The sequence below is a fragment of the Anas platyrhynchos genome, chromosome 3 (assembly GCF_047663525.1).
Source record: "Anas platyrhynchos isolate ZD024472 breed Pekin duck chromosome 3, IASCAAS_PekinDuck_T2T, whole genome shotgun sequence".
Lineage (NCBI taxonomy): Eukaryota > Metazoa > Chordata > Aves > Anseriformes > Anatidae > Anas > Anas platyrhynchos.
Window position 1 is genome coordinate 47,057,401 of NC_092589.1, and position 72,089 is coordinate 47,129,489.

Here is a 72,089-nt window from a genome sequence, read left to right on the forward strand (position 1 = left end):
CTCTTGAAGGCTGAGACATGAAGACAAAGTACAGCAACTTACCAAGTTACAGCACTGACAGAGCGATGGTAATTGCAGAGAGACGTTCAAGCTGAATTGCTCTTACTCCCATTTGGAGCAGGCAAAGAGCAAACATCTAAGGCTGCATGTGGGAATTCCTTGAACTACTACAACCCCATCATGAGCCTGAACACCAGGTGGAAACCCTTTTGACACCCATCTCAAAAGTCACATGTGTTGCTTATGCAGTGTAAGGCACGATTTTTTTCCTTTGCAGCTGAAGGGACAGGACTAGAAAAATCTCTGTGATCCTTGACAAACATCCAAAGCATCTGGATTTTTTTTTTCTTACATTTGCCAATGCCTATTAAAATTTAATTAAAAAGTGAATTGAAATTCTGTGATTCTGTGTGAAAAAGAAGCATGGGCAGATCAAAGTGCTATACCTGCCCAGCAGGCCGTAGGGATTCCTGCTTTCTGTTCTAGTTCTTTACTTCTTGACTGGTCTCTTTGCAGAGGGTCCCCCCCAGACAGGGAGAGAGCTGTAGATCTGACCACGAGCCACCTCTCCTTGCGGGTCTGCACAGCACTCATTCACTACAGGTTTGCACCAGGTTTGGCAGTCAAAGTATAGCTCCTTCTCATTGTTTGTATCTGTATTATTCACTTTGTTGTCCACAGAGCTAGTCACAATGCAGCTACACAAGGAGGCACAGCCCTTACCCCTAATAATCTGAGATACCTCAATGTGAAATGCAAATATTCTTTTACTTTATTATCAGAAAAGGACCTAGGATTTTTGAGGGATGGGGGAAACAGCAAGATATTTTTGGTGTTTGGGGTTTCTGGGACTTTATTTGTCTTACATGCAAATGAAAGAATAAAAAGCAAGTTGATCTATACAAGGAAGAACAAGACAGGGACCAGAGCATTTATGTCCTGCAAAGAGAAAGGCTGGAGGAACACAGTGCCTCCATCTCTGTGCTGCACATTTGACATCTCAAAGAAATAACAGACATGATTTCAAGCCTCATGGGAGTTAAGTCGGCTGCTTTCCATTTACCCAGGATACAGCTCTAGCATCAAAAGTGCATGAGAAGGACCTTGGCACTTTACCAGCATCCATCCAACATGACCTGCTGGAGTCAGTTTGGCCTCTGTATCATCTTAGTATTGGCCTTTCTGCTGATTTTATCAACGAAGGGTGGAAATTACAGCAGCAGTTTTAAAAACAAGGGTACCTATTTATTGTCAGCAGAGCAAGATCCTGCAACCTCAGAGGCCACTGAGGAGCCCTCGAATGGTAGTGATTTTCGCTCATGCTCTCTATGGACCGAATGCAAGCTGGTTGTCTAAACTAAAAATAGCAAAATAGATTCCAAACCCTCCCTGACAGACCTGATTTGACTGAAAACCATAATGGGCTGCTTGTGCAGTGGGAGCGTCCCTGCAACTGAGCAGACTGCTGAGTGTCCTGGGTGTTGGACAAAGATGCTAACTTGGAAGCTGCTGGGTCAACATTAACCGTAAATTATATAGCAACAACGGCAATTGAAAGGGACTCCAAAACAATTAAGCAAAGTCAAATTAAGCAGAGTCAAGCAAAAGGGTTAAAAGTTTTTGTTTGTTTATTTGTTTGTTTTATATATATATATATATAGTATTTATATATATATGTTAATATATATATGAAACATGTATTTGAACACTTGCTGCCTTACTTACCTCCTGCTGAGGAAGTTCACTGATGGCTTGAGTGAAGGGCCTTTCACAATATTTCAACCAGATTAAAAACAGCTGTACCTGCTAAAAACAACAACAACAACAACAACAACAAACAACAGTGTATTGCAGGATGGACTTCCTCCCTGTTGGGAGCAAATTACTCCTTCAAAGGAAGAAAGGCTTAGCTCAAGGGTGTTGCGAAGAGCAGGGGATGCAGGCACATGAGCTGAGGTCAGGACTCAACTGGCAGTGTATAGAGGGCAGGCTTGGTTAGAAGAATGTGTGCACCTATCTTTTGCATGGAAAGCAATGGCCACATCTAGAGTGGATATTACTTTGGCCTGTTTGTCTCAAATCTGATAAAGAAAATGGAATCTTCAAACTCCCATGGCTGCTGGTACAATAGGACATCTTACTTGAACTATGCAATGTAATAGCAAAGCAAAGCTTATCTGCTCAAATTAAGCTTTTTGAGAAAAAAAATAGCACCTGCAATAGTGGCATTTATTATTATTATTTTAAATATCCAACTACTTCATAGAATGTGATTGTTTTTATTTGTAGGGACTTTTTTGATAACTTTTTTTTTTAAATACGTTATACTTTTTGGTGAGCTCACTGACCCCAATGCTTATTGTTGCAGAAATTCACAGTTTCTGACATTTTTATCACAAAAGTATGTCAGGGCATTCTCAGCCAGCATAGTCAGTAGCATAGCACCTGCTTTAGTATAGACCCAAACACAAGTTTTGGCTGTAATCTGCACAATCTATGTCAAACAAATGCTGGAGTTCCACAAACCCAGAAGAATGGCTCAGCCTTGTGAATTGTTAAAGCAGGAGCATGTTTCTTATTAGAAATGATGATCCACAAAGCAAATAGGCAGGGATCATGAATTGTATCTCAAGGTTGGTGCAGAAACATATCAAGAAAAGGAAAAGAAGGTACCTCAGTAGGAGACAGGAAAGAAAAATAGGAAGTCTGGGGATGAATAGAAGTGTGGTTATCTCTTTCACTGCCAAGCTTTAGCACAACCTTCTCCTCCTATTCCTCCCCCCAGCTATGCTACTGGACCACCTTCCCCATGGTCTTGATCCTTATGCAAGACAAAAGGGATATATGACTCTGCTGCTTTAGTAGCCCTGCACACAGAGCCTTTAACTTCCACCCCCTCCTGATGCTTTACTCTTTCAGAAGACCACCAGAGCTACTCCAGGTCACTCAAAAGCACATCTCAGCTACAACGGAATATGCCCAATGTGTCAAGGGAAGGCAGATGAGCAAGAAAACTATGTTTAAACTAAATACAACTACTGGTCTTTCAGGTCTTTTCACCTTGTTTTTTCTACTCACACCTTTAACTCTTCAAACTCTTTGAAAACCGACTGTCTTTTGCCACATCATCGAGACTACAATACAGTGTTGATTTTTAATAAGGAGATTATTAGAGACAACAAATTAAATCATTACATTAAAAAGCAGCTTGAGCAAATGACATGTTCTATTTTTGCCTTGTAGTGGACCTTGATTGCATATCCAGAGGACAAAGACAAATGAACAGAGAGCAAGATGCTATGGATATTTGAGAATACACTGCTCCTCATAGGCTGAACATTGTATATTCGTTGTACATTCATTTGTAATTCAGTCTCCTTATTTCCATCCTAGGGCTGTGAGTCAACCAAACAGATAGGCTTTCTGAACTCTATGGGGTTTTCATGCTTAAGGGTCAGTTGCTGCCCTGGAATGTAACGTGCTTGTCCCCATGGAATTCTTGTGCTGATATTAAATGTTCTGATTCTTTAAGGCAAACTCAGAGGAATCCAACCCACATACACCTGCTTGTGGTGGCAGAAGAAGGAGAGGGGAAGCAACATTTTTAAAGCATCCTAACTTCCCTCTGCTGATCCCATAGAAATGTCACTGACTTTTAATCCACATGCAGACATAGTGTCAGGTCAGTGATGGCTGCTCATCATACATGTCCTTTGCAATTACTAATTCATAGACCTTTTATTAACATTTTACATGTACCTGGATGAAGTAACATTATTAGCATTTCTGCTAGGGAAAATGCTGTGATCAGCAGAGAAGATAGACAGGAGATGGAAGGGAGCAGCTTTATGCAAACCATCCAAAATGCAGATATGCACATTGCCACATATATTCACATTTATCATATATGTCAGGTGCTTATGGCCTGAAGTGGAATGCCTCACACCAGCTACATGGGAGATGTGAGCCTGAACTCTACCAATTTGCCACCGAGAAATATGCTATGGAAACACTGAACACAGTTTTTTTTTTTTTTTTTTTCCTTGCTCCATAATGGTTGAAATAGACCAATAAAGCTAAATGCATCTTCTGCTAAAGACTGTTGTAACCAATACTGCAGATTCAGTGGGCAACATTACTACTAATGAAACAATCCATTCAGCTCAAATGCATTTCTGCTCAGCATCTGTGCTTCCTTCTCAACTGAGAATAAAGTGCCATTAGTGTCGGCAGTGCTGTTTTTTTTTTTTTTTTTTTTTTTTTTTTTTTTTTTTTTTTTTCATACCAGTTGTGTGTGGCACCTACAATGTCTGTTTGGGGTTTATTCATCCCAATTTTCAAGACATAGGGAATAAGAACAGCAAAAACCTGACAGCTTCTGTCGCAAGGAGAGCTTTTTTTCTATGATATAGAACAGTACCAGAGAGCTACGTAATAGACCTTGAAAGGTTCAGCTTACAAAGCATTTTAAGCCATTTTTGCAAGCACAGTTACGTAAACCACTGAGCAGGGATTTGGACTGGCAATGCTGAGAATTGCTTAACTTCAGCAGTGCTAGCAGAGAAGTAATGTAGTCAGGCAGAGGCAGGGGAAATGGATGAATGGGATGTTCCTTGACTATGCTGGCCAAACAGATGCATGACTGCAGCAGCTAATGTTCAAACCCAAGCAGGGTCATTTCCATGTTTGTAGGATGAAGTCAGAAACTGTGCGGTGTTTTACTCATGAATCTTTCAAGTAAGACATTAAACACTCTGCTTTTGTTTGGGTTGTGTGGACACTCATCCTTCCTCAGCACCTGCCCTAAGTAAAACATTTACTCATCTGTCCTGAGCTAAAATCTCTTCACTGCTACACTGTATTGTATTGTAAATACTCAACACTTGCACTCTTCTACACTGCAGTGTGACTACACCATGTAATGAGAAGTGCTTACAGAGTCTTTGAGATGGAAAGTAATGTATCAATACACTGTCGTGAACTATAAATTGAAAATACAGTATCATTTTGGATAGAAAGTTTCTGAGTGCAAAGATGCTCATTCATCAGACATTTTGGTACAGTCTAAGGCAGAGCCCTGTCCTAGACGTGGGCCCTCTAGAAGCAACACAGCTCAAACAATAAACAAAAATATAATAGAAAAGTTTTCATATTATTAGCTTCACTCCAAAAGATGCTGTATGAAATTATGTTGTTTCATAAACACTTGGAGGCCTAGATAGTTAGGCTAACCTCCAAAATCAGAATGCATTATAGGGAACCAAAATCCACTTTCAGCTCTCTGTAAAACTTCCCCTAAATACTGTCATAAAGACTTCTATATGTCAGGTGGGGTTTCAGTGAATCTTCTTCAGTTTCAAGAATCTGTCTCCTGCTATCAAAATGGCTATTGTACATTATGCTACTGATGTTTTCATAACTGCTGTACATCATCATATCCATTGCACTTTAGCAATTAGATCTCTGTACTCAGCCTTGCTCCTGAGTTAATTTCTAGGATGATGTGATTATCAGTGTTGAACTACCATAGCTTATTTCCCTATATTCATAGAGCTCAATTACCTTCTGTGGAGTAATTCTGGATTTACCCATCCTGAGAGTGAGAGAAAAGCACTAGTCCTGCTCTTTTGAGGAAAGTGGTGAGGAGGGCGATTCTTTTCAGCCCAGTGAGCACATTGACCTCATGAAAGTGATTTCTGCACAGCCAGACAATTCCCTGGGCAGAGAAAGCATGAAGGAATACGTGGGTGGATGGCTGGAGTTGCCCCTTGCCTCTTTTCTCCTGATAAAACATTGTCCCCGTGTAACTCATTAAACTTTCTGATCTGCTCCTGATAATTTTTTTATTTTTCTTTTTCCCTGAATCGTTAAATTAAGATCCACTGCTAGGATTAGGCACCTATATCCTGCCCCAGGCAGTGTCCTGCTGCAGGGTGAGGGGCAGAAAGGTTTGGCATGGCTCGACTAAACCTTCTCTCCCCTTCCCACTTCAGTGCTGCTTCAGATGCGAGAAATAGGGGGGGAGGGGGAACATTGAATTCTGTTGTGGCAAAGGATTATGTACAGCTTTTGCCATCCCCTGAAATGAAGAGACCAAAGAGAGGATACCTGGGGGGGGGGAGGATGATATTAAATCCAACTGCCAGCTTAATCAAAGCAAACCTCAAAAACACGAGGCAATGGCTCAAGACAAAGAGCCTGCCACAAAAAAAAAAAAAAAAAAGCCAGTGGAAAAAAAAAAAACAAAAAAAACAGCCAGTTTTTCTGCATGTGCAGGATGCATTGGCAGCCTCTGTGTGGCTTAGGCAGGATGACAGAAAGGATTCAAACAGGAGAACATCGGCAACAGCTGTTCCGGCTGCTGCTTCAATATTGCCTGGCTGCTGTCAATTCACCATTAATTCCCCTCAGACGTAGGCAGTGTGCCTCACTGCTTTCCTGAGGACGGCTCCTGGCCGTGTGCTGCATGGCACTGGCCATTGCTCAGCCCGTCAGATGTGTGATGGCTGCACCCATTTGGAGATTGGCAGCAGCAGACATTAACGGAGGCATTACTAGCATTATTAATGAGTGCTCACTTTTCTGCTTCCCCCAACCCGTCCTGCGCAGCTTGCAGATCTGTTCAGCTGCTTGCAGTGAAATAACCCGATGCAAAATCACATAGGAAGGAGAAAACAGCTACAGCATTTCCTGAGTGTGAATTATCTGGCATGATACCATGTTGTACTGCCATGCATTATATCCTTTTTGTACATTGTCAAGGAAAGACAATATTCAGTTACTTGCGTATAAAAACAAACATACTTTATATTGCTGGTTCTTCTCTTTAAGGTGCAGTACTTGGAAATTGCACAGAAGGACAATATTGTGTTGTGCTGGCGTGGCTTTCAGGACAGCAATGGGTTCAGCCTTTGGGCCCCATTGCATCCATTCCTATCCTGGCTCATGCACGGAATCTGTTTAAATTCCCTGGGGCAAGTTCATCCCAGGAGTGCTGTCAGTCAGCCAACACAACAAACACAGTGACACCGGGGGTGGATGTGCCTTGTTTTCCTCGCAGCTCTGCTGTGACAGCGTGGCCGGCTGCTGGGGCTCACCGCACCTTCACTGAGCTGCAGGGCTTCCTGAAAACTCTTCTGAGTGAAGCAAGAACATGTGTAGCGTCTTTCAGGCAAAAGGATTTGGTTTATTTTGATTATTATCCATAGTGCTTTATGCTCACATCATGAATCAGAGCTTATCCTGAAAAAGACCACACTATATTTAGGAATAGGCTGTGCAGGCAGTTTTGCTAATGCTGGTACAGCAAGCTTTTGTTGTTATTTTAGCACAAGTCTTCCAGTAACAGCTCCCGTCTGTGGTGGTTGAGGAGCTTTTACATCCTCATAGTAACAACAGCTACCAGGAATGGGGTTTGTTTTGCAGCTGCCTTGAATGAGCATGCACGTTGCCAACAGCACTGATTCCTGGGAACAAAGTCTGCCTTTTTTTGGTTTTGTTTTCACATATTAACGTCCTGCTGTAAGTGCCAACATGCTTCACCTATTGTAACAGAGCTGGGGCCCCTGCAGAGGGACTGGGAAGGAGAGGAGGAGGGAAGTTTGCCAAAGGGAGTGTAACCAGCCTTCTCCTGGAAGTTTGCTCGTCTGGGAACAAAGGACAGGGTGCTCCGAGACGTATAAACCTCCAGCCTCCGACTTGTGAAAATGCCTCATCCTGGCAACTTTCCCTTTCTCTCCCATGTTTATTTCCTAGTCTCATCGTTCATTGCATGAAATACTGGTACTGAAACAAAAATGCCCTCTGCTGTAGAGAGTAGTAAAGCTCTGCCCAATGCTCCTGAACTTTGTGAAGCTTAAAAAGCCAGTTTTTTACAAATGCAACCCCAGTGTAGGCAAATGCTATAATCAGCACATTGTCAGAGGAGTGGGGAACAGGCACTGCTCCTTACACACCCATGCTAAAAATGCTAAAAATGCTAAAATCATGCCTTTTTTTTTTTTTTTTTTTTTTTTTCTTTTTTTTTTTTTCCTGGAGGATCAGATAATTTGTCCCTGGTTATATCGGGGCCACAGAAGCTGAGGGTATGTGTGTGTGCTTCTGGGGCATGCTTCAGCCATGGCCTGTGCAGGATGTTGGTGAGATGCAGTTCTACCACTGCCTCTGCTCCTCATCTGCCTTGGGTTCCAGAACCAAAATGTAGGACAAGGGCCAGCAGGTGACCATGAAGAGTTTCAGGGGGATTTATCTACCCTGATCTGGATGAGCAGGATCCTGGCTGAGCAAATAGTGTGTTCATTGCCCCAAATAGATACCACCTAAATGTAGGCTGATTTCTTGGCCTCGTAGGCTGAGAAAGCTGGAAAAGATGTTCCCAGTGAGGTAAGGGACTGGGAAAAATACAAACTAAAAGCAGCTAAGGGCTACTGTGAAGAAATGCCAGCCCTCTCAGGTCTGGGACCTCAGCAAATTGCTGAGCTCATCCCTAAAAACATGCTTTGCACCAACAAACACAATGAATAATGAAATCTTTTCATTTAAGATTAACATTTACTTTATGTTTCTAAATAAATTTAAAACAATATTTCAGCTTGAAATAAAAGAATAGCCTTTTAAGATAATAAAAATAGCAACACGGTGATTTTCACATTCAAAATCAACAGCACAGCAAAAATGATGTAAATTTGCTGAAGAATGTTGCTGTTCCAAATCTACATTTTTCACAGAGAAAAGTGGAGTAGACACCTTCTCTCACGTCCATAAAAGCCTGCTCTGACAGGGTTAGGGATTGTTTACTCTCCATTTTCTGATTTCTGCCTAAAAACCCTTCAGTCTGACTGGCAGAAATGCTGAACAGTTAAAGCTGCAATTGTAGTCCATGGGAAACAAGCTTTCACCTTAATCTTTTTTTTTGCCTCACATCCTCATGTGCAAAAATTGCTTCTCACTTTTAAGAGTTGCTGTCAGAGTATTTCGAGATGCCTGTAAAGCAACTCCTCCAACTGTAACCCCCCAGGAAGGTTCACGAAAAAAGGAATTGTGCATTTTAAATAAGACAGGGGACTGCACACTGAGCAACATCAAGATAACAACATGTGGCACAGCTTCTTCCAAAGTGGGTACCATCCATCTTCTGCAAGTACCAAGGCAGGGAGAGTGCACATGGCTGTATGGGATCAGAGAGTGGTGGACTTCCACAAAATGTCACCTTTGAAAGGGATGAACTGAAGCTGTGTAGATGATTTTAATTAGGACATTTCCTAATATGAGTGATTGACTTTGTAGCCTTAAAAATGTATTTTAATAGGTGTTTGTATACACTAAACACAATTAGAAGTAAGTGAAAATCCTTCCCTTAACAGGCTGTCATAGCACACTACCTCTTCTGAAGAAGTAATTATCAAAAAATAAATAGCTGTGGGGCAAACTGGAGGCTATCACAAGACATTCTACCTTATCTCCTCATCAGGCCTTTTCCCAATATGGCAGTACTTCCAATTTTTCTCTTTTTGACAAACTAAACCCAAAAGTAAGGACAAGCTACCTTACAAAGCCAATTTTTACAAGGTTTTTAGGCTACAGTCTTTCGGATACATTTCAGATACACAGCCAAACTTGTGCATGTTTATCCAAGCCAAACCTCTTAATGATGTTTGCTCCCTGCTGTTAATCTGGTATCCTATTAGCAGGATTTCTGGTGGTTTTTTTTGGGATTCTGGTGATGTATTTTGGTTGGGTATGGGTTATGTGCTATGTAAAACCCAGGGATTAAAAAGTTGATTGGGGAGCCAAGCAAGTAATTCATCATCAACTTTTATCTCCTCTAATTCAACAGGGCTTAATTATGCTGTTGATAGTTGATCTTGATTTGTATAAAATTACTTACGGAGTAGGAAAACCCCTCTCAAGAATGGGAGGATACTTCCGCCTAGGAAGCCAAGAACCTGTTCAATGAAGAACAAGCAAAAAACTAACCAACCAACCAACCACAACAACAAAGAATAAAAATTAAAAAAAGATAATTACAAAGCCTATTTGGATTTGAGGGATTCCAAAGGTTGCATTGTTATCTGAAGTGTTATGATACACGGCTAACATAAACAAGGGTATTTCCACTGACTCCAGCTGAGCGAAAAAGAAAAGAAAGGAGCAATGAGTCATTCTGTCTGTGTGCACTTTAGTGAATATAGTTAATGTTAATGAATATAGTTAACTAGAACCCAGAGCACAAGACAGGTTTGAGATGCATATACCCTTATGCATCAAGATGCATATATACTAACATCACAGCTGGGAATTGATTCAGTATCATTCTCCTCATTTTATGGATGAGGAGCTTAAACACAGAATAAGACCAGGCGGAGCACAGGACAGAGTCCCCAGATAGACTGCCACTTTCTGTGGTGGATTTCCCAGTTTTCTGCTTGCACCACAATACCAAGGCCAGTGAGTGTCTCCATGGGACGGGTGTTTCCCTTCTGCCTTTCCCACTCTCCTGCCTCCTGCCACTCTTGTTTTAGCATGTGCAGGAGTGAGGGACTGGTGATAGCATATCCTAGGTTTGATATGTTTATTGCCTCTCCACCTGATGCCTCATACTCCCTCGGGCAAACTGCTTGAATCTAAACTCTCGCACACTGAGATTTGTCTGGCACCCAAGTGAGGTAGGGTCAGCATGCCACAGCAAAACAGCTGGTGCTGAAGAAAGGAGAGTGGGTGGTTAGGAGTTACGTGTGAACAGTTTTGTATAAAAGGCATTTCCTTCTTTTACTCTTCAATGTATGTGTGGGGAGAGAGGGCCACATGTTAAATGATGGCCATTTTCTAGAAGCTTATTCTGTAATGCTCTACAGTGAAAAACAATAGTGCAACACCTAGGGCTAAATGCTGAGCATGACCAGAAGAAGGTAGTGAGGACGGGGAGCCACCCTTTGCCCCATGGTGGCTGCCATCAGGTCAAGGTCTGCTCAACACTTGAAAGGCAGGAGTTGGGGAAAGTCATTAAGAACCTCATTCACGTTGTTACCTTCCTTGAGGTTGTGGGTTATTTTGTTTTGTTTCATCAACAGTGAGACATCAAAAAATTAACATTTCAAACGTGTGTGTTGGCATGCCCGATTATGTCCATAATTCATGAGGGCTTCTAAAGCATTCAAGAGGCACCAACAGTGCTGAAGTCACGGGACAAATCCCTAATCACTAGGAGTTTATCCTCTTATACACGTATCCAATCTGCTCAGTGTTAAAGCACCCAAGACGTGGCAACAGAAGAGAGAACCCAAGGTCACAGTGCCATGCAGTCTGGTCTTTATCATTCTCTGATTGATCTTTAAGATGAAACCTCCAAGGGTAATAAAACCCAGCAAAACTTCAATGACTAATGCCAGCTTCCAGAATTCTGTTAAAAATTCAGTAGATTTGTCAGCTCTCTGGACAAAGCTTTGCCCAGGTTTCTGTTTTAGCGGAGCCCCATGGACCCCCTCAGGCACAGCATTTGGGCTCTAGGTGTGCTGAAATGCACTGGTTTAGCAGAACTGAAGGACTCTAATCTCAGTCATATGGCAAAAACCTAACACATCAGTTCCTCTGAGTTATTTTTGGAAGGGAAATGCCCATATAAAAAACCTGCGCTAGATGAAAGCTAATTTAATCAAGTGCATTTATATAATTACTTTCATATGAACAACAATTGCTGAGATGATTTATAGAGATGGCGATAAATTAATACTGTAAGATGACATAACACCAGTGCTCAGAAATTTGCAGTCAAGGGGGGAAATATGCCAGATGTTCTGCCGTACTTAAAGCTAATGGGATGCCACATTAATCACTCTTTAAGACACCCTTTCATGCTTATATATTGGAAACTGTTACCTTCCCTTTCAAGTTGCACTTCCCTGATTTCATCACGTTAGGTCTCAATTTGTGGTCATAGCATTGGCATCATGCCTTTGTGCATGTCAACAGCCCATGACCAGTCTGAGATTTTTATGTTCTATGGGTCCAGGAGGTTTCCTTGGAGATTTATTGCTGACTACTACCAGAGGTACAGAACATGCTCTGCCTCCTAAAATGGCACAGTCTAAAGCTCTGCCAGGTGTAGAAATTAACTGCTAAGAGTAGTGTGCTTAATTATAACCATTACACTCTCTAATCACCTGAAATGGTTATAGCTGGTGCTCAGGGAGGCGTTGATGTCATCCAACCAGAAGTTCCCACTATCAGCATAATTGCTCTTTGTACCAAAATCTTACCATACTGACCCAGGAAAGAGAAACAAACTGGGTATGATAACCATAATCTTAGTCTGATCTATTCCTGAGATTTTTTTTTTTTTTTTTCTTTTTTTTTTTTTTTCTGTCTTTCAAACATTGATCAAGCCAAAACTTTCAGGGAAAATGAAAATGGAAGCTAAGATCCAAATGCCAAAGGAGGCAAAGACAGATAGCCAGAGAAAAGGACTGTATATGGGAGGCTTTTAGGATTGGAAAGGAAGGCAGATTATATCTATCTCGTAGAGAATAATCCAAAAAAGTCCTGAGGACTGCTGAAGAATTTAACTCTGCAGACCAAGCTGGCAAAAATACATGGCTGTAAATCTAACGCTTGCTAAGCTGAATCTATTGAAGTGATGCCATAGTGTGCACAGTGATTGAATTTTAGCACATTAGTATTACAGTCTAAGTTATCTCCCACACTGACCAATTATTTTTATAAGTTTTAGAAGCTTGGCAAATTTTTCTGGAAGGGGAAGGAGCTGTCCTAAGGAGATTTAAAAACTCAAAAGCATTTCCTAGGTCTTTCCATTACCACTTGAAGAATCAGCTATGCATCCTGACAGCAATTAGATTAAACCTAGCAGAAAAAGCAATTGAAAAACTAAATTGAAATCTTCACATAGCTGTATCCAGTGCGCAGAGTGCATGAGCAGAGTAGCCTGTACCAGCTAACACAGTCAAAAGAGAGAGATAACAGGATGCTCTTGCCAGCTATTTTATGTGAGGGATTTTGAGAGCCTGATTGTTGTAATGAATAAGGGCACAGTACCCCTCTGAACGCTTGTGCTAGTCACGACACTGGCCCACTTGTAGGGAAACATCATCTGGCAAGGATATTAGCGAGCATCCTCTGCTGCTTCCAATGCTTGCCAGAAATAGTTGTTTGTCAATCGTGGAGAAAAAGGGAATGAAGTGTGTGATGGGGAAGGGAACAAAGTGGTACTAGGAACCCAGGAGTGTAGGAAGATGTTAAAGCAAAACCAGAACATCTGGGCAAAGATCTGTCCCCTGCTGAAGTCAGTGGCAAAGTGCTTAACTGGCTCCTAGAGAACCAGAATTTCAGCCCTGATGAAGGAGAGTTTTCAGGAGCAGCATGAAAAGCACATCTGTGTGGGAGAAGTCACTGGACTGTCTGAAGATCTTTGATAGCTGCAGCTGAGGATCTTTTATCCTACATACGTTTGTAGAAATAGACTGAACAAGAGCAAAGACTTGCATGGTTTGAAGCACTATCTGGGTGTGGGGATCTACGGAAAGAATAGCTACAGCCATCAAAACTCTACAGGATGGACATGTCTCTTAATGACACATAAAAGTAAACTGTGGTTAACTCTTCCAGACGTCTCCTTCTTCTTTCCTTCAACTCTGTTACCTAGGCAGATTCAAGAGCAATAATTGAGGAAGAAGAAACTTCCTCCCAAAGGGTGGAGACACAGAGATGAAAATGCCTTAGAAGGGTCTTAACTGGAAGAACAAGTGAGGTTTTGCTTGCTTATACTGATAAATTTGCTTATACTGATAAATTAGCAATAGGCAGATGAAAGTCAGACTTCTGAAAGTACTGTAGGAGCAAGATTCATATCAGAGAAGCAGATGTGTAAATGAGAGCAGAATTTGGTGTAAGAGCCAGAAAACACCTCAGTCAAACAGAGTCTCCTCTAGAGATTACAAGACGTGTTGTACCTGAAGCACACATTGGCTCCAGCCTTCTGGTGAAACAGTACTGGAAGGACCAACACCAGACCCTCATGGGTGCCAAAGGCATGAAGGTTCCTTGGGTGTGCACCCAACAGTTATATTTCTGTCCCACAGTAAAAGTGCAATGTAGAAACCAAGTGGGGGATGCTGCCTCTCAGAAACACAATAAGCCATCAGTCAGGACAGGGAACACATGGTTTCCATGCAGTGTGCTCACCGTGCACAGCCAGCCCATGTCCCAACAGGTTGCTTTCTAGAGCATTGGCAATGGGTTCTTTTTCTTCCTCATTTTCATGGGATCTGACTGGTCTTCCTGGGCCACTTCTGCTGTTCTGGCTAGGGCTTCCCAAATGCAATGAAATGAGGAGGAGGAGCATCTTGAAGAGAGCAGACAGGTGATCTTTAGGATGGTAGGGCAGTTGCTTATGGGAGCAAAGGCTTTCTGTGGGAGGCTAATATTGTAGATAATAAGATAGTAAGAGAATAAGGAAATATTGGAGGAAGTCCTAGAAAACACAATGTGGGGAGTATTCTATTTTAAAGTTGTGAGTTAATTAATGGTTTAGCGAACTTTGAAAATCTTGCTCATTATTTGTCATGACAAACTTTCCTTTTGCTTTGGAAATAGACTTTTCTCTTGGTTACAGCAGTATAAATCAGGAACAAATCCGTTAAAGGCATAACATTATACCAGCACAGAAAGTAAATCAGACCTTCAGACATTGACAGCCTGCTGTGCTTCTCTCAGGTTAGTCAATGATTACTCAGGTCTTGGACTAAATTTTGTTATCAGTTTCAGAGATTTACCTCCCATGTACTTCATCTGAGCAGGAAAAGTAGATGGAATTTGGCTGGTTTAATTCCAGAAAGGCTAACTCTTCATTGCCCTGACAGTACAAAGGGCATTAAAGCTAGTAATTAATTATACTTCCATGTAATTTAAGTGGCCATGGCTTAAGTGGTAATCCATCTCAGTGTCTGTACTTTCTAGATGGAAAATAGGTCAGGCTCAAGAAATTTCCATTATTTAGAGACTGACAAAAGAATATGTTTGAAAATGCTAGGAATGATGAAATTACATTAGTGGCTTATGTTAAGAGACACCTATCTGTGATCACTATCAAAATAACATTATGTAATACAATGAATTAGAATTAGGATCGACTTTGATTATCTCTATAGTCCTCTTTTGAAAGAAGAGTTCAGGTAAGTTTACAGGAATGATCAACCAACTATGAAATACATACCTTTTTTTTTTTTTTTTTTTTTTTTTTTCTATTCTATATTCATGCCATGTAGTGTATTTTATTTCTGCAGTTGTTAGGACTTATATTCCTGCAGTTAAAAGGGCAAAATCATTTTAAGAGGTTATTTTGAACTCCACTGACCACTGACTGCACAACACATTTGTAAAACCAGTGTGTATAAATCTACCTTTCAGCACCTGAGCCTTTTCAAATGCTGTAAAAACCCTACTGCTTCTATAAAATTTATCCCAGAGGAAGTGGTGTAAAGACTGATGTGATAAAATACATCTGTCTCAGTATGTGCGTTCATTAGTCTGTGCAGAAGCAGAAGCACCCCTCGTGGATCACTACTGAGGACATGTTTACGGGCTGTCTCAAACATCATTTTGGACCACTTAGTGATTTTTACAAGCAAGAACACTGCCTATAAAGGCGTGAAGTCAGATGAATGGTGGGTAGCTTCACTGAACATCTAATTGACTGATCAGCATTGATGAGTGAAGAGCAGGGAAGAAACAGCAAGAAAGCTCGTCTAGGAAGAAAACAATTATGGGATGACACAGGCTGGGCTGGTAGCATGCAAGAACTCTGCTGCTAGAGAGAAATGGATGAAACAGGGAGGTACAAGGCCAGTTTGTCACTTTGCTGTATGGTGCTGGACTGCTTTGTAGAGGCTTGACTCTACATTCCAAACTACACTTGGGAAAATTAGAGAAAAATGGAAAAATCTGCCTTAAGAAAATAGGGGACTATGAGCCTGGGAATCAAATAACCTCATGTATTTTTTTTTGCCGGAGAATATCTGATTTTTTTGCTGAGCTGAAGCAGGGACCACACATGGTTTTCTGGGGAATGGCCATCAGTTAAGTACTGGCTGTGCTAGTCTAATTTGATGAGAGACAAGAGAAATCAGGTATTTCTTATCCTGAACACAGACTGGGGTGTGATCAGGGCCTAAGGGACCAGCAGTAAGAACCTTTGGAAATGAGATCAATTATACATTCTGTGGGTTAATTTCTGCTCCATTGCATCAGAGTCTCTTCCAATTAAAATCTGAATGAAGTTGGTCCCTCTTAAATAAAAATTAGGATTCCATGACATTTGAGCCACAAGCAAGGTCATAGTAATAGTTACTTCGTTTTCAGCTTCTCTTCATCTATAGAGAAATATTGAGGCTGCAGAAATCCACTGCAGCTGCTCGTGGCCATTGTTCCAAGGCTTTTTGGCACTTTCCTGGATGCAACATTGGCCTTTGGAGGCCCTCTGGGATAGTTTTCGTGCTGTGCTCTGCTAGCTGATTGCAGTTTTGAGCCAACTCTATAAACCTTATTCTAAAATAAAATAAGAATACAAAAAACTTGAGAGAAGGGAAGCAAAGGGGGCTGGACTGAGAAAACCTCAGTACACTTCTAATTGCTTTGACTTTCATCTGTTCCCTGGTAAGTCCCAAAATAAAACACTTATGGAGGTAGAGATTAATGGTCTATCTGGTTTGACTGGTAAAAAGGGTGTGGGGGACCAGTCCCACTCCTGACCCCACAGAGGAGGGTTACCTGAGACATCCCCTCCCAGCTTCCAAGTGAGGGGAGCAGACAGGTCGTCCTTCCTTTCTACTCCTCCTCTTGCTCCAGCATCTGTGGGATGGTCACTCAATATGACATTGCATGAAATAGGTCTTCCCAAAGATGATCTTTCTTTAGGAAATTACCTGCAGGCAGGGCATATCTTCAGGAAGTCTCATATTCACACTTGAAACCTTGTAGTGGTTCTCTGGTCCTGCAACCCCAGTCTCTGATAGTGCAGCTCCAAAAGGCTGCCCTGGCCAGGGGATAGCAATCAGGATTTTGACCCAGAAATGGTTATTGGGCTGACACATCTTCCCAGATGCCTTCCCACTTGTTTTTAAGGTCCTAGCTCTACAGAGGACCACAAGGAGAACTCACCCATGAGGAATGGCTGGCTCTAAACACCATTCCCCCACTCCACTCACAAGTGCTTGCAGTGCAGTGCTATAGCTCATTTCAAGCAGCTTAGTTCTTGCTTTGCTAAGGTAACTTTTCCTTCTGTAGTTACCCTCCACACATTTGTCAAGGACGCATTTGTTGTGAAACTTTGAAAGAAAGGTAAGTGGCTTTTCATTTCAGCTTTTTTTTTTTTTTTTTTTTTTTTTTTTTTACGTAGCAATCTCCAATAGAGGCACCTTTTAAAATTCTCTGTATGTTCCAATGTCATTGCAAATGATTGCTTTTTAGGCTGCAGTTGCTTTCCAAATTGGTAATGCCAGAGCAAGACTGCGACAAAAAAAAAGAAAGAAAGTAGTATCTGCAAATAACTTTTCTAAAGCTGTTATTATCATTATAAAAGAAACCAACAGTTGGGAAATACAGTGAGTGGTGTCTAACACACTTCACTTGTAAAACAGGAAATGCCCAGTATTTTAGAATATCGTCCCACTTACACAGCAGTCCATTAGATGAGCAATGCAGTAACTATACTGGTAAAAGCTGCCTTGACTTATAGAGCTAGCTGATAGATTTCATTCTGACAAAGTGTTTCAGAGGAGAAAAAAAACAAGTTTTCAGAAGACATCCTTTGTAAGTCTCTGAAGGTCAGAGCGAAGAGAAGTAAAGGAAATAGCTGAAAGTTTGGGGTTCCAACTTTAGCTACAAGAAGTTTCTAGGGGAGAAGTGTTATTTATGGCAGTAGCTGGTGCAAATTGCATACAAGATGTATTTCAAATGCCAGGCTTTAAAAATGTGATACAACCTCCCCCCCCCCCCCCCCTTTTTTTTTTCTGTACAGTGAAGCCTGAAGATTGCAGTCTTTTTTCTACTATCAGCCATACATACCCAAATACACTTGGCTATTGAATTAACTGTCCAGAGCATACACCAATACCAATCTAGAAAAAAAAACACATATGCATGTATTTCTCTCATTCTCTTCCTCTCTTTTCTTGTCTAAAATAATCTCTTCTCTGACTCCCCAGTGAAAGCAATAGAAAGTTTTCCTTGTGTAACTCCCTGTGGTCACGTGTGGGTGGGCATAACTTAAGTGATTATGCTGCTATATGAGTCTCTTGAGGGAGGGATTAAACCAGACAAAATGCACGGAAGGTCAAGAAAATAAAAATGTAGCCCCTGTACCTCAACTCAAAGTGCACGCTGACTTTCCAGTTGCCTTGTGCAACACGTCAAACACCAGCTGCACTCTTCAAGAACAAACTCTTTTCTTCAGTACCATTCAGCAAAGGCTGAGAGTGGATTTTTTTCCAGTTACTTTTCACCTCATTGTGCAATGCAGTATTTACTCTCCTATAACTTCACAGTCAGCTGTTTTCAAATTCTGTAATTCAAGGTAAGTCAATAAATTGTTGCTGGAGAGGAAAATCATCACAAATTGGTGCTCTGTTTCAACATGTGTACTTAGACTGTGGTTTTCAAGAGGAAGGGTGTGAATAATTAAAGCAAACCCACAAATTAATCAAAATTCAGGCACTAGGTTTCAGCTTTCTATGTTAAAGTGTTCCTTTACATTGGGCTGAAGAAAGATCTCTGCACTTGAACCATCTCTAATTCTTAGAGGCCCCATGGACATTTGAGTTTGTCGTGACCTTTCTGATTCCCGCCAAATGAATAAATATGTTATTAATAAACCTTTAGTAAACTATTACCGCCCCTAAATTTCAGTGTATCTAGAAAGCCAGATCCCCCACAGCCTCACCAGACTCCACAAGTAATTACATGAGCAGCCCTAGGCTCTTCTTTTCTTCTTCCCTCCTTTGCCAAGATGGGAAGATGTTAAAAGAACACGTTTAGTAGCTAAAATATGGTGTTTAATCATTGAAAATTCTGTTCCCAGTATATTAGTGACTGCTGAGTGACAAACTGCTTTATATCACTAGGACTTACTCTGCAGTGTTTTCCATATTGTAGAGAGACTACTTCTGGAGTTGGTGAAAAGTACCCAGATTACTACCATTTTGACTCTGTAATGTTTTATACTCATTTTATACTCCCATAAATGGCATTTCAAGGTACTGAATAATGGATATTCAGGATGTACTGTATGAACACAGTGATGTTTTCTTGATCTTGTTCATGTTGAACTGCTTACATGCAAGATGTAACAGGATTTACGGGTCTTCTGTGATTCAATTTTCTCACATCCTAAAATAAAATAAAATAAAATAAAATAAAATAAAATAAAATAAAATAAAATAAAATAAAATAAAATAAAATAAAATAAAATGTCCAGATTGGATCTTACTCCTTTTTCTAGACTTCCTTCTTCTAACAGCATAATCCTGTTGTACTCTCCTCCGAATTAGTACACAATTAGCTGGATCAATACTGTCAGCCTTCTAAATCTCTCATTTCAAAGAGTTACTTCCATAGAGAGGTAAACATTGCTGACTTTATACACCAGCTTTGATTTAAAACTGGAGAGGAATGCAAAAGGATCACCTTGTCATCTGACAAATTGAATTGATTCTTATCTTGCTGGCAAAGGATGCATTGTTTCTGAGAGTGCACGTCTGTATTTCAAAGCAGGTAATTCTGCTTTTTAAGGAGAGAGAGGGAGGATACACCATTTTCACTTACAGGGCTATCGCCTGTCTCTTTACAGCTGGTCTCAGGTGATCTCTGTAAGACCCTCATGCCAAAACACTTTACCCTTTTCTTGACTGTAAGCAGGTTTCACTTCTGTGTTCATTGGAGTTGGAGACAGATCTAATCTTTGACATCATTAACGTGTCTGTAGAACAAAACTTTAATACCCTACAGGGCATTACTGTATGTATATTTTATAAGACAATATCCATAAACATCAGCCCATAAAACTAACTCCATAAAAACATACTTTGAAGGAGAACTCTTTTCTGAGACACTAAATCAGGTGAACATGATTTTATGTGGTATGTAAAATAGATCCCTTTGTTAGAAAAGGTTTGAACTGATTAGCTCAGATCCAGGTTGGAATCCAAACAGTCCAAAGTGCAAGGCATTTGGTTATGGTCCAAGCCCAAATCCTTCCAAATTTACCAGGAGCTTGAATCACTCTCTTCTCCCTTTGCCTTGGTGGTTTAGACTCCCATGGACTGACCCCTCCATGGAGCACTTGGCTCTACCTTGTGTTTCGTACCTGTGCTCACCAGCAGCTGAGTGGCACTTCTTGCTCCATCCAAAATTTGGAAGAAACACCTACCCTTTTCACCAGTTGCTCTTTAGCTGTGGCAGGCAGGTTGCTCACAGTTTTTTTTCCTCACCACAGCTTGTTGTAATCAAGTCCCATTACCATCTGCAAACTGGCTGCAGAGAGGGCCTGGGCCAGGCTGCTGTTGAACACATTAGGATTTTCTTTTTTTGTCCAACCTGTGGAGAACACTGGGACTCGGGAACTAAAGGATTCAAATCCCAGTTTCTCTGACTGTATAACTGATCGCCACTTTCCACAATAGGAACTTCTGTTTCTCACACCACTGCCCAGAGGTGTTCATATTTCAGTTACTTGGCACGGTAACAAAATGAAGCAGTGTTAGCTGAAATAAAACGATGCAAGTCCTTGGCTGAGCATCAGGGAAAGCAAAACTGCCTTCTAATTCTCTGGATGATTGGTAAGATGGGGTAAAATCTCTCTTTAGCTCATTTGTTACTCTATGGAGGTTTCACTACCCTGCAAGTACACAATGGCTGATTTTCCAAGGGTAGACTGAGTTGTCTTGGTGAAGGAACAAGGCACCACATGCTTGCTAGCAGCATTTGAAATGCCCTACCTAACTCATAGCTTGGGGGTGCACCTCTCATTGCCTGTGTTTGGCAGCCACTGCCATCCCACACTGCATGTGAGGGTAAACCAAGTAAAATAGGAATCACTGTAACTCTGGTGCAAGGTGGTGAATGTAGCATTACGGCTGAGCCCCACAGTAGTACACAAGCATCTGAAGGATGCTTCCCCTTAGTATAAAAAGGGATTTGTTTCCTCTCCCTTCACCCACACTTTTGAGTATCCTGCTCAACTCCCAGAGCTCAGTTGATAAAGAATCTCCCCCCATATGCTCTTACAATCCTCTTCTGCTTATATTCCCAACCGTTTGTTCATGATCCCCTTCACTCAGCAAGGCTTTTAAAGAGGTGGGAACTAGACTTTTCCCTCTGGCATCAACAAGGGCAGAGTCCAGCAATGAGCCACTCCTGCTCTGTCAGCAGTTCGCAGAGTATCAGCAATGCAATTAACCTAATGCCAGAAATGATAATGTGCCCAGCCCTTGCCTGTTCCACCCGTATTTTGCTCCCAATGAAGTGTCATAGCATTCATTGCTAAGTAGTTTACTGAACCTTCATTTAATCCTTGCTCTTAGCTGAGGATTCACCATACGCAGTTGTCTTCCTCTCATCTTCTTGAATCTGCAGTAAAAATTATATCAACCAGGAGAAGAGACTGGGATAAGTGGCATAATACGGCTGACATGTACGCCTTCCTGATACAGCTCCTCCATTGTAATCTCATATCATAATTGTAATTTCCTTTTTAGAAGTCCATTAGCACGTTATCTTTTCACAGTGTCCTTCTGGCAGCTTTTCTTTTGGGCTATTTCTTTCCACCTCTGAAGAGGGAAACCAAGAACAGCATCAGTCCACGTGTGGGTGCCCAACCTTCCCAGTCGTCGTCCAGCTCCCTCCCTCCTGTCTCTCTTCTGCCCTGATGAGCATTTCCAGGTGTTCTCAGTGCTCTGTAGGATTCCCCAGCCAGGGAATGTGATGTGGTGGTGTGTGAGCACTAAATGACTGCATCTTCTTTCCCAGTCCCAAATGCTATAAAAGAAGCATGGTATCAACATGTTTTTATTAAACAAATAAGCTCTGTTTTGCTTTAACCCATGAAAAGCTCTAGAAGACATAGGTCAAAGACTCCATCCAAATGCAGGGGGTTACTTCAACATACGAGTCTAGCTACCAAGAGGAATATGTGGAGATGTCATTTAAAACAAAAGTGAAGTATACCCAACAAGAACATTTTACGAGTGTTTCAGAAATATCCTTTTCAGCAGTAACTGTGAGAATCTGAAGTGACAGTTCAGGAGGGAATGAACACCTACAAAACCTAGATGGAAAACTCATCAACCCCGTTTCTTACAAGCAGAAGTTCAGACACTTTTTGCTTTTTATTTGGCAGCAATAAGAAGATTAGATCACCAAGTAGACAAAAATAATTATCAAGCCACTGGAGAAGTTGCAAGTGAATAAATGGACCTACAGCATTGATATGGGAAATCCATACTTAATTTCCATAAGCAGTGCCTTTGTGCTGAATGTAGCCAGCAAGTTCCAGTATTCCCCTAGCGCAGGTGACGTTAATTGTCACCACTGGAAAGGATTTCCCTGTGCTTCAACAGGCTGTTTTTCTTTTCTGCTGATGCAAGAACAGCTCCATGGAAGGGCAGAAGGATTCTGAGCACACAACCCCTGTAGGGAAGGACGGATTTGCATTTCATAATTTCAAATAGAGCTGTGAATATAACTGTGTTTTCAGATGAATGGTTAGATGAAAAAAAATGTACTTATTCATTTTACCTCTTGGAAAAATTAAGATCAGATAAACTTCAGGACAAAGAAGCAGTTCAAATTGGAAAGTAGGAATATTTTGACACTGATGAAAGTAAGAATGAAGAGTTCATTACAAAAATCTCTCCTCCACCACTCCTCCAACCAAAACCAAAACTAAACAACCCCTCCTCGCCCCCCCCCCAAAAAAAAACCAAAAACTATCATCATCATTTAACATGTTTTAGTATCTAGTTTCAGTAAAACTGAATCTAGATTTTTTTTTCTTTTCTGAAAAGGTATGATTTTGTGGTTCTTGGTTTGTTTTTGTAGATTTTTTTCCCTAGACTCATTTTGAATAAGCTTTATAAAATATTTGATTCTCCTAATCCCTTCTGAGAATAGATATTTTTATCCTTGGTTGTAGAGTGAGAAAGAAAAGGAGACCACAAAGCCAGGGTTTAAAGCCAGTATCTCCTTCCTTTGTTCATTCTTCTAAGTAATATTTTCCTATTTCTAGCATGTGGCTCTCCACTCTAACAACGTATTATTCTTAATATATACAGCAGGACAAAAATGGACTCTTCTGCTGTATATCTGGAGTCTGGAAATGACCAGAGTAGCTGTCTGCACCCTTGCTATGCTAAAACTCTCTCACAGTTCGCTCTTGCCATATACTGAACAAAGACAGCCATCCTTGCAAACAGAGATACTTTCTAACTTCATCTGTTTGCCTAGAAGAAAAAAAACTATGAATTATTCTGTGTAATCATGCTTCTGTATTACGGCTCCTGTCAGCTTATATTATATGTGAATAACAAACCAATTTTTAAAGGAGAATAAAACCCATGAAGTATATATCACGTTAGCTGAAATAACCCATCTAGCAAGGGGAAAACTGAGCTTGTTCCAGGGAAAAGGATTGTATTCTGCCTGCACAGGAGAGAAAAATTACATCATTTGTAATGCTGAATAAAAACAGTGCTAGCCCCAGTTCAGAGAGGAAAAACCCAGCACTTTATAGTATATCTCAAAAGATAAGGAAGTCACTCAAAAAGTCATGTGAATTATGAGCCCCTGCTAACATTTTCCTCTTGCGACCTTTTCTTCTATTTTTTCACATGTATTTGATGATTCTGTGGTTGAGTCTTATACTATACCCTATATATCAGGACTCCTTAAAACACCCTGTGGCAAAACTTGGCAAAGAAGTTTGAGACAAGACCACCTCCAGCTGTCTGCCCACCACCTCTGCTTCATGCACCACTCCAGCAGCAGCCACATCCTCACTGCCAGGTTTCCCTACCCTGCTGGCTGTATAACTGCATAATTATGTTGCAAGCATGATGATGAGTGCTCTAAGTCATCATAGGCTCGCTCAGCAACTGAGAGTGGGAAATGGATCTGGCTGAAAACTTTTTCTCCCCAGGTTTGTCTTCACGTGGATCTGCTCTCCAGATGGCCACATAAACAGTTGTGCTGGCACAAGGGAATGGATGTGCAGAATGAGGATGGAGAGCCAAGCTCTATGAGACAGGGAAACTATTTTTAATTACTTTTTCAAAGCCCACAGAGTAGGTGGGTACATATGCACACATACACCCTCATGAAGATTTTTTCTTCTCTTACATATTTCCTCCGTAGTGGAGTAAATATAATTTGCGGACAGAGAAATGTGGGTGTGCAAGCTTTTCAAGCAGCATTGTCTTGATATTAGACCATATTTCCTTGCTTCATGATATTTCAAGAGTTTATCATTAAAATAAAGATCTTAAAAAGTAACCAAGAGGATGCTCTTTTCCTTATAACCACTCTTGCTTTCAAACGAAGGGAAAAGTTAAACATATAATAGCTTAAATGCAAATCATGATTAAGATTCAAGAGCAACAAAAATAAATGTCTTCAAAAACAGACCACCATCATTTCTGGACTCCTTGATCTTGATCCTTGAGAGAGAGTTACTAGTTTTATAATTAGTTAAACCATCTCCATCAAGGGCTAAATATGACTTGGAGGTCCAGGGATGAAGAGGTCATTCTTCAGTGAAGCTTAAGACTTTTGAACATTACATCTTCACTTTTAGTTACGAGAGTTATGAGAAGCCTACAAGGAGCACATGCAAGACTTCATTCAGTAATTTAGTTAGGGTTTCCCACAGCAGGCCTTCTAATCAGTCCTGAGCAAGATGCATTGATGTCTTCTGACAAGGACGTGGGCTTTTGTTTCTTGGAAAAAGAAAAGGGGAGGGGGAGAGGGCACAGTCATCAGGCCTAAGCTCTTTAACTGGAATTTCTCACTTCCCTGGTTCTTTGCCAGGCTTGTTTTTGCTATCAAACAATCAAGTCTCAGTGGACAACAGAAAGGTTTTTGTTTTTCCACTGAATTTAAGTCTTCTGCAAACTCCAAATAGCTCAGCAATAATCAAGGTTATACAGGATTTTCCACCTTCAAAATGCTGGTGAAGGCTTTCTTTCCAGCTGCAATGCTGCCATTGCAATAATCAAGCTGACTGAAGGCATGCGGTTGCTGTGCTATAAAGGGAGAGCTGGCACCCACACTCCATTTATGTTAAATTGATGTTTGATTTACTATTAATAGTCCATTGTAAATAAATGAAATAACAAATCCTGCATATTGGTTTCAGTGTTGTACGTTTCTCATACAATGTGCTGCAATATTTGTACAGCACACAGAAAAGACAGAGACAAGTCTGTATCTGTATCCTCTTGTCTGCTTCAGCCAGCACAGTACAAGAGTTTTTTAACTTGATTGAAAGCAGAAGTACCTTTTCTCCCCAGCCCATTAGAGAGATACAGATGCAAGCTGGTAGAGAAGCTGGTCTGTACCTGCTCAAACAGCCCTGCAAATCACATCTTCTTCAGTGGCACTAAGCCACGGATCATGGCTACAGCTCCTAAAGAAAAACAAAACAACAGTTTGTTTTGCAGTCGTTGCTAAACTCATCCTTCAGCCCCTTGAGTGCATCTGCTCCAGGAGGCTGTAGAACGGCTGCTGCTGCAACGCTATCCAGGCACGGCTGCCAAGGGGGTGCACCCCCTGCAGTGGACATGGTTGGAGTTAACAGCTAAGCCTCCTGAAGCGCGTTGTGCCTAATCAGTCCCTTAGGACACCCCTGAGCTGTTCCTTAGGCCTTACCAGGCAGTTTCTAAAGAACACGAAGAAAGGAGTGTGAAAGGAGGCAGTGGTTGTATTAGATAAACACAGTGAAAGAAAGCCCACCACAGGAGGAGAGTCTTCTACTTTTTGGCTTTCTATAGCCCATTTCACATTATATGGTGCTGAAGGAGCAGATATGAGTCAGGCTAAAAGAGTGCCTGGCTAAAGTCCATCTCCTGAGCTGCCCAGTTCTTTGGTACTTTGGTTGTCCTTTTCTGCATGTGCCTGCGCAGCCCACCAGTCCATGCTGGGACCAGTTGGTGTGGTGGCTGGGCCATGCAGAGCAGCAGCTGGCATGCAGCACCCACTGCACGGCACCTGGGGAAGCCTTGCAAGGGGGAAGGAGCATCTGAAGCACCGGGGAGCGGATGCATCTCTCAAAATACTCAAAAGGACTCTGCGAGGTATAGGACGAAGAGTAAGGCCTGCCAGCTGCCATTCCGTGCAGAGACCTGAAGATCAGCTGGGGAGGGAACAGAGGGTGCCCGGCCCCGTGTAGGGGTGGGCACCACTTGCCAAGGGCAAGAAGGGCCTGCACAATGCCTCTGCATTGTGCATATTCAGATCACCCCACAGGGTGCTTGACTTCATCCCAAGCTTTCTTGGTTAGGGGGACAGGAGGGGCCAGCCAAAACATTCCTCTGCTGTGGCTGGGCAGGGCCACTTACACCGCAACACCACTGGAGGAGGAGACCACTCTGGTTTCCCCCAGCTACCCAAGGGAGCAAACTTCCCTGTGAGCTCTTTTATTTAGCAGGAGCATGCCTCAGGAAGGTGCTGCATTTTGCAAAATCTTTGTGCGTGCACGGCATAACACAAGCCACCTCCCTACAAAATTACAGCGGCATATAAACTGCGCTGTAAGTCACAGTGTCTACAACCACGGCAGCAAACTGAAATGGGCCAGGGCATGGATCCAATCACTGGCATGTGGGTGTCTGTGCTGTTTCACTGCTGGTGTCCTTATTGGCACACTTTTGGCCTGTGCCAACTGACCCAGACAATGCCAAGGCATGTTTTGGGGCATAGCACAGGCCAGGGACTTTTCACAACAGGCAGTACTGAGGCGGTTGCTCTGCGCTCATAGCAAGACAGCCTACCTGAGTGACTGCAAGCTGTGCAACTTGCCCTCAGGACTAGAGGAGCCCTGGTCTGGTTTATTTGCTAGTAGGGATACACTGAGGCCACGGCTGTCTGGAAAATGTCATAATTACTGTTGTGGATATTTTCACTAAAAAGCCATAGCTATGCTACTTAGAAAAACAAACGTACAATATATTTATATATATATATATATATATATATATATAAATACAATATATATTTATAACAAATATAAACAAATATAATGTACCAAAGATAGGTTTGGACATTTATTGAAATCAAAGAATCACAGAATTGTAGGGGTTGGAAGGGACCTCAAGAGATCATCGGGTCCAAGCCCCCTGCCGAAGCAGGTTTCCTAGAGCAGATTGCCCAGGTAGGCATCCAGACAGGAAAAAAATGGTGAAAGAATAAGTCAGATATGCTTGAAGCTGCATAGTATTTCTGTATTAGTCTTCATGCTAAAAATACCTACCAGAGGCTAATTCAGCTAGTTTATAAAAACCCTGATTCTCTGACTTTACACATGTTATTTTCTAGCATGTCAGGCTCTGGAAGGTTGGCTGCTCCCAATCTAGGGCAAGCAACTTTTAACATCATAGCTATCAGTACTGATCAAAGCTACTTCAGAGAAAAGTTCAATTTTGCCTGTGATCCCTTTCCTCTGAAGGGGTAAGTCCTCAGCAAGACACAGCACCAAACAAGCCAACCTTGTTTGTTGTTTACAATATCTGCTCTGAGAAGAGGCTCAGTTAGCAGTGAAAATGCTGCCAGGGGCAAGGTGAATTCCTGAAAATATCAAAGTTATCATTAATTTCACTTCATCAAAGATCACTGACAGACAAATAGCAGGGAAGCTCGCCCCTTCCTGAGGATCCTTCCTGTCAGGAGACTCAATTCCTCCATCTCCCACACTGCAGGTCCCTTTCCTGTGGTGGGCTGTGAGGCTGCCTCCAGCCTCACGACGCCTCCATGACAGCCTCTGCTCTGTGAGCCACCACAACACAAAAGAAGGAGCATCTCAGAAACGTTGAGACTACATGTTTCTTTCCTCTACAGGTTGTTCCCTGGGGTGAGTTCCCAGTGGATGTTTACAGAGTTGTAATCCTTCTTTAAAGTCCCCTTTAGTTGTGATGCTTGCAGAAAACAAAACAAAACAAAACAAAACAAAACAAAACAAAACAACAAAAAAAAACCACACTGCTGTGAAAGTTTGGTGAGTTGAGACAAGCACGTGTCAGTTGTCATGTTGCTCTGACTCCACCAGACATGATGTCCTTTCAAGAGCCTCCCCTCAGGGCACTCTCCTGAGGGGCATGTCCCCTCTCTCCATCAGCAGAGAGTTCAGCAAGATGTGTTGCAGTGGGTGAGCGCTGCTCTTGGGGAGTTCTTTCCTTCCCCACCCCATGCCACTTCCACTCAGTACAACAGTATTTGAATTCCTCAGCAGGATGCAAATAGAAATCAACAGGAAGGGCAGATGAGGCTGATCAGCTTTGCACACAGGAGGAGGTGCTACTGCAGTCATCAAGTATTAGCCCATGGGCTTCAGCCCCAGGACAGAGTCAGCAAAGGTGGTACACCACACTTGCAAATAGACAGCAAGATTCATCTCAGCATCACTGAAATCACCCTAACAAGCAAAGCTTGGTTACAGGTAGCACAAAGCCTTCAAATCAACCACTCCATATTTACGCTTGTGCTGCCCTACGCATCCGCATCTGTTCTTCCAGGGGAAACATTCCAGCATTCAATAAATGATTCCTATAAAGAAAAACAGAGATTGATACTAACAGATCACAATCACCTGCAAATCATTTGGAAAAGAGCTCCTTATCGGTTTATGTAAAATCATGAAATAAATTCAACATGCTAATTATTCTCTACAATGATAAACAACTCGTGTTTGTTTGGGGTGTTCTGTGATAACAGAAGCCAATTTTCTCATTTTTACTCACAACATTGCAACCCAGGGAGGCTTTTCATTGACTTGCTTGTTCTCATTTGTCCCAAACAGCCAAATGACAATTGAAAACAATGCACCACAGCAGTGACACAATGAAGTCATTCTGAAGGCAGATTTTACAACACTGATAAAGATTGGGTGTTTTTTCTTCCACAGGATGTACAAACCTCTCCATCAACTGTCTCTAAAGGCAAGCTCTTGGGGCTTGTGTTGGATGTCACAACTGTAAGTTTAGCAAATGTGTGTGGAAATCTGATGGGTTATTTATAAAGGCCTCCTATGTAAATATTGATGAGCCAACTGTTCGGCTAATTTACTCATCATAGATATACTGTATGTGTGAGCCAGAAACATAAAAAGCTTACCAATGATGAAAGTCTCTAGATATGGAAACACAGTCTTTGAGGTCTGCAAAGTCCATAGCTGTAGAACCCTAACAGGAACAGTACCAAAGTGTCAAGACAGCTAATCTTAGCCTTCCATTCTTTCTTTCCTACAAGTGTATGTCAAACCTTCCCTTCACAAAGATTTTATAATTTATAATTTTATATTTGTATTTGTAATTTTATATTTGTATTTGCAAAATGTAAAATATAGAAATATTTGAGTACTTACATTGTTTATTTTCCCCTAGAAATCATCATCTGTTATCATCCAGGGATGCTCTTTCCAGCCTGAATGCCATTGATCCTTAGGTTCTTTTTATAAGACCAACTGCAAGTGGATCACAGTCCACATGTTTGTACCTCTGTATCCTGTCTATACAAATCAAATCGAAAAGGCCCCTTACTTTAGTTCTAGTTCTTACATCACTGACAAATGAAGGAATGGAGAAAGGAAAAAAAAAAAAAGTTTTTTCCTTCCTAAGAAGGAAACTGAAGAGCTAAAACATTCTTCCCAAAATGTATAATTGCGACAGGACCCCCAAAAAGGTACTTCAAAACCTGCAAGTGTTACGTCTTCTCCACATGTATCTGACAGACCAGTAAAATTTGCCTGTATATCTCAGAGACAGAGAAGCCCAGAAGTAGTACGAAGTCAAAACTCTGAATCAGATCACAAGGTTTTTTCTTTGTCCATATAAATGAACAGCCCAAAAGGACCAAAACATCTTTAATTGAAGGCAGACTGGATCTGGCTGTTCAGGCTGTGCTTTACCATGGTTAGCTGCTTAATACTATTTGCAATATTATCATTAGAGTGAAGATGATGGAGTTGTATTTGCAGTCCCAAGAGGGGAAGAGTTGAGATGGAGCATAAGATAATTGAGGGAAAGGTTTTAGTTTAAAACCTAGCTATAACCAGGGGATAGGGAGTGGGGGAAGCAGAACTGTTAACATTTGCTTGTTTTCCAAATCCGGTATGTTTTGCATGGACAGCTGGACTTTTATGATGTTTTGGCAAAACACAACTATGAGTTAAATGGAAATGTGCCTTTCATTCAGTTTGTCTTACCTGGCTCCTGGCCAGTCCATCTACTGTCTCGAAATCAGAGACCCCAGTGTCTAATGTAACCTCCAACACACATTTCTTTTTCTTTTGAAGCAACATCATTTTCTTCTTCTTCCTTTGCCTTTTTTTTTTTTTTTTCCAAATGATGCTTCAAATGGTATGTTTACTGCCTCCCTTCCCTCCCCACCCCCCCCATTTTTAAAATGAAAATTCAAAACCAAGGCAATTCCTTATCTCCCCTACTATGCCACTTACTTTACCTGTTTTTCTCACCATTGTGTTGCAGTAAGGTCAAGTGCTTTGAGGATAAAATGGGCATCTGGCCCTAGTTTCAAAATGGCTTGATATTAGGACGTAACAAGAACTACTTGAATGCCTCGGACACCTTTTTTTCTCTTTTCTCTCCACCTTCCCTCTCCAGCTAGCCTAATCCCTGTGATCACAGCAATAATGTTGTTACGCCTCTTTTACCTTCCTCCTGCTAGCCTATTCCTTCCACCTAGGAGGGCTCTGATGCAAGTTACAATGTTTTATGATTGTTTCTTCACTTCATAAACCATATATCAAAGCTGATATTAACTACCTATGCACCTCATTGAGCTTGTAACTGATGCTTCACTGGTGGCCATTCAGTGACATTCTGCACAGCACAGCATGAGGCAGACCTGGCACCTACCCTGTTTTTTTCCTACATTATCTTCATCCTTCCTCTCAACTGGTCTGGGGGTTTCAGTGTTTTTTTTTTTTTTTTTTTTTTTTTTTCCCTTCTCTGTAGCCCTGTGAGCTCAGACCACTGTCTGCCTTGAAACCCACAGTGCCTTTGCGTTTTCCCTATGAGACAACTGCTTCCTATTAGCTTCACCTGGGATAGTGAAGACCTACTCAACAAACCAGCTATTTTGCAGCATGCAGAGGACTTCTAGCCTCTAACTGTGCAACAGTACACTGGGCAACTCCTCACTGTGTTATTTTAATATGCCTCTTTAACAAAACTGCACTTAAGCTATTGTGGTAACTTTTGTCCAGAGATTCAGGAAATGCATTTCATTTCCTTTGGTGGAGACTTTGGCTTATCACAGCAAAGTCAAATCCTTTGAGTTTTCCTTGCATTAGTTCTGCTAGTGAGAGCTGAGCATTAAAACCCCAAATAAATAACAGTTTAATACATTACAGAACAGGCAAACAGGTATTGCCAAGATCTAAAAGGCAGAACGTTTGCAACTTTACTATTGAGCAAGACTATCTTTTTCTTCTTTACAACTGAATTCTGAAGATTGCTCCATAAAAATAAGATAGCCAGATAGACCAAAGGATATTTTTCCTCTGAAATAGAAGATTAAATGTAAAGGCTGAATGGCAGATCCTTAAAACCTGGAGATGAGATTGTCGAAAGACTTAGTTGCTGTTGTGCTCTTTATTTGTTCCAGGGTTGAGAGGGGAAAAGTACCTTATCAGGTGGATATAATAAAGACATGTGTTTATTTATTTATTTTCTGTCTGAAAATTTGCTTCCCTGTTTGTTCTCACTTGCCAAAATTTTCTGAGAAGTGTGATATACCTTCATACATTATAGCAAAAGAAGAAGAACGTGTATCCAAATAAACAGAGATTTTATGGCTTCAGAAATATGGGTCTTAAAAAACAGCTAAAATGCACTATAGTACAGCCAAAATAATAACTTTTAGCAATTGGTATATCCTGAATATATTCTCACTTAATTGAGGCATTAAAAAAGCTAAGATTTTGTCTTCACTAGAAAAACAGTCTTGAAGGAAATAATTAGTCAGCCATATTTGCATCATTTAAAATCTCTACAGGGCACAGGCACCTGTAGATTTTACTTAGGTAGGTAAATGGAAGCTTTGTGTCCCCAGCAGGTGGGACATGCCAGACACCTACTGACCTTGGAAAACCAAAGTAAGCTAATCTACAGTAAAGTTAACACTTTTCTGCAGTGAACAAATATCCTAAGTAGGACACAATGGTGATAGGATAACAAATTCACAGCTTTGCCTTGGGAACCCCTCTGAATTCACCTTGGCTGACATGAGATTGCAAAGGAAGGTGTTTTCCAGTCTCCCTTGAGCTGTTTGAGAGCCAAGTCTCTTCCTGATGTGGTCCATTGCAAGGGTCTTGCTCTTGGGTGGTTCCTGGCCCCACACCAGAGCAGTGTTCCCACCTGCCTCATCTAAGGGCAGGGGGCTCGCAGCAGCAGTATGCAAATGTCAAATCAAACTGAAGGTACTTATTTTCTACATAAATGATGGATAATATCTCAGGAAAGGTGTTAAGATGTCATTCCTGTCATGGCAAACCACCTCTATGTTGATCTGTAAATATCTGACTTTGGTCTGGAGAAATTTAGCAAGGATGCTGGTTTGGTAGACAGGACAATGCTGTGCTTCATTATGGCCTCATTTCCTCTCAGACATCTCCCAGAGAAGGCACACACTCAGCCTGTGTGTTATTAAACTACACTTGGCACTCTGGCAGGCAAGCAAGCCAGAGACCATGAGAAACTGCTATTTTTATTTTGTCTTCTTAAATCAAGACTGCCGCACTGACTTAAATAAGCACAAATATTTCCAGAAGGTTGCATTTTCAGGGCTTCCTTGCCTAATGCAAACAGCAGCAAGCTATTATTCAGTCGGTGAGCAAACAAGAACACCCACATCCATTTGATTGTAGCAGCTCCCTACCACCATCACGCAGCACATGCTCAAAATGACGGCTGGGTTTGGTGACGTTCATGCATAATGAAAAAGGAGAGAGTGGCCAGCCTGCACCTCCCCTCCTGGAGATAAGTCAGGAGGACAAGGGGTATCTCCCTCCTGATGCTCTGCTAATTTGAGCAGCTTTGCTTGCTGGAAGAGTTACAGGGAGGGAGGGTTAGCAAATTCTTCTGAATCTCCACTGTGACAGAAATTTCCCCAGAACACTTTATGTCACAGCATCTGCTTTATAGTGGGTTTAAAAAAGAAGCACCCTACGTAACAAGCACAATCAAATCCATGCACAGTGAAAGTTGACGCACAGAAACTATTCTGCAGATATAAACTAACTTGCATTCTTCAGCATGCTGCTGTGCCAAAAAGCTTAAAGTTTTGTGAGAAGGGAGGAAAATTAATTCCAGAAAAAAGAAACTGTTATAGATTGTGATTAGCCAGTGCCAGTCCAGTCTATCCCAATCCCCATTTTTTGGCAGTGCTACTTTCCTTCCTCACAGAAGGACGGGATAACAGAAAACTCGTATTTGGGAAATAAAGAGCAGAGTGAGCCACCGGCTTGCATCTGACAGGAATTTCTGCAGCAGCAGGGAGAGTCTCATTAGAATTTTTCCCATGACACACCACAAAAGATGGCTGGAGAAAACAAAGTGAGATGCTGGAGCTCAGTATATTTCTTTGTCCTTGAGAAGCCCAGCCTTGCTGAATCTCACGGGCTAATGCATGCATAATTTGGGGCAGCTGATTAAGTTTATTGTGTTCCCGACTAAATCGAGAGGAGTGAGGAGGGGAGGGGGAGAAGAAACAAAGTTGGCTTTAATTAAAGCTCCGCAATTGTCTTTAATATTTACATAATGTGCTATCATAATTGCCTCTGATTGGAGACTTAAGATGACAGAAGAAAATGACATGCTGAGGAAAGTCCCCAGCTGAGGAAACAAAACAAAAAGACACCTCCTACCCACCCCCCGGCTCTCCCCCCCGTTCCCCCAGGCCAAATCAAAAGCCACAGAAGAGGAATTGCACAGGGGTGCTCAGTAAACACTCGAGCTCTGAAACAGGCTCGTGCAGGCACAGCTTCTTCCATGCCCTTGCAGAGACCATGGTATCTGCTGGCTTCAGATTTTTTCAAGTGTTTTAAGCATCTGTGTGAGATCCCTTCTGATTTGAGAAGGTAGACATTTTGCTGATAACTATATGAAAAAGCAGGCACCGTTCTGATCCCAATGTTGCTGCGACCACTTGGGAAGAAAAACACTCATTGCCATCTCCTCCATGAAAAACTCTTCTGGTTTTGTTCATTGAGTTGCCCAGTAGAAAAAAAAATAAACATAGTTTATATTCTTTCTGTGAAAAGGAGTATATCAAGATTGCTGGTGATAAAGAGAATTTCATCAACTGGGAGCAATAATAAAGTTTCCATGATACTGACGTCTCTTCATTTTGTAACAGGCCACAGAGTCATGTGAACATGAGGCTTTGCGTCTGCATGTTCTTCTCAGACATCTAAAATCTGTGTCTATCAGAGAGTCACAACTTGATCAGTGTGTTCTCTGTAGATTGTGCAGGTCCAATCTGAATTTATGAGGTTTTTCACAGGTTCCCCTAATGAGAAAATGCTGATTTGTTTCCACTATTTCATGTTAGAAATGTCATCATTGAAAGTTTTGATATAGAAGTTTTACTAACAGCCATGGAAAATCACCATTTCATAAGTATACAAAGTGCCATAATTCCCATTTAATGGTCACAGAAGGCACTGTAGAAAGTCTGTCTTCTCCATCCAGAGAGGAAGGACTCTGAATTTGCCTCTCAAGCCAGTGCACACTTTTGCCTTAGAAGTTGCTTGCAGCTGCTGCTGCCAGCCTAGTAGCGTTTATTTCTCATCACCTGGAGCTGGGCAATAGGATACGTTTGGTGGACCAGGTTCAGAATGAAAAGGGGACACTTGTGTACTCCTTTCAGCTCTCACATCAGTTTCCTCAAGAGCAGACACATGACCTAGGCGAAAATTATCAGGGTGCTGCATCTCCCCATCAGCTTCCCTCACAGTGACACGTTCCTGCTCTCTCTACGTTAGCAGGCTCTGGCCATTATGTGCTGAGCAGCCAAAGATCAAGATGTGGAGGCAGAGGAGGGGGTCACCCCATCATTTCAGCACTTCTGCTTTCCTGGCAGAGAGCCTGGGCAATGCCTTTTTCTTGGACTGCTTATTATAGTGATTTTTTCTATAAATGGCAAGCAAACAATAGCAGTGAAGCAGCCAGGACATGGGAAATAAACCTGCTATTACCAGCCACAGTTGGAGCTATCCTGGAGGATTAGGATTAAAGTACAGTAATCTAACATACCTTTCTTCACTAACATACTTTTTCATATGGACATTAGTGTATCTACTTAAGAGACTTTGTTTTTCTATTTTTGATTGCTTTGTTTTATCTTTCCAGGCAATGCAATACAGATAAACCAAAAATGAGTTTGTGTCCCTCCCTTCAGAGCACAGCTATGACTCATGAAGTTTGTGCATTCACTTGGAAATACAGTGCTGCATCATTCTCACTATATAACAGCAATAACATACAGAAACCCCACTGATGCTCCAGGCACCAAATAACCCATTTACTGGCAGGGAGGCGTTATATGTGCACTGTGTTTTCTCTTGCTTCTGACTCAGAATACAACAGGGACCACTACCAGAGTCGGGAACCACTTAAATGTTTATTACCCTGGTCAAACCCATTATTTATATTCTTTTCTCTTCATTAAAGAAAATGACAATGCCAGAAGTGCATTAACATCATTAGATATACAACACTCTATGAGATGCCTGGGAAACCACTTACAACATCCCTCGAGATCCTGTACCTGGGTCATCATGACAGTATCCAAAATAATTCAGTTGCTGGTACTAGCAAGAATTTTCTAGCAGTAACCATAGACCTTGTAGAAACAGATACTGATACAAACAGTAAGTTTTCCAACATGTTAATATCTCTGAAATTCAAGAACCAAATATTGTTTTTTCCTTCACATTATTCCATGTCAAACAGTCAGGTGCAGGCTTCTCCATGTGTGGTCACCTTTTTGCCTGTGATACAACCTGAACATAAAGCTACCTCACCAAGAACATGAGAAAGTTTTCATGATAAAAGCCATTGGGTACAAAGAACAATATGGAATGGGTATTTCTACCCTAATCTACACAACTTTGGAGAAGAAAGCTGTAAAATTTCAAATATCAGCACAGGCTGGTGCTTTATTCTGGGCCTGACCACTAACTCAATTTTGCAAAGAAAAAAAGCATAAGATAGGCCAGAAGCTGCACTGTAAGTTATAGAAAAACTGTCAGTGGAATGGGTGGCAAGCAGTTTGTTTTGTCCTGGCTGTTTGCATTTGGATTGCATTTCCAGACATGTAAAAGTTATGTGGGAATAAGGCAGCTGAACAGGTGGTCCTCTTTAAAACTCTTTTCTATTTCAATGGTGTTTCAAAGTGGAGATGAGCATGGAGCACTGGTTGAGGTAGAATCTCTTGCTGTAGCTCACCATCTGCCATTGCACAGTGCATTACAACATTTATTGGCTTTACTTAACTGTTAATGAAAAACTACCATCAACAGCTGCCATCACTCCCACTACAGATTGTAATAAATAATAGTCTGTTTGGCTCACAGCCCTCTTTCTCATGCTGTAGAGAAATAAGAGCTAGGGAGTCCACAAAGATTCAGTGGAACCAGGGGCAAGGAAAGATGGTTGGAACTCTGTGATCAATTTGATTTTTATTGAAATTGTGTTTTGCCCAGCCTTGACAACCATTTAAAAATATACATATGCTTATAAATGGGTAATTAAGAGGATCCCAATTCTGCTTTTCCCCAGGGTCTTTTGCATTGATTATAGTGGGAGAAGAGATTATCCACTGGCCTATTATAGTAAATCCACTGGTCTGTTAAAAATGTTAACAGTTATAATTGGTTATGCACTCAATTTCAGACTCTAGAATTTTGTCTTGTTTTGATGTTTTTTCATAAATTGGCTTTGTTTTACCCCATTTTTAATTAAGTTAAGAAAACCTCTGCTTCATTATCTCTGGGGTTTATTGACTAGATTTTGAAAAGACCTCTATTTCTCTGAGCATCTCAAAAAAGTTGCTAGGATCCCAAGGGTTCTCCATAATTTCTACTGGAAATTTGGCTGACCAATATCGATTTGGCTGGTCTCATTTTCAGACTGAGGAAATCCAACTTTTGTAAATATGTCTCCAAACATCTGTTTATAGGTTTCGTTTCTAATCCTAAACTTGAGTCCTTTGTTATTCACACTTAGAAAAGTAATATAAGTGAGTGGATCACTGTCAGTGTGTTAAAATAATAGTATTTATTGACATATGAAGTCACCATAAGATTAGTAATACAGATACATTCATGGCACATTCAACGTCTCTTCCAAGTGGAAAGGTCCATCCATGTTCTCTACAGATCAGTGAAAAGATGAAAGATTGGATAACTGGAACAACCAGAACTGTGAAGTGACATGCATGTAAGTATAAATCCCAATGAAGATGGAGACACAGAAAGCACAGAGCTGACTGGTACCCTGCAGTAGGGGCACGTTGTATCTTATCCAGACTTCACTTAGGCTTCCCTTAAGTAAGAAAGGGTTGAGAGAAGTACAATATGAGTTCATCCAATAAAAAGCCAACCTAAGAATAGGTTTAGAGATATAGGAAGTGAGCTATTTTCAGAGCTATTCTAGAACAGGTGACTATTTTCAGGCTCTCATCTTATTTTCTTTACCTATCAAGTATTATATTTTAATTTTCTACTATGATAAATCCACACCATGTAATTCCAAACAAATAGCTATATTTGGAGTTAGAAAAAAAAAAAATTTCACTTTCATTTCCATGGTTCTTGACACTACAAGAAGAGAGCACTATCTAAACAGAGGAGGAGTTAGCAGATGAACAATTTTATCATCATATGTGAGACTGGCAAGATCAATGCTGGAACACTACAGACAAATCTGTTATCTAAGTTGTGAAAAAGATACTTAAAATTGAAAGATAGTCAGAAACAAGGAAAGAAGTACCTGTATTTTTCTTGGGGCAGAGAAAATGTGCTACAGTAGGAGAATAAAGAAGCTCATCCTGCTTAGAACAGGGAATTCAAGAAAAGAGCAAATATCAAGAAGTGACTTGACAAAGTACATACATATAAATGATTTTCCAGAGATAAACAAGCAACTAGCAGGCCTCTAGACTGAAGTACACAGTTTTAAAGTTATAAACAAACCTTAGTTCTTCTCCTATACCTTACCTGGCTCATCCCCATCCCCTCCAGTAAGAGGGATTAACTGATGCAATAAAATACCAACAGCAATAGTGACTCCATCTCTGACATCCTCAAACCAGGATCAAATTTTTCTTAGCCAAGCAGAAGTTACTGAAATCAGTACACAGATACCATGATGAATTTAGTGGCCATTAAGGGGGAAGAAGTAAAAACCAGGATATTTCTTTTTTTTTTTTTTCCCTCCTCTCTCATTATTTATTATTTTTATTTTTTAATTAAATGTAATTAAGTGCTGTATTGACAACCTGAAATGATAAACACATTTCTTTCCAAAGTTCCTTCCTTTGGCACGGAAGGGGCTTTCAATAGGTAGCATGGAAACAAGCTGGTTACATCACTGTCTCCAGCTCATTTGACACCCTTCTTTGCTCTCCTGAGCTTGGGACATCCTTGAACACAGTGAACATGGGGATCCTATTCCCACTTCTTCCAGCCCTCTCTTCAGCAAACTCTAGTATGTCTGTCCTAGCTTTATACCTCTCACTTTTGTGAGAATAGGGAAGGAATATCTTCTCACCTTTGTAATATACTTGGATAAATTCAAGTGAAGGTTCATATTCAGTTGCCACACATGTCCATAATAAAAAAAAATAAAAAATAAAATAAAAAAAATAAAGAGGGAGAGAGAGAAGGAATCTGAGTGTTGAATGTCAGAAACACCCAAGGCAGGAACAGATTTAATAGGAAAATTACTTCTCCCTTCATCCAGATCATACCATCTGGTTGAAGGCATTAACTACTTCATGTAACACAGTCCCAGATCCACAGCTGTTTCACATCTGCCCACAGCACTAAGGAAACTTCTTATTTCTGTGAAGTTGCTCGGAGTGAAAGCACCAACACATTTGCTTTCACAACACTACAGATGAGCAGCACCATGCTAGAAATGCAGCTACCATTCACATGTTCCCCAGTGTGATGATGGGCTCAGGCTGTAGGTCTGTAAACAGTTGGACCCCAAGTTATCTAACATAAAATGTGTTCTTTCAAAGAATATGTTTGAGATACCACTCATTACTAGAAAGACTATTGACACCTGTCATTCCTTGATATTTCAGTCACAGATTTGGCATCAGAAATGCCAGAGCATGTTGCAATCACTCAGATGACTAATGCATTAAGGTATTTTTGTGGCAGAGAGCTGGAATACTTCCCACATTTCCCCTTTTGTCTTTCAATACAGATTATCCCTTCCTTTGTCATTTCCCATTAAGTCCCTAAAACGTACACATCATCAAATCACAATGTCCGAGGATGCTGAGAGCTATATACTCTCCTCCCTAAACTGGCCACTCTGTGTAATCTGCTTTTCTGAGAGTTCATTGTCTGAGGATGAACCAGAAATCAGCTTATAGGAACCAGGCTCTGTATGTTTGATGCCCCAAGACCAACACTGTTTGCGCTCTTCAGCTGCAAAACAAGAAGCTGAGGCCAGAGAGCTTTGCAGTCTCAAAGCTCAGAGGCCAAGGGACCTTCAGGCTCGCAACACACAGAACAGGGGGCTTCTGAGATTTCTCAACTCCAGGAAAAATGCTGTTTCCTATATAGTATTCAGATCGATGTAAGCTCAGAAGCAACAAAATACATCTCCATGAAAACAGATTCCTAGAGGGACATACATTAGAGATGTAATTTTTTACCCATGTGAGAACCAAGTTTCAAAGCTGTGCCAGAAACCCAAAGCTCCACTTCCAAACAGTCAAAATTTCCAAATGGTGAAAATTCTCTTATATCTTTCCCCCCAGATCATCAATCACCTTTGAGGAAGGGACACGTATAAGTTGTCCTGAAACAGGCAAGCCATCTTTATTTTAAAGCCTGCACAACCCTTCATTTTGTATGAGATGTAAGCAGATAAATCAATGACCATTTCAATTGTCTGAGGACTTGTCTCTGTAAGGTAGCTCATCTCCTACACCTCCTCTCAGGGCTGAAGGCTTGCACTAACCTCCTGGCAGGTCTCCCACCTACCAAGAAAACTGCTGCCTCTCAAGTTGTGGAGGACACAAGCTTTGTAGGCTGCACAAGAAGGTCCATGGTTTGTATGGCTTACACAAATGCAATTGAATGAGCTGGAATAAAACCTTAAATCAGTCTTGGTCTTGCTTCCAGGATCCAAAAGTTTTTGGATTTTTGGATTATGGTTTAAGACTTGCAAAGATTGTGTTGTGATGAGCAGAAGAGAAAATTTGTTCTTGCACGTTCTTCTGTGGTTTCTTTCTGCTACTTCTCCAACAGCTTTCTCTAAAATACCTCACAAGTTATTGCTTTCCTCTCCTCACCTTTCAACAGGACATGGGCAAAGCTATCCTTCATTTTATGAAGCCATGTAAGGCCACACAAATCCCTTTGTTTTCTGCATTACATAATGAAACCTATGATAGTTGAAAAGTCTTTGGCATGAGTTACACAATTTCTGCCTATTCAGACTGTCAGTCATTTCTAAGGATTTGCTACTCTGCACGGACTTCACTGTTTGTGGTGATAGGACTATTTTTCATTCCCTTGCTTCTGCATACCAAGGTCCCAATTCCACAACCCTTCTGCACTCACTCAGGTGTGTGATCTTATCAACTTCTGCTGGCAGTAAAGACTGTCATATGAACGAGCATGCCAGGGCTATACACAATTCTGACATATTTTGGGCACAATGCTATCTCCTTTTGACATAAATCCAGAGTAAATCAGTTTAAAATAATAGATTTTTCCTTCTGTGTGAAGACAATGGAGATGGAAATAGTAAGTGGAATAATAAATAGCAGAGTACTAACTAATGCTATTTAGCTATAAAAACTTTACTTTGTAACACAATGATTGATGTTTTTATTAGCAGCTTCAAATATAAATATTCCCCCTTTACTGTGATCAACAGCTTCAGAGACTTTTGATTATTACTATTTTGTATCCTCTCTGTTTTAATTATAACGTGCTTTGCAGTTCTCTAGCAATTTTCATCTGAAATCTTAAATTACTTCGCAAGCATGAATTCATTAAACCTTACAATATTCCTCTGAGGAAGTTGTTTAATTAATACACCCAAGTTATGGATGGGCAAATTCAGGCACACAGATAGTAAGTAATTTTCCCAAAGTCACAGAGTAAATCATCAAAAAGAACAGGAAGAGAGTTTAAGGACCACATGCTGCCAGGCCACATGGAGATGAAGCTGGAGAGATGTCTGTAAAACTAACACAGAGCTTGCAGGTTCCCAATAATCAGAAACCAGCTCAGGGTCCTCACCCTTCCCTTCTGCCAGAACACAGACTCCTGCACCACCCCTGACTGTTTCAACCAAATTGGGCTTGAAGACATCCTGGGATAACCATAGCTTGGCATCACTGAGGATTGCCTTTGACCAAAGAAGAATGGGGATGAATAATAATAGGAATGAATTCTCACTATCAAAGTCTCTGTCACCCCAGTGGAAATACTGCCACTACATGATCATCTGCCAGGTTTTGGAGGGGCCTTGCTTTTGCTCAGAGCTCTTTGCATTTTAGGAATGGAACCCCATAAACCAGGCAGCAAGGCAGGGGGCAGTGCCCATGCAGCATCACAAGTGCTGCACGTGCACGGTGCATACAGCTCTGATATTCCTTACCCACAGCTCAATGGGTCCTAAAGGTGCTGGGTATCTTTCCAAACTGGATGAACATTGACAGCTAACTGCTTCAGGAATAATTGCAACTATGTTAACAATGCTCCAAGCACTTTCAGGACTGGTTTAGTGGTTTAGTTTTCTTTATTTGAATCCTATTCTGAATTAAAATAAGAATTTACCTCAGTCTAACCCTCCCCCTTTCATTTTCTTCCCTTTTTTTTTTTTTTTTTTTTTCTTCCCCACCTTATTTTCCTCTTAAATGCTACAGAAATTGCTTTCTTGGGACACGAAAACTAATGTATGCAAATTGTTACACAGCATTACCACTGACATGGTTCCACTATATTGCTGAGATAGTTAATTACCAGGATAATGCAGTTTGTCTGCTCTCTATCCCCTTGTGCCGCTCCTAAAATGAAACAAAGGAAACGACATCAGAGAGACAAAGAAGGAGAGGATTCAGTCCCCTATTAATATCTGCCATAAAGGAAATAAGGATTAAAGGCCATTCGCAGCACACATGGCATACAGCTTTGTATGGCACATATGCTGAAGAGGGTTTTGGAAATAGGTTTGCACCTGGCCATGTTATTCATTGAGAGATAAACCTTGAGATCCTTTCTTAATTTACATCAAATTATTTTTATGCCAAAGGGTATTTCACAGAAATGGGATCTAAGAGGAAAAAAAAAAAAAAAAAAAAAAAAAAAAAAAAAAAAAACCCAAGGCCCTGGCAAAAACATTGTTTGGATTCACATAACACCTCTGGTCTCAATTTTGCCACTTCTGTCCAGACATCACAAGAACAGGTGACTTACACTGCCGTTACCTTCCTTGCCTTCTACACCAGAAAGTATTCTGGGATTTACCTTAGCATTGAAATTGTAATTCCCTGGTGTCTCCCAACAGGGCAATACATTCTCAGCGGCTGTGAGAAGCCAGGTCCTCACAAGATGTAAATGATATTGTCATCCCCAGGCTTTTCATGCTCTTTGCAATCAATGATGATTTTTCCGAAAACCAGTGACAGAGGGTGGTCTTGAAAAAAAATGACATGATTTGGCCTTAGGAAGCACACAGAGACTTAGCAAAAAATTAAATAAATCAAGAAGCCTTATGGATTCTAATGATCTCATCATTTTTAGAGCTGTTCTGTGGGATTTAATGGCAATTTTAAAAGGATGGTTAAAATCACCGTATCAAATACACAATTGTTTATTGCATTTAAAAGACTTATTTATTTATTTTTAAATTGTTTCTATTGATCCAATTTAATCTCTTTATGATCACATTTGTGCTGTTCCTCCCTGGTTTTATATGATGCTTCCACAAAGGAGGGCTGTCCCTGTAGATGACATCCATTAAAAGGGTCAGCTGGTTTGAAAGAAAGAGAGAGAGATAATGAGAAAATCGGTGCTCACCAAGCGGGTAGGCAATAACACCCCACCTCCAGCTATCTCCAGCCAATAACACTACGTGGAGATGAGGTAATGCTTGCATTAGTTACCCTATGGCAGTGCTTGGGTGGTTTGTAATTCTCCTTAAACCAGACAAAACCAGGAAGCTTCTCTCTATTGTGCTGGTACAAATGAGCATCCGAATTCATATCTTCACAGCTACAGGGAAAGGGGGCGGTGGGAAGGAAGCATGCCAGTGCTCCAGCTCCTCTTCCCTTCTTTCTTTTGTAACATATAAGAAAGTTTGTAGTGTTTTACTTGCATAAGTTAAAGGAAATCTAAATGGGTGTTTTGGGGTGTGATGCTGGCAAATCCCAGCATGGGCTGGTTCTGAAGGCTTTCAAATATATTCAGAAAATTGCCCTTTTTGTATCACTCACATTCCTCCTTTCATCATCCCAGTGCACGCAAGGAAGAAAAAAAGATTTTGCAACTCAGTATTTGAAATATATCAGTAGGGGAAAAGACAAGAAATTTTGCTTTGTTTTCCCTCTGCTGGTGTATTCCACATGCACTTCAGTCATACCCATGCATTTTCTCTGACAGGAGGATCATCTTCTACTGGTAGGGCCAGCGCTGCCAGGCAGCAGTTGGTAGGTGAGGGCCCCCCTAACAGGGGAGCATGGTCAGCTGTAGACCTCAAAAGCAACTTGCCTGTTACGGGCAGCACCTTGGGAGGGAGAGAATAATTCCCTTCTTTGCTCTCAGGCCCAGACTGCCTCTGTAGAGTTTGTAAGGCAGGAGAAACACCTTGCTACTGAGTGCATGTGGTGGGAAGTCAACAGTGAGAAAGAGAGTATCTATGCATGGCAAACCCTGTCCAGATACCACAGAAGCTTTCCCTCCTGCACCCAGAGCACAAGCTGGCCTGGTCACATTTCCCAGCCACTCTCCTGACTGCAAGAGCAATTTAAAATGGATTAGCTGCCCTCTGTGCTTGTGCATCACTGGTTGGATAATTGTCCTCGGCTGGCCGAACATTTTTAAGTGCTTATTTTTCTGCTAGAAAAAGTATGTCTCCTTTCAATCAAGCACAATTACCCCAACCATCTCTTTTAATTGTCTTTCCAGAAGATATATTCATTCCTTAGGGGCTTTCTTGCCAATACCAGTGGATGTCTTATTAGGGAATTATATTGAGCTGCTGGTGCTGGTGGCCATCTTTCATCTGCAGCAAGCCAGTGTTAAAATTGTATGGATATAGATACTGGGATGGCTTGTGGGCACAGGGGGATGGAGCAGGAATGGAAATCTAGACACACACATGTGAGTAGCAGTTGTGCCACTTGAATTAGAGCCAAAACTCTACAAATGCCCAGCTGGGAGAGTCCATATGGAGTCTCTGGGACTTGAAGCCATGGGGATGTTACTTATTTTTGAGATGTCTTCCAATTTTAATTGCTGAAGTGGCCTCTTTTCTTTATCTCAACAGGACTTACAGTGGGAGTCCAGAGATGCACAGCTTGGCTGCTATTCTAATATAAATCCACCTTCACAAGGGCACTGGGAATTCAAAATCCACTGCCACTTTACACAGCTCTCAGCTCCAGCCCAGTTGGGTAGAAACAAAGGGAGAAATGGGAGCATGTTCTCTATGTGTAGTGCATCTGCTTCAGTGGACCAAGAAACATAGATAAGTCCAGTGAGAAGAATGAACACTTCAACCTAAATGTAGAGTCCAATGAACCTTCTTCCTAAATGCAGGAATTATACTGGCTTTGTACAACATATTGGGAGAAGATTTAAATGCAAGAGAGAAAAGCATATATATATATATACACACACACACGTATGTGTATATATATATAAAATAAAAGAAAGGAAAAAAAATATTCATTTAACCTTGAAAAATTATTTAGAACTTAAAAATATTTATCATAAGTAGATTACATTTTACTTTGTCTTCTATTTTAAAAACCAGCTTGTTAAAATGTGTCATTATTTGCACAGGTTTCTCCTTTTTTTTTTCCCCCCCTTTTCTCCACAGCCAATAAAAAAAGGCATTTTGAACAGATTTCCTTACTCATCTCCATGGCAGTTGTTTTGCAACATGAATGAAGCACCACTCTTGGCAATGACAACTTGCCCTAGCTCCTTATCAATAAGCAATGCACAATGGATGTGTAAAGATGTGATGAGGATGCTCTTCAAGATGTTCATGGATATCTAAGTAGCATCATTCCAAATTGGTGGAAATACTTGTCCATCTACTCCTTGTGGCCATTATATTAAAGGGCTCTGCCTCTGTATGGATATTGACTATGCAGATGCTGCCGTTTGGTATTTCAGGGCTGCTCTAGCCTACCTGAGCTACAGGAGGCTGTAAGAAGTTGCCTGAAAGACAGCAAGTACTGGAGAATACAAGAAGGGTTGGCCACAGCTGTCTCAGTGCAGAAGAAAACTGGGAAACTTTGATATATAAAATAGCCTCCTCATGTCTGATGGAAAACACAACTCAATGCTAGGCAGTGCAGCTTCTAGAAATGGGACTTTGGGGAGGTTGAAGAGCTGCGTGCAGGCAGGGGTGGCATGGAAAGGAACCACCAATATTTTTTTTTAACAGGGGAATATTATGAGGCCAGTAATAGGGAGACTACAGATGTCACAGTGAGAAGAAGAAATAACAAGTCCTAATCCTAGCCATCAGTTGCTCAGTGCACGAGTACAAGGGCACTGCAGTGCCTACCTCACCCCATTACCCTGTGAAAAGTATCTCTCCCATTAGACACAGCCCCATGCGTCTGCCATGTGGGATGGAAACAGCCATACCTTATCTCAGCTGTATCACAACTGCATTCAACAACAAAAGACCTCTCCAAAAGATGTCCTAGCATGTCATAACCTGACTGAGCTACAAGAAAATCTAAGCATTTTAGCTCTATGCTTACAGCATAGCATTCGGCGGTCCTTATAACTCCTTTTGCCACTGATGAAAATATTTTTTTTTTATCTTTCTCCATGCCCCTTCAGCCTCCAAGTGTTGATTTGAATGCAGCTTTTCAGAGTCTGTTTATTAAGTGCTAAACCTTTTGTGTGCCTTTCCTTCAGCAAAACAATCTACCTACTGAGGTCCTTTGCTCTGCGGAGGTGACTCTTGTATCCTTGAAAGATGAGGAGATAATGCTACCAGAAAAGCTAACAAGCAACAAGGGGAAACTTGGTGACCACAGAAACTGGACCTCTGTAATGAGACACAAATTGTAAATGAGACAGCACTGACACCATGTCCTTCTACACACAGGGACAACATCATTCACCTTGCCTAATAATCGGTGTGCCACAAAACCAGGAAAAAACTGGGGTTTATCTACACTGCATAATCTCTAGTGCAAGCTGAACTAAAAGGTAAACTTCATCTGGAGGAGGGTGAATGTGCTCAGCAAGAAATGCAGAAGGAGCCCACAATTGCCCTACAGGCAATGGGAATTGAGGGGGAGGGGGGGCAACACACAACTACATCACATTTATTCAAAGGAACACAGGCAAAGGGTCTTTTGAAATTCTTAAAATAATCATCTCTGTTTGCTGCTTTTATGAGCAGTTCATGGAAGACTGAAACTGGAGCACAGCTCTCTAAGAACTTCTCCACAAGCCCGCACTTCGCTTGCTGGGATCTACTGGCACCGATCACTTCGTGATCAGGGGGATACATTTGTGCTTTGCACAAGCAGATTTCTTTATTATTATTATTATTTTAAACAGGATATGTTTCAGTGTCACAACTTCATGTCCATGTAAAGATCTCAGGGAGAAAAGATTAGTCACTTATGGAGAAAACATCCAGCACCAGATTCATTCTCCAAATCAGCAGGGGAGTTTTAGAAGATGCATACATCTACAAGCATCAGTGCACTAGTCAGGTATCAAATATAGGAAATTAAATACAGAAAGAAGGTGTTGCTGGCAGCAGTTATTCATTAACAACCTAACTTGGTTCAGTGGGGTTTTTTTGCATCTTTCTTTGAGGTGAGTTGTTTTGGTCACTCTCAGATACGTGGTATCAGACAACAGAAGCTACTGAGCTGGCTACATACAACAATTACATTTATCTTCCTGCTTTTATAGTACTGAGCTGCACATCTATAATACCTTTCACTTCAAATCCCTGAAATGAAGCAAGTCTAAGGATAGGACCTTCAAAAGCTATCATGTGTCTCACTCCAGTGCATTTCAGCAGAAGTTAGGTACCTGCTTTCACCTTACTCTGAAGAGGCTTTGTGCTATTTGGCCCTCCTGAAAATCATCAGGAACCCAGAATCTGCAGCAGCATACCAGAAGAAGACTGAATTTCCATTAACATTAATGAAAAGGCTTTTATTAGGTTCAGCAGTATGGAGAGGCTGATAGTTGATTCATCTTTGTTAGGCTCTGTGAGGCAGGCAAAGCCTAAATGTAATGACTCAAAGCACTACTTGGATGCAGCATGTAAAACAAGGCACAGTGCTGGGTGTGGAGGGCTGGCAAACAGCAAGCACATCAGATTTAACCCACAGAGACAGGTAACAAACACAATGCAATACTTCAGCCACAAATTGGCCAGACAGGTAGCAATCTTTCCTGCAAGGGAAAAAATGCCCATCTGAGATTCAGATTAGTTAGCAGTAAAAGGCATGAGTAACATGGTCCTGTTTATCACAACTGTTTCATTCATTCCTGATCCACAGGAAGGAAATAATAACTGATAATGTTTAGCATTTTTGTGTCACTGCTTATTTCAAATCACAAAACAGTCATTTAAGCATTTTGGTACAAAGGCTAGTTTATACATGGGTCGCTGAACCACTGAAATGAAGCCTCTGGAAGAATAACATAATTTGCAGTAGCAGTGGGAAAAGGTGGTTTAGGTGGAAGATGATGAAACAAATAGCTGTTCCTGTGCACAATGTCAGGAAATGCTCTGTGACCGCATGGGGGCTGGAAGACCCTTGATGCCAAAGGCAGCAGCACCCAGAGGACACCTGTGCTGCACAGCACCTGGCACACTTCAGCTTCCGCAGGAAGAAGGGAGTCTGAGGTACAAAAAATGAAGGTAATTCTGTTCCAAAAATAGTTCCTGTCTGCTGCTAAGCCCCCTGAACACTGGAAGAAAATGAAGGGGAGACAGGCTTAGAAGGCATACAGATAGGGATGTGAGGTTGCTGAGCCAATATTGGTAGCCCTTAAGGGACCCTGATGCATAGCCAAGGCCTGCTGTGCTGCCTGTGTGCACAACAAAAAGACAGAGATCACTTCTTCCTTAAGAAGAACCACAGTACTCTTATTAGAAATGGTTTTTATATTCAGGAAAAAAGAAAAAAAAAAAGCTTTCAGCTCCCCACTCCTCAGCATTAGTGTTGCCTGCAAAACCCTTGGTTTCAGCAGCAAAGTTACCAAGTCACTACCTGACACCTCTGGGTCAGGGCTTCTATGCATGGAGATGGGTGGGTAGGCTTCTATGCATGGGTGGGTAGGGCACCTTTTTTCTCATTTGTCTTTGAGCTATGTAGCATTTATACAGGCCTCTTGTTTCCCTGGCATGCACTTTAAGGGAAGAAAAAAAGAAAAAGTGCAGCAGGGCTACATGGAGACCATGCAATGTAAGTAAAGAGGTTTAATTTTCCAGGATATCTTTGAAGGACAAAGCAGAGAACAGGAAGAATGGCTTCACAGTAGAGAATGAAGTCCTAACATCATTTAAATGAAACAGGTTTCTCCTCATTTATGCTGTCAGGATATTAATGGCTTTTAGAACAGGTTAATCCAAGAAGTAACCAAATGAAACAAGAGGACTGTCATTGATGATATGCCTTTTATCCTTCTGTTTCTGCTTCTCTTACTGCAAGAAATTTCCTCTCAGCTGGAGGAGGCAGTGACAGCTGGTGCTGGCCCGACTCATGCCTGCAATGGGCTGGGCAAGACCTCGGTGGCCTGAGAGGCTAAGTTAAAATTCTTCTATCATAGGAGAGGAAAGGAGCTGGAAGACATCCCTGTCCAAGGCATTCCTCCACCCTTCCCCTGCCTGAAGTACCACAGGAGATGAACAGAGGGGAAACAGAAAACCTGTAGATTCCTTGGCAGAAACCTTGCCATGGGATTGCTCACTGTAGGGGATGGGGCCTTCTTGTGCACAACATGGAGAGCAGGCACCGGAAAAGGACCGGCACAAGTTTCAGGCAGAAGGGGATGTGCAAGGCCCATACATCTCCTTCTTAGTCTATGAGGAGCTTTATCCAGGCCCACTTACTTGTGGCATCAGCAAACCCTACAGAAACACATCAGTGCATAGAGCAGCACAGAGCAGAGGCAGCTGTCACAGGCCAGTCACTTGGCAAAAATGCATCAGGATTTCATCATAAACAGTGTCCTACTCTAGGTGGTCTTTTGGAAAAGGCTCTCTGCTTTAAGAGCTTAACTGAGGAAAAACTGCAAAACATAAATATGTATGTATACATATATACATTACACCACACTGGGGGCAAAATATTTTGCCTATGTTCAATATGAGTATTTTATATGTGCCTCCTCCAGGTGACTACCTTCTCACCCAGCTGGTGGTGTTGTCCCATTAGAAAGCCATTTGTTCTCCAGCACTGAAGACCATTGTAATACTGTTTAATGACTATTTGCCATCAGACAACAGGGATGTCCAAGTCCCTTTTTTTCTGCCAGTCCCTCAGCCTCAGTTAGTATAATTATATGAAGTTATTTTTAAATATAGAAACTTAGAAATACAGGCACTTAGAAATAAATAAAAAACAAAACAAAACAAAACACTGCACAACTAAAGAAGTACTTGCACACACAAATGTGTCAGCTAGCTTGCTTTGCTTCATTTTCTCCCAGTTTCAAAATTTAAGCCTCTGGAAAATATTGGCAACTCTTACATGAAATTTGATTTAAGAAAAACACACCCAACAGTGATTTTGATAATAGGATGATTGTTGTGTGACTCACCTCGTAAGTATAACAACTGAGAGATTATAAAGTATGCACTTGGGCTCTGGACTGCCCACCTACACTCAATTTCCTTTGACTGTGGAATGTCCTTTGGCAGCTTTGCAGCTAACCGATACCCAGGAGTCTAAGGAAAACACTAGAACTTGTACAATATTATTGGTTTAAATGCTGTGGACTCATATTTCAGCCAACCAGCACAAGGTTACTTGTAAAACATAGCCACACCTTGTGAGAGACAGTAATTCATAGGGCCATGGTTGGAAATTCTGTACTCAGATAGTACAGAGATAAATACATTACAACTGCTAGGTAGATATTACACCAAAATGCAACTGCAGTTTTCTCCTTTCCTGCCACAACCTTTTGGCTCACAAACCAAGCCATGTGCTACTTAAAGAGGAGCCTGGACAGCTATACACCCTGTACACAGTGATATATGAGTGTTGATGGAAATAATGCTTCTTAACACAGCTACCCACCTGCATTACTTGAGTGCCGTGCCTAATGCACATTCATCACTCCCATACCGTGCTTCCCTGTGGAGCTGTGACTACCTCTGTTGAAATCCCTTGGTGGACATTCAACACACTTCTGTTGCATGTTAAGCTTCCTATGAGAGTGAGCAGAGGCTGCTGTAGCAGTATTTTCCTTCACTTTTGGTGTATGTGCCATTCAGTATAACAGACTGCTTGCAGCCCTGAGGTCAGAGGTGGCCTTCACAGTTCTTCAAAACTACCATACCTGCATACAGTTTTCAGTCTTCTTCAGTGCTCACTGAGGTTCTCATAACCCATAAACTATTCAATCCCTATTCTACATGCAGCTTTCCTCAGAACTGGAGCCTTTTCAAGGAAACAGACTCTCCTCTCTGGAGGCAAAGGTTTCTCTTGTCCTCCCAGTCCAGTGCTGCTCTTAGGCTGTCTCAGAGCACAGCATTAACCCTAGAAGCTTCTGTTTGTTCTTTCACTTCTTACATAGCAAGACAAAAGTGTGTTCTGCTCAACTCACTATAAGCTCAGTACTCCATCAACAACAGTTTCATATTCATCACTCTGAAGCACTAAGCAACCACTTTTAGGCCCCCCAGTACAACAGACATGGACATACTGGGAAGAGTCTAACAGAAGGGCTACCAAGATGGTCAGAGGGCTGGAGCATCTATCCTATGAAGAGAGGTTGAGAGAGATGGGACTGCCCAGCCTGTGGAAGATGAGCTCAGGGGATATCTTAACAGTGCATCTAAATACCTGAAAGCAGGGTGCAAGGAGGATGGAGCCAGGTTGTTTTCAGTTGTGCCCAGTGCCAGGACAAGAGACAATGGGCACAAGCCAGAACACAGTAGGGTCCCTCTGAACATCTAGGAACACATCTTTACTGTATGGGTGACTGAGCACTGGCACAGGTTGCCCAGAGAGGCTGTGGGGTCTCCTCCTTGGAGATCTTCAAAAGCTGGGCCTGGGCAGCCTGCTCTGAGTGGCCCTGATTAAGAAGTGGGGTTGGGTCAGATGACCTTCAGAGGTCCCTTCCAACATCAACTATTCTGTGAAGTCAAAGCAGGTTTCACCAGCTGTGAGCTTTGTCAGAACTGTGAGTCCATCCAAAGTGAAATAGTCTTTTTACTTCAGTGGCTGCTGGACTGAACCCAGGAGAATCCAGTAAAATTCCCAGTAATAGTATCTGGGGAACAACACACAAATGTCAGCATGAAAATTTCTAAACTAGGAATGTTGCAGAGCCAGAACAAGCAAATTGCAGAAATTTCAGCAGCATACTTCAACACTAGAGAGTCTGGAGCAGGAGGTCAGCAACACCCAGCTGGCACACTCAGTGCTTCAGTTGACTTTAAAGAAAGACAAAGGCTCACTTATAATGTTTAGAGTATTAAAGTGCTGCCCGATTCCACATTTAGGTAGCCATTGATCTCTCACTTCTTTTTTAGCCATTAATAAAAACTCACTTTTTTCCCCCCCTCTTAAAAAAAAAAAAGTTAATATGATTCTAATACTCCCCCCCAGCCCTCCCCAAGTACCCAAGTACTTATAATCATAAAGGTCTTATAATTACAGTTCTGCCCCCCCCCCCCCCCCCCCCCCCGGAGAGTTGTGATCTCTAGGCTAACAACTTCAACCTGCTCCCCAAACGATACAAAACCACCCAGCCCTCTGCTCCACAGAGAGCAGAGCCACATGTTAAGGCTGTTGCATGCTGAAAAGGGACCTGTACCATAATGGTGCAGGGTTGGGGCATGCCTCTGCTCCCGCTTCAGAGAACCCTTGCACAGCAGGATGGGCTGCTCCTGCCTAGGATCCAGTTTCCAGAGGACTGTGTCACTGCCACTTCCTCTGCACAGATCCCTGTGCAGAAATAAACTCAAACCCAGCACATGCACATGAACGCTGGGCTGCTGGGTTCACCTGTTCACTTCACTATGTGTTATCATTTGTACCATAGCTGCACAGCTACAACATGTTACATGCTTTCCAAGCCTGTAGGGGAAACCAATGCTCCTGCACAGCCAGTCCTAGGCCACAGTGCCACATTCCTTGAAAGCAACAGGTAAGGGCCAGATATATATCAGCAGCACAAACAGTTGGATGGTCCCTATCCAAAATCCTGTGAAAGCAGTAGCAAGACTCCCACAGACTTCAAAAAGGCTCTGCCTGAACAGGAAAGAAGCAGAGAGAAATGTCACAAGGGGTGGCATACATCTTAGTTTAATTCCATTACGGAACTGAGTCCCACCTTTTCCACACAAGTCAGCAGCCTTCCCATGGACCCATCTTTTTTCCATATCTCTTCCCTCCCTGCTTTGAAAACAGGCTGATATCACCAGGTTAATTTATGGCATTGTAGCTTAGTCCTGACAATCATTTTCTCCCTGAGAGAAAAACCAGGAAAGGCCTCGCCTCTCTCAGGACCCTCCATGACAGACACACCATGGGAAGGAGCAGGCTACCAACTCTCATAGTGAGACCTGTGTGCTCCTTGCACTGCACACACACTTGCTCCACCAGCATGAGAAGTCGTTGAGGGGCTACAGGGAAGCCTCATTCATGCAAAGACAGCTCACCTAGCCCTCAGCATCTGCACAGACTTTGTGTTACTTTGCTTTTGCATGATGATTTTCATGCTTTCCTGTTTAGCTTTTCAACAATGCTTTGTATTTGGGGACCACAAAACCACATATCAGGACACTCACACACTTTCTTTATAAGAGGAAAGAATTCCAGAGTTGTCACTTCTCAGCTTAATTTCTTAGGTCCCAGACCAGATTGTCATTTCACTTCTCCAGAAGCCAAATGACTAAGGGCTTGACAAATCCAGTAGTGGTCTTAGTATCTGTCCCCATGACATGGGGATGGAGCTACAGTGCTCAGCAGAAACTGAACAAATAACCTTCTCCTGTCCCAGCCTCTGAGCAGTGAGCTCAGTGCACAGCCTATTGACTGTCTATCTCTTGTGTTTCATTCAGTGCTAAGCACAAAGTTAGTACCTTAAAATGTAGAAAGTAACAATAATAGATTATCATAGCATTGTTCTACTTCACTGGAGGCAACCACACTTGTTTCAGAACAAGCAACACAATTTTGCACAGCAATTATTTTTTGAAGGCCTTAAATGCTGCAGGTAAAAAATAAATATCACAGAATCACCTACAGGAAGAGCAACTGGAATAATCTAGGAGCTGCTTTCCCATTTCACATAGAAAAAAAAATGTTTTTACTTCTTTCAAAAAGAAAGAATCACCAAATGATTGTCATGCATGTGTGTGCAAATGCTCATGTGCATTTACACGCACACACTGCATGCAGGCCGATTCAGCAGTGGTACATACAATGCTGTGCAAACCATTACAAGTTCTGCAGCGTGAAGGACATCCCATTGACTGGCCGCAATGTGAGAAGCCAGGAATTCAGTTCTCAGAAGCTTTTTGCCTTCTGGAAGGCTTTAAGTAAAATGGGAACTATCATCTTTTGCCTAAAGATTGTGGTACTGTGATAAACAGAAAATCCAATTAATCAGGAGCATTATGTCTGATTTGTTCAAACTTGTGGCTGAGCAGCTATAAATTATATCACCATATTCAATTACTGGAAACAACATTTCCTGCATAAACCAACCTCTGTAGCCTGTAGGGAGATCTCCCAATTTCAGATGTACATTTGTTAATCACAGTTTTAATTTTTCACTTGAAGGGAAAAAATAGAATCAGTGCAGAGCAGGAAGTTCAAATAGTCTTTGAATCTGGAGTGTTAAAGTGTTTGATCATCATAATCTCTAAACTCATAAAAATAAATACACAGTGTAAATGGGCATCTTAAGGATTCCTCTACTGATGTGCCAAACTAATATGGACATTTTCAGTTAAAAGCAATTCCATAACAGTACTGATCAAGTCAAAGCTAAAATATTTCACCAAGATGCACTGATTTTGATGAAGTTTTTTAACAGGTCTCAAAGCTCTAAGGTCATTTCTTGAGAGACAACCTGAAGGGAATACCAGATTTTTATTTATATATATATATATTTTTTTTTCCTCTATTGAATGGTTTTGAAGTTATTCCAAAGTAGACTGCAAATAAATTCTAACACTTTAAAAGTTATTCCAATAAATTAGTTAGAACTACTGTTCACTAGTACTCAAGTTCACTTTCAGTGTATTTTACCACCAGTAATTCTCTCAGGTTTGCATATACACACAGACAGGCTCATATGTAAGTGCAGGAAATGTTAGGCCTAGTGAAAGGAGCCAAATGGTCATCCCTTGAGACTACTTTATAGAGAATGCTATTATATATCTGGCCAACAATTGAAGAATATCACTGCACCACTGGTGCAAGAAGTGACTATGTTGCAAGTTAACACCTCAATACAATCAATGCTTCAAAAGATACCAGCAGATTCAGGAAAATCAGATACCTGAGAATCAACCCCAAACACCTCCATAATTATACCTGGGAATTTGACATTCCTACATGCTGGACTTGAGCATCTCTACCTTGAACCTTGCTGCATTGCAGGAGCCTTTGCTCCAACTCTACATATTGGACTAGCAGAAGCCTCTCTTTCACATCCCAGCACTTCATAGGTATTCACACAGCTCTAAGGGAAGTGAGACAATAGAGGCAACGGACACACAGTCCTAAAAGATTACAAAGACTTTGTGAACAGGACAGTCCTAGGCATCTTCCTTCTCTCACACTGCTTGCCCTATCTGTAACCCTAGTAATTTATATTAACTTACTGTGGCATGACAACAATAATTGGCTCTAGTAGGTCCTCTTGGTTTAACTTGCTTAAAATACTGATTGCTCTTGCCTACTTACAATTTATCTTCTTCAAAATTCCTAACATTACATCAACAGCACTGTCAAGAGGAGTGTAGAGAAGACACTAGCGGATATTGTATTTCTAAAAGCCACCTTGAACAATAGTAATGGGAAGAGGTGGTTGAAAAGATGACAGCCAGGTATCACAATATACTTGTGCTTTCATTATTGCTGACTCTAGAATTGATTTTATAGCAGTAAGTTTCAGTGGTCAGATTCCTCATACTTTCATATGAGGAAGAGCTGTCAGAATACAGCACCAGGGCAGAGAGTTGGAGTTGGCTACTCCATTCCCAGAGAAGCACCCAGACATCTGGCTCTTTAAAGTCAGAGCATTGAGCTGATTTTAGATGCCTGTACCATTGTCACTACTGCTATACTAATCTTAAGATTTCTCTTAAATTGAGTATGAACAAGCCTTAACTCAAGACTCCTACCCAAGAATCACAGAAAAATCTCCAGGGAGAACTACTGCAGCCTACACCACCCTTAGGCAGCTCCTTTGCAATCTCACACCCCTGCCACTCTAGGCTTTCTCTCTCATTCAGTGTTCTCCCATGATATTTTCCTAGGCCACAGAAGCCCTATGCCAAGAAATGTATCCAGAGGACACAATAAAAAACTCTTAGGGGAGAAGGTTTTGTAGCCTATACCATGCTGTGGCAGCCATCTGCAACCTCACACCTGATGCCACTGTAGGCTTTGTTCCTCACTAACCCTAGGCCCTGGCCTCGACTGATCCATATGCTATGACAGCAGTGTAATCAAGCTCTGTGGAGAAATCTTTTTCCATCCTTCATCATCCTTTGGGGGTACTGCATAGCAGTCCCATGCCAGATGGAGTTTAAGGCTTTATCTGTCTCCTGTCCTAACCCTTTCTCCAAGCATTGACCGTAACTAAGCCAATGACCCATTCCACCAACCATACCTCCCCTAAACAAGATCCCCATGGAGAACTGGTTTTGCAACATACACCATCTTTTGGCAGACCCTTTGCAGCACTATGCCAGCTGGAGCTCTAGGCTTTGCCTCTCACCCAGCCCTAACACTAATATTAGCCTTGGGTTCATCCCCTCTCCAAAACTCCCTCATGGGAAACTCACCTGAAAAGGAGAACTCATTTTGCAGCCTACTCATCCCTTCAGTCAGCCTCTTTTCAGGGACTCTCCAGTCAGAGCTTCATACTTTGCATTTCCACTAACCTTAACCCTCACCATCTGCTGATGCCCTATTTATCAGCAGCTGTTCCTGTGGGTAGGGTTATCAGAATTACCCCTGTTTCCCCCAGGTAAGGTTTAACAAGCAATTCTGATATCCTTTCCAGCTCTTATGTTTGTAACTGCTAAACTACTTCAAACAGATTTAGCTTTTTCTCTAAACACAGTTTCGAATAATTTAAGTTGAAATGGCAGATCTTCAGCTGGCATAAATGGTCCATGGTGCTGTCTCTAAAAAGGCATTAAAGTTGGTGCTATTTTAAATAAAGCTGGGGACCACTTCTGTGCATGCTGCCTGTAATGGTTACTCTCACTAAAGGAAATGGTTGTAAGACATGTTGAAGAAAGGATTAGTTATCAATAACTGGTGTCTCAGTCTTCTAATAAATGCTATTTTCAGACCTCTGTGAAGTGTAAATAGACGTATCTTTACTGGGGTCTTTCTAGACCAGTAGTTTGGAAGTATCAGTCTCATCTCTTCATTGACATCCTTTGGCCTTCCTTCAAATAGCCTACCACCTGTTGTTGGTAAAGCACTAGCAACTTCTTTGGGTGTCTTTGGGGACCACTTGTGTCACACACATAGCAAGACCCCATTTGAACACTGCTTGGGTAACCCTACCCATTTTGCAGTGATCATATTAAACTAGCTTGCCCTTTACACATAAATCGAGGGCTGGAAGGCCAACCACCTACAATTATATTAGTGCCTCTCATCATGGGAATGTCTTAAAGAGATGTGGAGAGAAGAAGGGGTTGTACTTTTCCCTCAACTGTAAGGAGGTGAAGACAGTCCTTGAGGAAATGAAGGACAGGTCACTAACTGGAGTGAAATGTTTCATCCAATACAGATTTGGGAAGTAAGGCTCTAGCTATATCAAGAAAAACACACAAGAAATAGTCAGTTTCCCATCCAATATTCTGAGATTTATCAGCAGACCGTCAGGCGAATAAGCAAGTAAATAGAGGGACTTTTTTATGGCTAATGAGTACTTCACCCTCAGCTACTGTCCTGTCCTTCCCAGAGAGTCCCTCACCAAGCAGACCTCCAGAGGACCAGCCTCCCAAAATACATGTACAGCACCTGAGCGCTGGCACTCTCCTGTCCTGTCAGTCCCATACACTCCCTCGAAGTAGAAAAACTGACAGCACTGTTTACTGTCAGGAGAGATGATGCAGTACATCAGGAATAAAGAAATAACCAGGAAGCGGGACAGTTATGCAGATTTCAGCTTCCTAGCTGCACTCTTCAGCTGTGCTGAGAGCTCTTCCAGAGGTATATGCTTAGAGCAGACTCCTTCCCACACATGCTTCTTCAAAACAGCAGCTATGGAGCCCGCCTTGTGCTAAAGTTACAAAAGATTTGCTGGAAGAACTTGCTGTGTGTAGTGCGACTGCAACATGATCTTCTTCCAGTCGTGACTGAAGGTCAGGATGACTGTTTCTAGGGCTCCAGCTGACTGTAGTGTGGCATCGGTGATCGTTACACAAATACTCTCTATTACAGATGAGTGCTTGATGGGCTCTTATATAAGGTACTCTGATATGTGGAAAGAGACAGTTGGAATTAGCCTCTCTTGTCAATGACTGCCTATGACAAGCCTGATTTTCTCTCTGATACTCAAAGGACTTCTGTTATCAGCCCCATACAGCCTCACAATTTAGGGGTGAAAAGAGTGGGTACAGTTGCCCTGTAAACTTCAGCCCTTAATAACCTCAATAGCAGATTTCTTTATGAATGGAATATTTTATACACCTTTTAAATAAAGAAAGAAAAAGAAAAATCCCACAGAAACAAGAGAAACAAAACCACAAGACCTACTTAAGGAAACAGCCTGTGACACAAGACAAGATGGGAAAGTTGACCTCTGAAACAAAAATGAAAGCTTTAAAAAATTGATTGGCATAATTAATAATTAATTGTGTTTAATTATAATTAATTCAATTATGATAATTAATTATCATTACTAAAGTCCTTGATGTAAGAGCCACAATTTGGAGCTGGAGCTGTATGGCTTTGACGGAACAATGCAGAATTGGCAGCATCTTTTACATCCTCTGTTATAAACTAACCTTCCCACCCTTCAGAAAATGTCATGCTGTGAGCAGGGAAAATGAATAGACCTTCCGGTTATTTATCCTTTTTGCTTCTGATATTTGTATTTAGAGCTGCCTGTGGTATGCCTGATGGCTGCTGACAGGTATGACAGAGTGTCTCTGATTACAGGAACGTTATCAGTTGAAGCACTGCCATCAAATGCTGCACAGTAAGTGCCCACGTCCGGCTGCCCTTCTAAGACTCTGTCTCTTATTTCTCTCTCTCTCTTTCAGTCATTTACCTTTCAGGCTGATTTCAGCATCACTGTTCCTCCCTTTTCCTCCCTGAAAAGGATATTTTGGAACATATAGCTGATCACTGTCAGCTGTAATTGCTCAAAAATGTGAACGTGCTGCAGAGAAGAGGAAATACGGTATCCATGACTCATCCATACTTTAGGCAAATTCTCTAGTTCAAGGGAAAAATGAAAAGACAGGTCCTAAAAAAAGGCAGGAGGCCGGAATAACAAAGTTAAACAGGAAGAGATATTGAATACAGTCAGCCAGCCTTAGAGGCAGCAAACTTCTGATCCACAAGAAAGCAACAATAGGCTTAGAAATTAATTATTCCAGATGCACTGTATATCCTGCACACAAGTGGAACACCAGACCACCGCTCACAGAAATGCACGGGCTATCTCAGTTTGCATGCAGCAAACCCGGCTTGTGCCACAGGCCCCATGCACAGGTCCTGACCCTGAGCAGATCCACGACTTACGTGTGAGTCTGGGTATCAGCACCTGGCTCTCCACCAGGAACCCGCTCGCCTGGAAACAATTGTGTCACGCTCTGGCATTTCCTTTCCCTTTTGCTGATGTCCCTCAGGTTGAGTCACTGGGGTCACAAAGGATGGCTTTAAAGGGCCACGCGCTGCATGAAAAAGCAGAGGGACAAATCTTTGTCATCCTTCCGTTACGGCTCATGACGAAGACTTTCAGCTTGATGAAACAATGCCGCTGTGTCCCCACCAGCCGTGCGGTGACAGCTCGTGCATATCACTCCCTATTCCTGGCATCCTGAGAGCAGCAGTTCATGCATCATGCTCACCCTGGGCTTCTGGGCAGCTGCAATGTGTTGCCTTGTGCAGCACTTACTGCTGTTTCTTGTGAAAGTGACCAATTATTGAAGTCAGGGTTCAGGTATACAAATCTACCTGCTTTTGCATACACAAACTCTCAAATGATACAAAGGAACTTACGCCAGACTCCTCTGGCATAAACAAGACTGATGGCAGTCTAATCTCAAAGCAAAGCAGTACTTATTTCATGCTTCATGTTGCAATGCGTACATCTGCAATCTGTGTTTTAACATCTCTGTAATGACCTAATGAAACTGCAGTTGCTGGTGGGCTGGAAGTGTTTCCATGGTAGATTGGCTTTGCAACAAAAACGCATAATAGGTGTTTGCCCAGGGCAGCAAAATATTAGGAACTGCAAAATGTCAGTGCAGCGTGTGAACGGCAGCAGGTCCAGAAAGGCTGGATGTTTTCCAGTAATGGTGCCGACCTCAGCATTGGATGCTCCACTCTTGCTCACCTATCCTCAGTGCAAAAGGTGCAGTGTCAGTAATGAGCCATCACAGCAAAGATATGGTCAGTAAATGCACAGAAGGACACAGATCATTGAGCTTTTACATGCCTAAGGTGGAGCTATTGCTTTAATGGATATGTAAGCAATAATATTTTTCCAGACAACTAAAACAGGCCTGTCCCCAGGGCATCCTGTCACTGTCCCTTCCACTGAATGCCTAAGTAGAAGACTAGTGTATTACTTAAATAAAACTGATTTGTTGTAGAGAAAAATTCAAGCCACAAAGTTCACATCTGCATTTAGATGCAAGTTTTCACTGAGTCATGATCTAATTCATTGTGCTTCTTCAAGGTAGGTGTCAGTCTAAGCATCCAGCTCAAATCTTCCCAAATTAGTGTCCAGGCATGTTTTTTCAATATAAATCCATCTCCATTTTTTTTTTTTTTTAATTACTATTTAATTTAATTTTATATTTTATTTTTCTCTGGAAAACTGCAAGCATGATGTCCCAGTACTGTGAATTGTATAGCCAAGTTTTCTAGGTTTGGGCAATTCAGAGAAGAGCTGACAGTGAGAAGCAGGAGGCTTCCTCTAGACACAACCTCACTTCTCCCACCCCTGATCACGGTGTCTTTCATACCACTGCTGATAACACACCAAGTAGTGGACTCCCTACTGAGTCACTACTCTGATCTGGCATGGGGGATTAGCACTCTTTAGAAAATGCCCAAATTTGAGGAACATTAATAAGTGTGGTTCCAGACAAGCACAGGGCTTGTCTGCAGCTCAGCATAGACCTTCCCATGCTATTCCAAAAATGTATGGTGTCCTTTGTTGTTCTTTGTTCTTCACAGCTCTGTTGGCTGTGCTGAAACTACTGAAACTACTGAAAAAACTCCAATTTTGGTTCACTTGGAAAGACTCCCGTTGCCCTCAAAGGGCACTGGGTGGCAGTCTTTGTACTGAGTGTAAATGAGTACAGCCTTACTCCTCATCTTCCTTTTCATGAAAGGCAAATCAGGCAATTTATGTAGCTGGAACAAAAGGCCTGAGGATTTCTGCCCTCCCTTCCCTGCCAGCACTGTGGAACTGTCAGCAAAACCCCTACCTCCGCAAAACCCAGGCAACATGCAAACTGGGGAAAACCAGTGTGCAGTATAATCCCGCAGCAGTACTACCATATGCTGTAGTATATGCGTATGGATATACACATTCATATATCACAGTTTTTATACTCATATATGTACACACTGCACATTTATATATATACATATGCACAGTAATAGTACAGTATTACTGGCTCATGACTGGTGAAGTGTTTATGTATTCCCCTACTGGCAGAAGGGGAACTGAGTGGAATTTTGTCCATAACCTGTGACACAGCAGGGAAATCAGTTTCATGTGGGTGTTTTTTTTTTTTTTTTTTTTTTTTTTATATATTTATTTATTTATTTATTTATTTTCCTGAATTTAAAGATGACTGCTTGTCACTTAGAGCAGTCTCCAAAAAGGCACTGCTTGCTGCTACTTGAAGAGCTAACTGAGGTACCAGTTTATGCCTACTTTAGCCAATATCTGAATGCAAAGATTTACCCTTTGGGGTGGTGTTTGGGAGCTGATTAATATCTGTGTTTCCAGTCCAGACTCTTGGTTGCAAAATCATTCCAGGAAGAAAAAGGACAGCAGCTTTCATCTCCTTCCTCCATGAAGTGGTATAGGTAGATGAAAAGCCTGACTGGAGAAATAGCTGTTTGGGTGAAATATGTGTAAGCTGTCTGTGCAGCAGAACATTTCACAGAGACAATGTAGCAGTAATTGGTCTGCATTTTGCTTTTCAGCACTAACATCCCGAGAATGCTGATGGTACAGAAGCTAATAGCCAATTCTGCTAGATTCACTTGAAATCTATTAAAAAAATAAAATAAATAGCAATCAGCAATGAAAATGCAGGCAGCCTGTTCACTTGCCAGGCAAGGTTTGGCTCTAGAGGAGAACATCGCCTGCTCCATGGACAAACCAAAACTCATATGGCACCAGTGCAGGAGAACCAACAGTAACCATTTGCGGTTTGCTCTGAAGCCTTTAAGGGCTTCTGTGTATGACTGACAGCCTGGTTTATTTCTGGGCTTTCATCTCATTCCTTTCTTACGACTTTCAACCCATGACAGGCGTGGGTATACCAGCAGGCCCCATGTTGTTGGGACTGCACTGCTGCTTCCAAACTGCCACAGGAAACCTGGCCACAGCCATTATCTCTAGAGGAAACAGCAACAGTTATTGCAGAGGGACATACAGTTCAAGGTGAGAAAAAATAAAATATAGGCTTCAGGAACCATTGCTACTTGGGGGCCAGATGTATTGGCAGCTTCAGGCAAGTGTGGGGCAGGGTGTTATGCACAGGCCAGGACGAGTTCAGGTGTAAATGCAGAGGCTTCCTGCCATTTCTGGACATGCTGCCAGCACACAGCAACAGCCAGAAGAGCGGGCCAGACCAAAGATCCTCTGCATTTCACTCTTCCTCAGAGTCTTCAGCCCTTTCATTTGTCCCATTTTTCAACCACATATTCAGCACTATGGGAAAGCTTGAAGGAGGACGAGGGGGCTTCAAAGGACTTGATGGTAAAAGTTGTGCCACCCATACATGAGATTTCTACCACACATCGTTTTCCTTATGTGGTACATGAGAGAAGTATCACACGCTCTTGCCTCAACCTGATTCTTCCCTATGCCTTTGCCTATGGCATAGTCAGAAACCAAATATTGAGGCAGAGGGACCCTCAGCCTGAACCAGTACAGCTATCCTTATGTCCTTACTTCTCTGCATCAGTCCTGCAGTGAACATTCATTTAATAACCCAGCTGGGGCAGGCACTTGTCAGAGATACACAGGGAGACACACACTTCTCAGCGTAAAATGGGGGTAAAACACCATTCTTCTAATTCACACAAGCAGAAGTGACAGAGCAGGTTGTGTAGGATTCTGCTCTCACTCCTGGAAATCTGCTGACACTCACAAATTACTCTGCTAGGAGGCCAGAAATGAAGCTGAAGGTGCAAGGCATTGGCAGATTACACCCAGAGGGTTTCTGAATTACTTGTTCTGCTTCATTCCTACACTTTCCTGTTTGGAAAATTCATTCCAGTTTTGAAAGGTCAAGAAGCCTTGCAATGTTATGTTTGACTAATTGACCACATAACTTTGTGTTCAGCCTCCTCAATTGTTTGGACATGGTCAAAAGTGCCAGCCTGATTTTTGTTAACTGGAACATGATGTTTGGATCTGGGGGTTTCTTTTGTAGCTTCTTCTAGAGCTGCAAGAAGCTGGGGAGTGTCAGTCTGGCCTGGCTTGCTTTCAAGTACTAATGCTCATTTGCAGGCCACACTGGTGGTAGTTGTGCCTGGTTTCCTAAAACAAGTAATTAAAGTCATAGGTAGTCCCTGAAAAGGTCTTTGCTTCTTGCTGCTACTTCCAGGGGCCAGGTGTTTAGCTTCAAGTACAGTCCCTTCTCTTCTGCCTGTCTGGACAGTGTCAGACCTGGGTACTTCCAGGAGTGAAGACTATGCAGAAAAAGCTTCTCATCCTTCTGCCCTTCCAAATCTCTGCTCCCACAACAAGCTGGTATTCCTGTCACATTGCACTTCTGTGTGGCTGCTTGTCCCTCCAAACCCATTGCTAGGAAGGACGGGTTATAAAAATTCCCATGCCACCATCATAATTTCTGGAGAGGTTGTTTTGCTCTATGTTTTTTGTTTGTTTGTTTGTTTGTTTGTTTTTTCCTTTTTTTTTTTTTTTTTTTTATATATCTGGAAAAATAAATACTTGGCTGAGGAAGGCTGCTCTCTCTTGCATGTTATTTGGTATTTTTGTAAAGTCCCAGTTTCTAGAATCATGTACAAGGATCTCAGCTCTCATTTAAAAAATGACAGTTAGCTGTTATTCTTGTAACTATAAAAAAATGAAGCTTTTATCTTTAAAACCAGGTGGCAAATGACAACTTAGAGTTCTTGTTCTTGAAATTCTTACTATCTTGATATCTTGAACACAAAATGAGGATGTTATCTGTTACAGCAACTATTCTAGTTATAAGTTAGAATATTTAGAACTGGAAGTACTGTCTTCATGATTTCATGAGCACAGGGGATAGAGGACAGTGAAAAATCATTTCAAACAGCCTGGGGCTGAAAGCAGTACAGCCTTTCCTCTAGCTCATCAGCTGCTAGAACAGTGTCCTCCTGCATGAACATGCACTCCTCTGTGACTAGAATAAACTGAACCTAAATATTTTAGTTTGCACCTGGAACAACAACCAGAATGCATATTTTGTAACCCATTTGTAACATAGGAGGAAATAAACCTCCTAAAAGTTAACAAAAACCAACCCTTTTACTGAAAGACTAACACAGGACAAGGGACTAAACAGGACATCCAGGGTTACTGATTTCAGTCTGACAGCTGTCATTTGTCACTTTCATAAATTAATGTTTGGTTTTTGTTTGTTTGTTTGTTTGTTTGTTTAATTTATTTGTGTTTCCCTCAGGTCACTTTATTATTATTATTTTTATTTATTTATTTTCCTTCTGGTAGGGACCCTAGAATCTCATTCCTCTGACAGTTTGTCAGCTTTCTTTCATGCAGCTGTATTTAACTGTGGCTACTTCACAGCTATTTGATCTTGCACTATCTTTGTCCTTTAACCTACATAAATCTCTTTCTGTAACATGTTTATTTGTAGATAGCAAGCACATTGCTTCTGATCCTTTGTTTAGCTTTCCTCGTCTCTTCCTATCTACCAGACCCTCTTTCCTTCCCCACCCCCAATCCTGCCTCTTTCTTCAGCAGTGTTGACTGGAGTTGCATGTGATGTCTCCAAAGGAGGGGTTTGTGTTTTGTTTTGTTGTTTTGTTTGTTTGTTTGTTTTTTGGTTTTTTGTTTTTTTTTTTTTGGTTTGTTTTTTTGTCTGTGATGACTTCAGTATTCTAATTCAGCATGTTAAGGTTTTCAGGAAAGAAACATTAATTCCAGTTCACAATACTCAAAAATATAGGATAGCTCAGCACTTAAATCTGAAGTAGTCAAACAAAAGAGAAGCTCTTATTGAAAGTTCCAAATAATCCAGCCATAAAAGGATTCCAAGAACCTTTAAAACCTAAGGGCCATACAACAGCCAATGAAGTTTATGGATAATTGAGCACAGTGCATGTAAACCAGGATAGTGCTTCATTTTACACAGCATCTTCCAGAGCTACAGAGTCTTAAAGTTCTTCAAATAGCATCACTTCCCAGATGGCTGCAGTTAGTAGATTACACCTATACTTAGCAATAAGAGGCTAGGGAATGCTTCCTGTAGCACCTGTCTCCTCAGAGATAGGACTTTACCCAAGTGTCTCGAGATGTACCAAATACAACTCTGTAGGACTGTCTGCCAGAAACAGATTAAATGCCTTCTTCTTTCATAAGAGATTCATGCACAATTCTCTCTCACCTCCTGCAAGCAGAGTGCCCAACCTGCTAACCTATGGGCTGTATATGTTATACGATCCACCTCTGCCTCTCCCACTTCACAAAAAGACTGGAAGATTCATTAGGCAGGAATCAAGGAACAAGCTGTAATCCAGCGATGCAGGTATTCACTTGCTGGGTTAAGAAGAAACAGGCAGACTGGACACTGGAAGACTGGACACTGGATCTTGTGCTTTATCTGATGTACTGGTAAATACGAAGTAGCAAAACATGCAACAGGGACCAACTCTATGTCTCCTCTCCTAGAAATGATGCACTGAGAGTTATAAAGCCTTATTTTCTTCTGAGGATCTGCTTAAATTCCACAGCAGTAAAAAAAAAAGGGGGGGGGGGGGAGGAGGGAGGTTCCTAATACATTGGTTCTCTTATCCTATGTTTCCCTGGCCAATATAAGAGGAGAGATCTGTTTACTCTTAGAATCATTTTGGTTAGCCTAACAACATGGTACTCCTACACACTCATCAGCAAGTCAGAAGCTTCAGAGAAGATATGTCAGCCTTTACAGGCAATTCATAGAGTCCTATTAATGTACTTTGGCTTTCAATGGGCGCCAAGCCATGCAGAATAAAAAAGAAAAACACAAAATCACAGATTAACTACATACAGGCAGTAATGCTGAGCTATTGTGAATGGGCCTAGACTCATTGACTTTGGTGAAACTACATAGGTTTACATCACTACATATTTGACCTTTGAGACTGAAACAGTCCTAGATTTCTCTCCTCTTATTATGAACTTACTGGAATCTGTACAATTTCATGCTAACAATAGTACCTCCGCTCAGACAGTAAGAGCTCATCTGCCAGCAACAAAGCTTCCTGTCAATTCGCTTTTAAGAGGAACAGAGAGAAAAGTGTCATGCACAGCTCTGTGTGTTTGGTGATTGATGTTCAACCCACTTAATTCAAACTCCTTAGATATACTGGACTCCATATCAAAAACATGCCAATACATTGTGCAGGTTTGTGCACGTGGACTTTCTAGGTAATTAGTAAAAATTCACACTGAGGGCATCTGAGTAAGCATAAGAGAAATATCACAGTGTATATTTCCCAGAAGGCTTTAATATATTTATATGTGGGATGAAGAGATCATTTGTATTTTATTTGCTTATAAAGTAATTCTAGGTGTCTGCTTGACTAGGAAATTTGAGTAAAGTAGATCTTGAGTATGGATAGGTGCAATTATCTATGAGCATTCACTCACTATTTTATGGGAAAACAAGGATAAGCAGAAGTAGTCATACAATAAATTATGTCCTTTAGCACTGGGCATTAAACACTCCTTTGAGTGTTGAAGTTCTCTATTCCTCTGCAGCAATTCCCTGCAGCTCTCCTGGAAGGTGGCTATGTGGTGCCCACACATGGTAACATCTGAAAGACTACATGTTGCAGAAAACGAGGGGACAAGAGAATAACTGCTGTATGCCAAGGAGGAAGAGGGACATACTTCAACATGTTTCCTGTCAAAGGATGGATTACAGGGAGCCTGAGTATGCTTTCAAGGCAGACAAGATTGCTTTTCTGAGGTTCACCTCAGTGCACAATGCTAAGTAGACCTGGTCAGAGTTTACAGAAATTTGGTCTTCCCTATGAAAAGAGATAAATTATGCTTAAATAAACAAAAATTAAATCCTGTGTTTCTGGATGAAGTGAGTTTTTTTGTTGTTGTTTTTGTTTTCTTTTGTTTTTTGAACCAACATTAAGAACTTCTCTATTCCTAATTCAGCATTGATGTATCATGACGCATAGTACTGTTAGTACTTTGCATGCTCCAATATGCAGTCAAAATCACTAAGTGATTTTCTAATAACCATTATTTCAGATATTTTGTTCTACTAAGCCAGCTCTTTCCACCCATACATTTAATGATTTGTCCTAAGACTTGTGCATTTCCATTCCTCTTTCCAATATAAAAGGTAGGTTTTTTTTTTGTTGTTTTGTTTGTTTGTTTGTTTGTTTTTTAGTTAAAAAACACCTTCTGCCTTGGGAGCAACAGAATCAAAAAATGTTCTCTGATTGTCTCATTTCTAAACACAGTGAAATTTTAGCAGCCACACATGAACAAAGCAGTATTTCATATTACCAAATCATCAGATTACAGCATTGGTTTTTATACTCAACAGCTTACCTAAAATAGAAATTAGATCACTTGATTGGACAAGTTCAGTTTATAAAGGATTTTGCTGTGTTGCTAAAAGTAGTAAGTACATATGAACAGAATGCCATGACACAGTACCTATGCTTTAACCCCCCCTTATCCTTTTGAAGCTGCTTTGACCCACATGGATCTTCACACTGACTTTGCAGCATTTAATGTGATGTCTGGCTTCCATTTTCATGAGGCCTCTGCTAACACGTTTCTAAGGGCAAGCCTTTGAGCCTTTGGAAGACAGCTTTGTTTGTCATTTTATATTCTTCATGATACTAAGTAGGTTTTCACAGAATGTTCTTAGGGAAAAGCAGAAAGTCAGAGGCAGAACTCCCTTTGATAATTCACCATGCCCAGGCTTAGTTAAACGGAGTCAGATGCTGGAGGAACAGGTTTCCAGGTACAAGTTGGCAGGTCACCTATAACTGCTATGTTCAGTTTCTCTCTTTATCAACTCATGGTTCACAGACTAGAGGGGGAAGATGATACGATAAGCAGGATAAAAGAAAGATTAGCCATGACATAGGAGAGAATCTCAGCCTCTGAATAAATATGGAAGAATCACTGAGAAAAATTAGTATGCTGAGCAAGTCCAGGGAAGTAACTGAGGCAGGAGGTCAAGTAAGTTCAATACCTGAGAATTGATCAAATGGAAATTGTTCAACCATACAGAAAGAGTGCATCAAACCCGAGCAGCAAGTTAAGAAGTGTTTCTGAATTCTTAAAGGAAGTTCATAAAATCCCATAGCATTTGGAGCAAGAAAAAAAGACAGATGCACTCGACAGGAAATGTATATAAAACCCATGACAAACTGACAATAGGCTTTTATCATAACAAATATCCTAACCCTAGATTTAAATCTGAATTCCCAGTCCTCTAAATAATGAGCTACTTAAACCCAGTGATATGCACCAGCCCATTACCTGAAAACAGACTCAAAGTATAAACTTAAAATGAAGGCTAAGGCAAGATTTGTGACTATAAGCCTAATTTTGCCCTACAATCATTTCTAAAAAGCATTTACATTACCACCTACTTGTCATAAATTTCAAAATGGATTCTGTAGACCATCCACTCCTTTGTCTATGAAGCCAGTCTACTACTTACTGTTAAAGGCTACGTAAGGTACCCAAGAAGCATGAGGAACAGCAAGCTGTCTTTATATGCATCTAGCAGCTGAACATGCTGTTCATGTATGTGTGTTTCTGGGAATAGCCTCAGCAACAGGGCTGCCTGCCTTAGGAGTAGGATTAATCAACAGAACCATCCACAGGAAACTCCCACTACCCAGCATTATTTCACAGGAGCTAAATATTGCAGTGTCCCTGTTATGGGAACATTAACTTCAGCCCAGGTTACATTGTTCCAGGCATCCTATCATGCTTTTTAGCTCATTTCTAAAATACTCCAAGCTGTTGCACACAATGAGCAGAAAACATCCTGACTTGACTTTACCTTCAGTAAAGTTCCAGCTGACTTCATAGACAATTACACCACCTTTAGTGATGAAATAGCATTTTGGCCAGCTGTAAGCAGCATGGTTCCTCTGGATCTCCACCTAAAAGTGCCACTGTTTCTCCATTAGCAAGGCATTTAGGGACCCTAGCTGATTAATTGAGTTGAGTAGCTGTGGTGCCTGATATGTGACATTGAAAAGGAGCTTTCCCCTATTACTCTGAAGTTTGTGCAGGTGGGACTTTTTTCCTCCTAAGAGGAAGAATATTAGCATAAAATTGAAAATTGACAAGTAGGAAACATGAATAATTACTTCTGCATTACAGAAAGGAAAACATTTTCCTTCTGGGAGGATAGTGTTGCAAGCATTCTTTTACTCTTTACAAGTCAAGGCCCTGATATGGGTTTTAATTAATTATGCTTTAACCAGCACAGGAACAGGTTACCAGAAAGGTTGTGTTGTTTTTGGAAATCTTTGGAAGTTTTTCAGGACTTGATCCAATCAAATTCATAGCTGATCTGACTTACTGCTGGTGACAGCACTTCTTGGGGTGGAAGGTTGGAGCAGCTGACACCCAGTGATCCCTTCCAACAAAATTTTATGTGATTCTGGGGCTTTTATCCAAAAGGATCAACTTTTCTTTCAGTCCTGCAACAAACATACAATATAATGTAGCTTGATTTTTGCTTTCCTCACGTATACATACATTTTCAGCAGTCTCTCAATTATAAAAGTCAATTTCACAGCCAGTAAATGGTTCATTTATTGATTCTCATCTACTAAATCCAAGCAGTTCCACAAACAACAATATACTGGTGATGTACTGAGGGCTAAGAGAAATTACTCACATTTACAGGGAGAAAAAATACAAAGCTACAAATTGACAGCCTCTCTTCGGTACAAGAGCTATAATTTCAAATGTCAAAAACCTTTGACATGCTTCATAGATTACATCTTTAGGAGAGATGTACTTCTGTTTAAATGCTGAAATGAAAGGACTTTTACCCATTTCAAATTGTAATTTCAGCAAACTACTTAGGCTGCAATATTTTATCTGTTTTTCTGAGGTTTAAGTTACTCCACATGCTGCCAAGGAACTCTGTCTTAGCAAAAGTTGAAGTCCATTGGAATTCTGCACCTACACCCTTAGCTTAAATAGAATGGCAGAAAATTTAAAAGTACAATTAATTAAAATCCCATATCAGGACCTTGACACATAAAGTATAAAAGGATATTTGCAACCCAAAACACAGGCTTAATCTCCACTTATTGCAGAACCAAGCCCTGAATGCTTTCAGCCCCTGAAGTCAATGTTCTCTCGTGGTTCTCCATGAAAAATTAAAAGGACAAGAAATAGATAAGCCTTCCTGCCTGTGTTTTTGTCTCTACAAAGGGACTCTGCACAGCTGACAGCTAAGTTACAGCCTGCACCATTACATACCAAACAGTCTCATTACAGCCCTGATTTCCTCAAAAGCTACCATGAATAACTAGATTCATACCAAAGTCCCACTCGGGAAATAGCCTGTGCATATTAGGCCATAGTTTAAAACAGTCACAAGGCTCAACACAGGCTCAGCTTAAGGGAGCTGTAAGTATCTCTTCTACAGATCTTTGCCCTCTGCCCCCATGCAGCCACTATTCTTAACACTTGCACAATCCTGAGGTTTTTGTGTAAACAAATATATTCTCAGCTCCTAGTCCCACTGATAGAGGATACTTTGTAATTTACATATCTTTAAGTTATGAAATTTCTCAATGGCTGTCTAAACTCATGTATATCTAAGCCATCGTGGGGAAACGCAAATACTGCTACGTGACAAATCTGGTACTGCCAGTTCCCTGCTCTCCAAATGCACAAAACTCTGCTAGCCACACCAAGCACATTCACACAGAGATTCAGTAGCAAGATCCCAGCTCCACAGTTTTCCCTGTGGCAGCCTGCTCAGTGCAACCCCTTGGCATCAAGTGCAGGAGCTTCCTGGTCTTTCCAGCACCGTTCTGCACAATCAGCATAAATTGCCTGCAAGAAGAGAGTTTTGGCCCTTCATGCCTCCTTTGGGAATCTCCAGGTAAAAGCTGAGCCCTTTACAGGGCCTTAGGAGCCTTCTTGTAAGTCGCTTATCTAAACTGACCTCACCTTCTGGTCCTAGAAGCTGGTTCTTAGTGCTACAACACCCTTGATACCAGCATAAGGACAGCCAGAGACAGTCCAGCTGAGATGTCTAACCCTCCTAGGTGAGCACCAG

At 41.4% G+C, this 72,089-nt stretch overlaps 1 long non-coding RNA gene across 1 annotated transcript; it reads right to left on the reverse strand.

Moving 5' to 3' along the window:
• Positions 1 to 19,689: 19,689 nt before the first annotated feature.
• On the reverse strand, positions 19,690 to 57,066 carry LOC110354588 (uncharacterized). Its single transcript, XR_002406723.4, has 3 exons — positions 56,973 to 57,066; positions 25,614 to 25,681; positions 19,690 to 22,038 (listed from the first exon to the last, which is right to left on the reverse strand). It is a non-coding gene; the product is annotated as an uncharacterized lncRNA (long non-coding RNA).
• Between the last annotated feature and the right edge of the window lie 15,023 nt (positions 57,067 to 72,089).